The 69,308-nt window shown below is 43.5% G+C and overlaps 1 protein-coding gene across 1 annotated transcript; it reads right to left on the reverse strand.

Moving 5' to 3' along the window:
- Window positions 1–35,541: 35,541 nt before the first annotated feature.
- LOC131292964 (uncharacterized) lies at window positions 35,542–56,671 on the reverse strand. The gene is made up of 8 exons (XM_058321046.1): window positions 51,333–56,671; window positions 37,174–37,230; window positions 36,856–37,095; window positions 36,706–36,777; window positions 36,376–36,627; window positions 36,011–36,274; window positions 35,741–35,812; window positions 35,542–35,662 (listed from the first exon to the last, which is right to left on the reverse strand). The coding sequence occupies exons 1-8, from the start codon at window positions 56,669–56,671 to the stop codon at window positions 35,542–35,544; spliced, it is 6,417 nt and encodes a 2,138-aa protein (XP_058177029.1).
- Between the last annotated feature and the right edge of the window lie 12,637 nt (window positions 56,672–69,308).

The following is a 69,308-nucleotide window of genomic DNA, read 5'->3' on the forward strand; positions in this document are numbered from 1 at the left end:
GCAAACTTCTCGGACCAAACATAAAGCAACAAACGTACAGCATTCTAGACTTTCATGATTATTTTGACGGAATCATTGGGTCAGAATTTATGTCTGAAACTAACACAAAGATTGATTACTTTGATGACTCTATTACAATACAGGGAATCAAAACGTATTATAATAAATACTACCCTAACAAAAAGTATTTCAACCATACAATAACAGTAGAAACTGACAAAAATGGTGATTGGTTTGTACCGGAATTTCAAAACCTTATCGAAGATACTGTAATACAACCAGGACTCTATCGATCGTCTGAAAATAAGACCACCTTTAATATAATTTCTACAAACAAACAGGCACCAATAATACCAAAGTTAGAGTTGGTAGTAAATAATTTTGACACTATCTCTCCGATACCGATAAATGAAGGGGAACCCCCCAGTAAATCGTTAATACAGGAATTAATAAGAACAGACCATTTATCTCCACTAGAGCGAGAAGTTCTTATTACAACAATTCTTAACAATCACTCTGTTCTTTTGAAAACTAATGAAAAATTGACAAGCACTAGCTTAATCAAACATAAAATCATTACAAAAGATGAAGAACCAGTTTATACCAAATCATACAGGTATCCACACCTCTTGAAGAATGAAGTGGAGCAAGAGATAAAAGAAATGTTAGAAAATGGTATAATCTCGCCATCTAAAAGTCCTTACTCCTCACCCATTTGGGTCGTGCCTAAAAAAGCAGACGCTTCAGGAACGCGTAAAATAAGAGTAGTAATCGACTACAGGAAATTAAATGATAAAACTGTAAACGATAAATTCCCTATTCCTGAAATTGAAGACATCCTTGCAAATTTAGGAAAATCCGAATATTTTACCACATTGGATCTCAAGGCAGGATTCCACCAAATTGAAATGGACCCCGATCACAGACAGAAAACAGCGTTCTCCTCGGCGCTAGGCCATTTTGAGTTCACTAGAATGCCTTTTGGACTCAAAAATGCCCCAGCGACATTTCAACGAGCGATGAACAACATTCTGGCAGAGTACATTGGTACCATCTGTTACGTCTACTTGGATGACATAATTGTATTGGGAAAATGTTTAAATACTCATGCCAAAAACCTCAATAAAATTCTAAAACGGCTTTCCGATTTTAATCTAAAAATTCAATTAGACAAATGTAAATTCATGAAAAAAGAAACAGAATTTTTAGGCCATATCATTACTCAACACGGCATAAAACCGAATCCTGACAAAATTAAGGAAATACAAAATTGGAAACTGCCAACACATGAAAAACAAATCAAAAAGTTCTTAGGACTCTTAGGTTATTATAGGAAGTTCATAAAAGACTTCGCTAAACTTACCAAACCTATGACAAGATTCTTAAAAAAAGAAACAAGCATCAATATTAATGATCCCGAATACATAGCAGCGTTTGAAAAATGTAAGCACATTCTTATCTCAGATCCTATTCTGAGATACCCCGATTTTGCAAAACCCTTCGTTTTAACAACAGACGCCTCAAATTATGCATTGGGAGCGGTTTTGTCTCAAATACATGACTCGAAAGACCACCCAATAGCTTTTGCTTCGCGTACACTAAATAAACACGAAATCAATTATTCCACAACTGAAAAAGAAGCCCTTGCAATAATGTGGGCTGTGGAAAAATTTAAACCTTATCTTTATGGAAGTAAGTTCACGCTTATTACTGATCATAAGCCTCTGACCTTCATAAAAAGCTCCAACAAAAATCAGAAGATTATTCGATGGAGATTAGATTTGGAAAACTATGACTATGACGTCATTTACAAAACTGGCAAGACCAACGTTGTAGCCGATGCTTTAAGTAGAAAAGCTGATGTTAACGTAAACGAAACAGTTAGACCACCATCATCGAAAGATTCACAGGTCAATAACCCTAATGAAACTGTGCCAGAAACAATACACTCTGGGAACACATCCAAAGATTATTACGTACACTTTACCGAAAGACCCATAAATAACTTTAGGAATCAAATTATATTCCGTGAATCAAATACTAGTTCAACAAGCTCTGAAGAGATTTTCCAAAACTATAAAAGAACTATTATTTGCCAACAATCATTTGATAAGCAAAGCATTAGTGATGCTTTAAAGCGTTATCACAATGGAAACCAAACTGCTATTCATGCTCCAGAAAAAATGTTTCAATTAATACAAGATGTCTACAAAGAACATTTTGTTGATTCGAAAATACATTTTGTGATAGCACAAAACATAGTTGAAGATATAACCGCTGAAGGAAAACAAGACCAAATCATTAAAAATGAACATGAGCGTGCCCACCGTGGTATACAAGAAGTCGAAAGGCAAATAAAAAGATCGTATTTTTTCCCTAGAATGGTGAAGAAAATTCGTAAATATACAAATGCATGTTCTATTTGTGCACAGCATAAAAACGAAAGAAAACCATATAATATAAAAATCTCTCCTAGACCTATCGAAAAAGCACCATTCGATAGAGTGCACATGGATATTTTTGGAATGGACAAACAGAATTACTTGTCACTAATTTGTGCCTTTTCCAAACATTTACACCTTGTAGAGATTAAAACAAGGAATATTATCGATATACAAAAAGCTCTCTCTCAATATTTTCTAAGCTTTTGCACTCCCAAGACTATTGTTTGTGATCACGAAGCTTCATTTACAAGTCTACAATTGAAGAGTTTTTTATCTGATCTTAGCATAAAACTAGAGTTTGCTTCATCATCAGAATCCAATGGTCAAATTGAAAAAACTCATTGTACAATCATCGAGTTGTACAACACTAACAAGCAAAAATTCTCCGACCTAGAATCTACAGAAATAATGGCAATAGTTGTAGCCTTATACAATGACACCGTTCATTCTGCAACTTGCTACAAGCCAAAAGAAATTGTTTTCAATCAAATGAATGTTCTAGACCCTAATTATGTAGTACAAGCTGCACAGAACATTTTCATAAAGGTTCAACAAAACCTTACTAAAGCTCAAACAAACATGGTGAATCACCACAAGGGTAAAGAGCAACCCCCAGAAGTAAAACCAGACGAGAATGTCTATATAAAAAAAGGCACAAGAAAAAAAACTGGATCGAAGATACAATGAATCCAAATGCCTAAAATCAAACGATCGTACCGTAACGATCAATAGAAACGTGAAGAGAAATAAAAACAAACTTAAACGGTTAAGAAATTTTAAACAATAAGATACTAATACTTTATTTCTCGTTCCAGGAAAGCAAGAAGGTATCAGAGAAGTCTCAAGGATCAACAGAAGAAAGCAACAGGAACTTTCTAAAAAGGAACTAGGATTTAAAAAAAAAACACTGATCAAATGAAAACAAAATAGGAAAAGAAACGAATTTTAATTCTTTTACTGTTTTTCTTCCTCTATCATTTCAGGAAAGATGCTAAACATGCAGTTCATAATATTATTATTATTACTCACGTTTGTAGGACCCACTCAGAGTCAGAGTTTAGGGATAAAAAATCTCAACAATGATCCTATAATAATGTTAAAAGTAGGAACCTGCAAAATACAGACAGGGTATACTAAAGTAATACATCCTATTAATATGACCGAGATAGAAATAGCAATCAATTCAATTGCAAATGTAGCATACGTTGAAAACTCAAAAATCGTAAACCCAATAACAGGTATAATGTTGCATAAAGTTAGAACAGCGTATAATAATCTATACAAAATCAAACCATTAGCTAGGGCCAAGAGATGGGATCTGTTAGGCACTGCATGGAAATTCATAGCAGGGAATCCAGATGCTGAGGACCTTCGAATTATAAATACTACAATGAATCGGTTGATAGACGAAAACAACTACCAATATGCAATCAACGAAAACCTCAACAAAAAAATGAAACAGCTTAGCGAGACGGTAAACCACTTGACAGAAAATTATAACATGAATCAAATGGCTCTCAACGAAATCGATACAGTGGCACTGATATTGCACTTAGATATCATGAACGATGTACTACTAGATATTGATGAAACGATAACCTTGTCGAAAATGGGCAAAGCCAGCGGAAAGTTGCTTGACCTCAAGGAAATCAACAACATAATAGACTTGTTGAAGACACAAGGGTCCGAAATTCACATCCCAGAAGAAGCAATGTCTTACGTAACGCCAAAAATAGCTCGAAACAATGATGCTATACTGTACATTTTAAGTGTACCTATACTGAGCAAAATAGAAGCAACCATACTAAGAATTTTTGCTCTCACACATAACGACACCGTTATAGCAGATCATCCGGCTTTTTTGATAAAAAACGGCGAGCAAACGTTTACTACGCTACACCCTGAACAATACATTCAAGTAAGCAGTTTCATAGAAGAGTTTAAAGACAGATGCATTAACCCTCTAATCAACGGCTGACATAGTCTATGCGCTACAAGACTAGATACAACAACAGAGGCGAAACTGGTCAATGATAACCAAATTTTGATCACGAATGCAAAAGGTGATTTGTTAGAAACCAACTGCGGTCCAGATAATAGACCATTGAGAGGCAATTTTCTGTTAACGTTCTCAAACTGCACTGTGACATTCAAAAGCCAAGAGTTCACTTCTAACGAAATTTCAGATGAACTCCAAATTATTGAAGGCGCTTTTCACAACCTGGTAATTAACAGGCAGTTACAGAAATTGCACGACATCGAACAGATTACCAACGTAACGTTACAAAACCGAGATCGATTGAGCCACGTTTACCTACAACAGTACTACCACAATATCTGGAAATGGAGTTTATTCGGTGGTGTGTCATTAAGCACAACATGTTTGATAGCCCTGATTGCATTTCTCTTACTATCATACAAACGATCGCAACAACAAAGAGGAACAAGATGCGACAGGAAGCGAGGAGGTACATCATCGTCTAAGAATCGGAACCAGAGGCAGCCTGCTGTAGAGGTCGATCCGATCATCGTGTAAAGTACGAGGACGTACTTTTTTTTTCACCCCCGGAGGAGTTATGACAGTGACCCAGCCAGACTCCAAACACAACATCGCGTCAGCAGATTCCAGCGTGAGCGTGGGAAGGAATGCCACGTAATAGGAACTAGCTAGCGTAAACAAAATAGGAGCTGGTTAGTACAGTCAACCGAGTGGGTCGGGAAGAAGATTAGTTTTTTAGTTTTAAGTTAGAACTCAACGAGTGAGGACGCGCCTCAGTAGTTAATGAAGTAGAATAAAAATTAGTTTTATTTTATTAACTCGGCGTCCAACTCATTATTATATGTGGTGCAAAACCAACAGAAATGAACAGTGTAGAGCACTTAGAAAATGGATTTATTCCAAGTCCTGAGATTTTATCTTATGGAATATCTCCACTGCACTGTTGGATCAGATTTTTCGAATGCTTGCTTCACATTTCGTACAGAATTGAATTTACAAAATGGAAGGTTACAAAAAAATTTTAAAGCATGTACAATGATCGAAAAAAAATTGTATTGGAAAAGATGTACAAGGAATTTAGTGTAAAAGTAGATGAACCAAGGCAAATGGGTGGAAATAGTACGACGGGAAATGTTTGTCGTCGGGCTTTTTCAAACATAGAAAAATTGAGCGATATTTTGCAAATAGAAACAGAACTCATAGAAAGGTTTCGAAATATTTTAATAGCCATCAACTGTTCACAGCCTTTAAATCCAAAAACTATTATATCGTATATTGCAAAGATACATACAAGTTTTACATACATCATTATAATTGGTACAAAATGCCTTGCGCATGTAGGTGAAATCATTGTAAATGCCCCAGCTCCATTGGGATCCTTAGGAGAGGAAGCAGCAGAAGGTAGAAATAAAATATACAGAAGGGATAGAAGAGAACACGCCCGTAAAATGTCACGAGAATTCAATATTAAAGACATTTTTATGAGAGCATTACAATCATCCGATCCATACATTTCAACAATATCTCTGGCTAAATCGTTGAAAAATAAAAAACAAATTCCTTACCCAGACGCAGTAAAAACATTCTTCGTAGATTACAGCTCCTCAAATAGTAACAGTCCCTTGCCAATTCAAACCCAAGAAGATGATGGTACAAGTTCAGAATATTCAGATAGTAGCTCTTCGTTAGGAGACGTTATGTCCGCGTTAGATGCTTTGAATATCAATTATATTCCAGATGACAATATTTTGTATGAAAGTTTGTAGTAAATTTAGTTTGTTTTATATCAAACTTTAAAAAATATTTAAGTTAATATAAAAAAAAAATTAAAAAATAATGCACCCATAGAAAATTCCAAAAATATGTGGTTTTTGCAGCGCCACCTGGCGGGATTGTCCCGAAACATCATAATTTCGTGTAATATAATAGTATTTCACGATATTACAATGAAAAAATTGCAAAACATTTGATTCCGAATTTTATCCCGGCAATTTGCTCTTTTCGCTCCATAGTGCAGCGGTAGGTTGCGGGAACCCACCCTTCCACCAAGGTAAGAATGCCACAACAACGTGTACTTTTATATGTCGTCAAGTGCAAAACCAAATCATTCCCAAATTGTATTTCACAGAACATCGCTTGAGTTTTTTGCACGATTTATTTACAATGGGAAAGCAAGCAGTCTGCGTGAGTCATTTAAAAAGCTTTCGGATGCCTCAAAGCAAATCATCGCAAGAAATAGGAAAGACATGCAGCAACAATACTTCGCCGAACTTAAACAATTTTTGAAAACGCTTCCAAAGCAGAAAGCGAAGGTTTATCTAAGATACGTGCAGCTGAAGGCCAAGGGGAAAATTGACTCGTAGTCTTTGTTGCTCAAAAGGTTTGTAAATAGGTCTTTGCTATTTCTTTTTTCATAATCAAATTCGATTAAAATACCATATGCAATTCTCATAATCGTTTTTTTTTTAATGATTTTAGAAATGTTGGAGTAAAGCTGATTAAAGACGATCCGTCCATATCACCTGATCGTTGAGTTCCTTAAAAATTAGAAATCGTGGAATGCCGCACTTTGGGTGTTTAACATTATTTTTAAAAGACCATTTTTTCACCATTTCTTTGTATTCAATAATTATCATTCAAAATTCCCTGTTTCATCCCTATTTAAGTTGAACTTTTAATAAGGCTTCAATATTTTAAAATGTGAGAAGTTTATACTGGTAAAATGACATTTGATTATTAACATAAAAAAATGCAAAAGAAAATTTGTTGAAATCGAAACAAAGATCCTTTATTATTTAAGAAATCCGAAAGTCACTCAAACCCTTTAGTTTGAATAAGCTTACTTGAAAGAACACGAAGATATTTTTTGATGACCACAAAATTTGGGAACTAAGTCGCACAAAGTGCACTTATCAAGCGCAAGTACTTATCATGTTGGAACTTTGCTTTGGACACTTGGAAGCGCCAACTGGTAACGCGGAGACGATATTCGGGGATTTGTGCAAGAGGCAAGGTAAATATGCATGGTGAGCAAAAGGCGAGGTAAATATGCATGTTAAACTGCCTTTTGCCCAAAACTCACTTTTTCGTACGAGCTAGCGGAAAGCAATGTTCGGCACGAATGTTAATCGCCACGAGGCCTATCTTTCGTCCATATACGACATTTCGTTCCGAGGTACGCAAAAGGGCGATATGGCCGATACCAGTACGTGACAAAAAGTGTGCACAAAATGTGCCATCGCGTGTAATTCCCTTAACGGCATGGCAAGCACCGTTTTGGCAAGTACTTATCATGTTGGAACTTTGCTTAGGACACTTGAAAGCGCTAACTGGCAACGCAGAGAGGATATTCGGGGATTTGGCCAAAAAAAAAGGTTTATATGCATGGTGAGCAAAAGGCAAGGTAAATATGTATGGTAAACTGCCTTGTGCCCAAAAACTCACTTTTTCGTACGATCTAGCGGAAAGCAATGTTCGGCTTGAATGTTTATCTCTACAAGGCCTTTCTTTCGTCTATACATGGCATTTCGATCCGAGGTACGCAAAAGGGCGATATGGCCGATTCACGTATGAGACAAAAAGTGTGCACAAAATGCGCCACCGCGTGAAATTCCCTCCACGGCATGGCAAGCACTGTTTTGGCAAGTACTTATTATGTTGGAAATTTGATCCGAACACTTGGAAGCGCTAACTGGTAACGCGGAGACGATATTCGGGGATTTGGACAAAAGGCAAGGTAAATATGCATGGTGAGCAAAAGGCGAGGTAAATATGCATGGTAAACTGCCTTTTGCCCAAAAACTCACTTTTCCGTACGAGCTAGCGGAAAGCAATGTTCGGCACGAATGTTTATTGCCACAAGGACTATCTTTCGTTTATATACGGCATTTCGATCCGAGGTACGCAAAAGGGCGATATGGCCGATACACGTGTGTGACAAAAAGTGTGCACAAAATGCGCCACCGTGTGTAATTCCCAGACCGGCATGGCAAGCACCGTTTTGGCAAGTACTTATCATGTTGGAACTTTGCTCCGAACACTTGCAAGCTCTAACTGTTAACGCGGAGACGATATTCGGGGATTTGGACAAAAGGCAAGGTTAATATGCATGGTGAGCAAAAGGCAAGGTAAATATACATGTTAAACTGCCTTTTGAACGAAAACTCACTTTTCCGTACGAGCTAGCGGAAAGCAATAATCAGCACGAATGTTTATCTTTACATAGCCTATCTTTCGTCCATATACGGCATTTCGATCCGAGGTACGCAAAAGGGCGATATGGCCGATACACGTTTGTGACTAAAAAAGTGCACAAAATGCGCCTTGGCCGGCACTTGCCAAAATCATACTTGAACCACGAATACCGCCCAGGTGCTATGAGATAGTTGTTAAGCGAAAACTATTTTAAAATTAGATGGGCGTATACGAAACACTTATTACATGGGGACAACCTGGTCAGAAGGCTGCAAGTTGGTCATATGGCCTGATGATCGTTCTTGGCGTACACTTGGTGTACCAAGGTTAGGTACCTTTCATGAATTATAACTCGGACGGTTTGCGTCTGAGCGACAAAAAAGGAAAAGAATTAGAAAAGTCTTGAATGGGACAATTAAGGAAAAATGTGAGCAAAAAATCAGCAAGTCCAGGCGCGAAGCTATTAGTGAAACATAGAGCAAAATGCGTCCTTAAACTAATGAAATGGGACTTTGACCAAGAATACCGGCAAGTTGAAGAAGAGATACCAAGTTGACGTAGAACATTTATAATTAGTGCGTGATATGCCCAATAAAAAAATACGCAGGGTCAAGGTGGTAGCTTGCCTCCAAAGTGGAGTTATCGGTGATTCATGGTATGCACCCAAGTAAGGTCAAAACAGCTTAAGGTACCTCTTATGTCGGAATAATCGTGGAAACTTTTTTCAAAATTTTGTGGTCGTGTGAGATGACAAACAACACTGAAGAAAACAAGAAAATTTCGGTGCAAACTGCGAACAAATCGGTGGAAAATTGACCAAACGGCGAGAGAAAAACTTTTTGATAACTTGTCAGTCGGAAAGTTCTAGGAAAAGTTTTTCAAGATTTTACGGTCTTGTGAGTTTGCAAAAGACGCGGAAAAATATAACAAAATTTTTGGCGCAAACCGCAAGTGGATCGAAGCAAAACTGACGAAGCAATGAGTGAAAAACTTTAGTACCAGAAAAATTAAATTTTCTGTCAATGGGGATATAATTAAATTTCTGTCAATGGGGAACAATTTAAAATTCTGTCCCAACAAGCAGTTTTTCGGCCCAAGATTAAGGGAACGTTGGTGGTAACGGTGTTTTGAGCCCAGCTGGTGCCCAGGTATCCCCCGTGGGTTGTGCAGGACCCTGGCCACGACCACCTCCCTTCCTCCCCAACCCACCTCCTCACCCACGCACCGTTGAGTTGGCAAGGGGGAAAGGCAAGGTAAATATGCATACGCAAACTATTCCTGCGAGTGAAAAGCGGCGATCGCGGATTTCCTTAATAATTCGAAAACGTGGAATGCCGCACTTTGGGTTTTTTAACATGAATTCTTAAAGACCATTTCTTACCATTTCTTTTTTATTCAATAATTTGAATTCAAAATTCCCAGCTTCACCCCTTTATCAGTTGAATTTTTAATAAGGCTTCAATTTTTAAAATGTGAGAAGTTTATACTGTTAAAATGACAATTGATTATGAACTTAAAAAAATGCAAAAAAAAATTTGATGAAATCGAAACAAAAATCCTTTATTATTTAAGAAATTCGAAACTCATTCAAAGCCTTAAGTTTGAATAAGCTAACTTGAAAGAACACGAAGATATTGGTTGATGACCACAAAATTTGGGAACTAAGTCGCACAAAGTGCACTTTGTTGGACGATTTGCGGGGGGTAAGAGGGATCGGAGGGAAAAATGAATAATAAGCAAATAGTCTCACCTCGTCACGATCTACAACTAAGCCGAAAACCTGAAAGAACAACATTCGTTCCGAACGTTGCTTTTTGCACTAATGAATTGCACTAATGGAATGGGACTTTGACCAAGAATACCGGCAAGTTGAAGAAATGATAGCAAGCTGACGTAGAACATTTATAATCAGTACGTGATATGTCCAACAAAAAATTCGCAGGGTCAAGGCGGTAGCTGGCCTACAAAGTTGAGTTATCGGTGATTCATGGTGTGCACCGCAGTATGGCCAAAACAGCTCAAGGTTAGTGATGAGCGGGTCGACCCGAACCTATCGGGTCGGAGCGATTCGTAACCGACCCGGAGCGCTCCGGGTCGTACTCTCGATTCCAACGACTCCGGGACTCCGGGTCGACCGGTAGGTGCAGCTGACGTATATTTTACCATGCATATTTACCTCGCCTTTTGCTTACCATGCATATTAACCTTGCCTTTTACCGAAATCCTCGAATATCGTCTCTGCGTTACCAGTTTGCGCGTGCAAGTGTCCAAAGCAAAGTTCCAACATGATAAGTACTTGCCAAAACGGTGCTTGCCATGCCGGTCCGGGAATTACACTTGGTGGCGCATTTTGTGCACACTTTTTATCACATACGTTTATCGGCCATATCGCCCTTTTGCGTACCTCGGATCGAAATGCCGTATATGGACAAAAGATAGGCCTTGAGGCGATAAACATTCGTGCCGAACATTGCTTACCGCTAGCTCGTACGGAAAAGTGAGTTTTTGGGTATAAGGCAGTTTACCATGCATATTTACCTCGCCTTTTGCTCACCATGCATATTAACCTTGCCTTTTGGCCAAATCCCAGAAATCGTCTCCGCGTTACTAGTAAGCGCCTCCAAGTGTTCGGATCAAAGTTCCAACATGATTAGTACTTGCCAAAACGGTGCTTGCCATGCCGTTAAGGGAATTACACTTGGTGGCGCATTTTGTGCACACTTTTTATCACATACGTTTATCGGCCATATCGCCCTTTTGCGTACCTCGGATCGAAATGCCGTATAATGACGAAAGATAGGCCTCGTGGCGATAAACATTCGTGCCGAATACTGCTTTCCGCTAGCTCGTACGGAAAAGTGAGGTTTTGAGCAAAAGGCAGTTTACCATGCATATTTACCTCGCCTTTTGCTCACCATGCATATTAACCTTGCCTTTGTCCCAAATCCCCGAATATCGTCTCCGCGTTACCAGTTAGCGCTTCCAAGTGTGAGCAGGAAAGTTCCAACATGATAAGTACTTGCCAAAACAGTGCTTGCCATGCCGTTGAGGGAATTTCACGCGGTGGCGCATTTTGTGCACACTTTTTGTCACATAAGTTTATCGGCTATATCGCCCTTTTGCGTACCTCGGATCGAAATGCCGAATATGAACGAAAGATAGGCCTCGTGACGATAAACATTCGTGCCAAACATTGCTTTCCGCTAGCTTGTACGGAAAAGTGAGTTTTTTGGTAAAGGCAGTTTACCATGCATATTTACCTCGCCGTTTGCTCACCATGCATATTAACCTTGCCTTTTGGCCAAATCCCAGAAATCGTCTCCGCGTTACTAGTAAGCGCCTCCAAGTGTTCGGATCAAAGTTCCAACATGATTAGTACTTGCCAAAACGGTGCTTGCCATGCCGTTAAGGGAATTACACTTGGTGGCGCATTTTGTGCACACTTTTTATCACATACGTTTATCGGCTATATCGCCCTTTTGCGTACCTCGGATCGAAATGCCGAATATGAACGAAAGATAGGCCTCGTAGCAATAAACATTCGTGCCGAACATTGCTTTCCACTAGCTCGTACGGAAAAGTGAGTTCTTGGGTATATGGCAGTTAACCATGCATATTTACTTCGCCATATGGCCAAGTTTGCGCCACGAACGGTCAACGACCCATATGACCGAGTTAAGTTCATGGGAAAAAAATGTTGCCCTCAGGGTATGAGTGCAGAAGCGACGAACGAACTAAGCAGACTGACCTTGAATTATCGAATTGGTTCTTTCAAGGTCAGGATCGCTCGGTGCACACGTCGCGTGGCTGGAATTCGGCGGAAAAAGAACCGTTAGTATGATTTGCCCGACGCCGTTAACACATTGGTGGTATTGACCTTCCAGAAGAAACTGGTTCGGTACGGTAGCATACCGGTTGCGGTGTGCTTGGCGAATACGTTAGCTTCCTTAAATTCGGAGAAAAATAATCCGATGGTTCAACTAGGTCCCGGCCATGTCCCCCTATTTTACTGCTTCGTTTACTAACACCAATGGAATAGATCGCCCTTGAATGTGGAGTAATGGTTTACTAGCAAAGCAAAAGCGAAACGTTAGCAGGTTTTTCCATCACAATTTTGTCAATACTTTATGCGCATTTTATGAACACTAAAAAAAAGTGAAAACCCAGTGCGGCACATTTGGCGTCACGGGGCGTAGTCTCAGGTGCTTACCCATTATTTTCATGAAAACATATTTTTTTCGAACAACCCAGCAAAACGCACATAAAAAGACGCGTAAAACTATTTTGAATTGAACGCCGCAAACCGCAGTTCGATCGGATGGGATTTGAGGGAAAGAGAAGCAAAAAACTGGTGTTTGGATACGTGGTTCGGGAAAAATTGGTCGCAAAAAATTTTCGAGTTCGCAGTCGATCCAAATACCAATAGACGCGCAAAATTATTTCAAAATTTTTAGTAAAAACCGCAGACCAATTGGGGGAAAACTGACGAAGATTTTAGCAAAAAACTTTTCGACGTCTGGAATGTTCGGTAGTCCAATCGGCCCCGCTGGCAAATCAATTACTCGAATCTAGCCCCGCTGTCAACCGAAGTACTCGAATTTTTCGAGCAAAATCGAGAAAGCACGAAAAGTGTAGGAAAGATGGTTTTAATTGTCGGTGGTGCAAAAGGGACCAACGTTGGTGCGCCCGAACATACCCCACCAACCACCCTTTACCCCCCACATCTTACCGCACTGCTCCAACGAACTTACTCCGCGGGATAATTTCCCGTACCCATGAACTCAATCCGTGGTACGTCACCCATACCCACCGTTTGGATTGTATTTATCCGATCATCACGCACGGGGGTGGTTTAACTTTGTATTCTGGATACCGAAAAGATACGCTATGCTTCGAAACGCTTACTGGTCTACTTTCCAAAATAGATTTTTACCGGAACGTACCAAACACGGGACATTCATCTCCAAAGTTGTTTTGGTTTGGTTGGAATTACGTAAAAAGTGCAACGAACCACCTTAGAAGTTGTTCTGGTGTGGTTGGAATTACGTAAAAAGTGCTTCGAACCACCTTAGAAGTTGTTCTGGTGTGGTTGGAATTACGTAAAAAGTGCTCCGAACCACCTTAGAAGTTGTTCTGGTGTGGTTGGAATTTCGTAAAAAGTGCTTCGAACCACCTTAGAAGTTGTTTTGGTGTGGTTGGAATTACGAAAAAAGTGCTTCGAACCACCTTAGAAGTGATTCTGGTGTGGTTGGAATTACGTAAAAAGTGCTTCGAACTACCTTAGAAGTTGTTTTGGTGTGGTTGGAATTACGTAAAAAGTGCTCCAAACCACCTTAGAAGTTGTTTTGGTGTAGTTGAAATTACGTTAAAAGTGCTTCGAACCACCTAGGAAGTTGTTTTGGTTTGGTTGGATTTACATAAAAAGTGCTTCGAACCATCTCCAAAGTTGTCATGGGTGCAGGGCGGTAAGATGTGGGGGTACGGGGTGGATGGGGTTTTGGCCACATCAACATTGGTCACTCGTGCATCACGGACATTTAAAACCATCATTCCTACACTATTCGTGCTTGCTCGACTTTGCTCGAAAAATTCGAGTACTCCGGTGGACGAGAGGGCGAGATTCGAGTGCTTGATTTGCCAGCAGGGCCGGTTTGATAACCGAATAGTCCAGACGTTCCTAGACACCTTGATCATGTTTTTACCTCTAGTTCAAGTATCTTATGCTTACCCTACCTTAAGTCTTAAGCACCATGAAAAATGACATCTGTCAGAATCGACCACGAGGTAGATTCTCTTTTGCTTCCGACCTCCGAGCAGTACGGACGACTTTAAAAGTGAGAAACGTGAAAAGTGAAGAAAGTGAAAAACTCAAGTGATTCCAGAAAAGTGAGTGAATTTTTAGTAAAAATCGCTTCCAAAGCGGTAAAGATTTGCCGAATCGGATATTGATTCAAAATCGGCACATCGGGTGACACTAGTTGCAAAACATTAAAAACATGACATGTGGTCAAGCAAAGTTGATAATTTTTTTTTAAGTGCTCAATGATGTGTTGTAAAGGATATTGCAGTGAAAACCACAGAAGAATTTACTTTAAACTTGAATTTTGACAAAAAAAACATTTAACACCATGGGTTTTTCCGGACCGGCACGCCCAACCAGCACAGCGACTGCTCGATACTGCTCGATAGTTTCGAGCAAGTGCAGGAAACAACATGAAAGTGGGGGGAAAACTGGTTTGAGCCTCGGTGCCGGGCAACTGACCACTCTGGTTTCACCAGAACACACCCTACACCCCCGCTCAAACCCAAGCCCCACCTATTTCCCCCCAGGTCATAGTTAAGGGTCTATGTGGGACAGGAAAAAATATAGAATTGGCCTGCATATATCGAGCAGCGTTGAAAGATGCTCTTATAACTGTTTATATTTAAAACGATGGTTTTTTGTTGTGTAATCTAATTGTTTTGTTTTTTTTTTCAGTACGACGACGAAAAAAATGGATAACAAAAATGCTGAGAAGCCAAAATACGTGCCACTTCAACTCAGCGAATATTTTATGCACAAGTTTTCCAATAAAACCAAATCAATTCCGGCGGTTGCGTGGCGCAAGGCAGCCATTAAGCAGTATAAGGAATTGACTGCCGCACAAAAACAAGCGCTGCAAACCGAGCTCAGCAAAAAACAAGCAGCGTTTGTTTCAAAAATGGCTGACTACATCGACTTGCTCCCGTCAGAGAAAAAGCCTCGCCACCAGCAAATGCTGACACACTACGTGCAGTCAATGCGCTGTGCTATCAGCAGCGATACCCATTCAACTGCATCATCTGACAGGCAAGCAGAAACGTAAGTTTTTCGTTTTAATAAATTGAAGCTTTCATTGCGATGTGTTTTCGCATGCAAAGCAACATTGGTTCGCTAAAGATAGAAATGTTTTGTACAATGAAGGCGTTCAGTAAAAACATTGAACAGTTCTTTAGCACGCTGGTGTGCAACTATGTTTTGAATGTTTCATTGCTTAGATTGACAAACATATTTTTTTTTTTATATTTTAAGGGTTACCAGTCCGGCACAGATGCTATATTTATCACATTTTCTTGAGCCACCACCAAGGTATTTTTTGAAAAAACGTTTTTGCGTCGAAAATGGTCCGTTACACAATACTAAACTATTTCTGCCTATTTCCAACAGCAATTTGCTTCAATTTTATAACCAGTTTCTCTATTTTGGTGATCCGATGGAGTGCACAAAAACCTTCGAGGGGCTGTCAAGACGACTAAAGAGCATCATTGAAACAGTGAAGAATAACGCGCAAGAACTTTTCCTGCAGGAGGCGCCACAATATATTGAAAGCCTATCTGATCATGCAAGAAATGAATACATACGCCTTTTGAAAGAAACACTTATTCACGAAAGGAGTGGCAAGGATCGGTAAGAGAAGTTGTTTGGTCCAGATGCTGATGAATATTTTTTAAACACTACTTCTTTTTACTAACTCATTCGTAATAGGCCTGGCGCGACGTTTAAAGGAAAAAAAACTCCAAACAGCGGTAGGTTGCGGGAACCCACCCTTCCACCAAGGTAAGAATGCCACAACAACGTGTACTTTTATATGTCGTCAAGTGCAAAACCAAATCATTCCCAAATTGTATTTCACAGAACATCGCTTGAGTTTTTTGCACGATTTATTTACAATGGGAAAGCAAGCAGTCTGCGTGAGTCATTTAAAAAGCATTCGGATGCCTCAAAGCAAATCATCGCAAGAAATAGGAAAGACATGCAGCAACAATACTTCGCCGAACTTAAACAATTTTTGAAAACGCTTCCAAAGCAGAAAGCGAAGGTTTATCTAAGATACGTGCAGCTGAAGGCCAAGGGGAAAATTGACTCGTAGTCTTTGTTGCTCAAAAGGTTTGTAAATAGGTCTTTGCTATTTTTTTTTCATAATCAAATTCGATTAAAATACCATATGCAATTCTCATAATCGGTTTTTTTTTAATGATTTTAGAAATGTTGGAGTAAAGCTGATTAAAGACGATCCGTCCATATCACCTGATCGTTGAGTTCCTTAAAAATAAGAAATCGTGGAATGCCGCACTTTGGGTGTTTAACATTATTTTTAAAAGACCATTTTTTCACCATTTCTTTGTATTCAATAATTATCATTCAAAATTCCCTGTTTCATCCCTATTTTAGTTGAACTTTTAATAAGGCTTCAATATTTTAAAATGTGAGAAGTTTATACTGGTAAAATGACATTTGATTATTAACATAAAAAAATGCAAAAGAAAATTTGTTGAAATCGAAACAAAGATCCTTTATTATTTAAGAAATCCGAAAGTCACTCAAACCCTTTAGTTTGAATAAGCTTACTTGAAAGAACACGAAGATATTTTTTGATGACCACAAAATTTGGGAACTAAGTCGCACAAAGTGCACTTATCAAGCGCAAGTACTTATCATGTTGGAACTTTGCTTTGGACACTTGGAAGCGCCAACTGGTAACGCGGAGACGATATTCGGGGATTTGGGCAAAAGGCAAGGTTAATATGCATGGTAAGCAAAAGGCGAGGTAAATATGCATGGTAAACTGCCTTTTACCCAAAAACTCACTTTTACGTACGAGCTAGCGGAAAGCAATGTTAAGCACGAATGTTTATCCCCACAAGGCCTATCTTTCGTCCATATTCGGCATTTCGATCCGAGGTACGCAAAAGGGCGATATGGCCGATACACGTAGGTGACAAAAAGTGTGCACAATATGCGCCTTTCCCGACACTTGGCCAAAATTACCCTTGAATCACGAATAGCGGCCAGGTTTTATAAGATAGTGGCTTATCGTATAATATTTAAAAGTTTCGCGGTTGGAGGCGCATCTTTTATTTCTTGGGGACAACCCGGTCTGAGGGCTGCAAGTCGGTTATATGGTAGATTGATGGTTTGGACCGACCACTTTTGTATCAAGGTGAGGTACCTTTCATGAACTATTGTCCAGCCTGTATCTCACTAAGCAATAAATGAGGCACTGATTTTTAAAGCTCTTGAATGGTACTGATTATTAAAAATGGAAATAAAATTTTGGCATGTAGCTGTGCAAAGCTATTAGGCAAATATTGAGGAACTTGGGTGCCAAGTCGCTGGAAATGGCGCTTGGACCGAGACTACCATCGAGGCGGTATGAGATAGAAACCTAGAAATGGATATTTTTAGGTTTGTCGTGGCATAATTAACAAAAAAGTAATGGGGGCCAAGGCGGTTGCTTGCCTCCAAAGTGGAGTTATCGGTGAGTCATGGTATGCACCCAAGTACGGTCAAAACAGCTTAAGGTACCTCTTATGTCGGAAAATTCATGGAAATTTTTGTAACGATTTTGCGGTCGTGTGGGATGTCAAACGACGCGGTAGAATACAAGAGAATTTTCGGTGCAAACTGCGAACGAATCGGTGGAAAATTAACCAAACGGCGAGTGAAAAACTTTTTGACAATTTGTCAGTCAGAAAATTCTAGGAAACGTTTTTCACGATTTTGCGGTCGTGTTAGTTTGCAAAAGACGCGGAAAAATAAAACAAATTTTTTGGCGCAAACCGCAAGTGGATCGAAGCAAAACCGACGAAACAATGAGTGAAAAACTTTAGTACCAGAAAAATTAATTTTTTTGTCAATGGGGATAAAATTTAATTCCTGTCAATGGGGATAAAATAAAATTTCTGTCCCAACAAGCAGTTTTTCGGCCCAAGATTAAGGGAACGTTGGTCGTAACGGTGTTTTGAGCCCAGCTGGTACCCAGGTACCCCCCGTGGGTAGTGCAGGACTCCAGCCATGACCACCTCCCTTCCTCCCCAACCCACCCTCTCACCCACGCACCGTTGAGTGGGCAAGGGGGAACGGCAAGGTTAATATGCATGGTAAGCAAAAGGTAAGGTAAATATGCATGGTAATCTGCCTTCTGCCCAAAAACTCATTATTCCGTACGAGCTAGCGGAAAGCAATGTTCGGCACGAATGTTTATCGCCACAAGGCCTATCTTTTGTACATATTCGGCATTTCGATCCGAGGTACGCTAAAGAGCGATATGGCCGATACACGTGTGTGACAAAAAGTGTGCACAAAATGCGCCACAGCGTGTAATTCCCTGACCGGCACGGCAAGCACTGTTTTGGCAAGTGCTTATCTTGTTGGAACTTTGCTTTGGACACTTGGAAGCGCTAACTGGTAACGTGGAGACGATATTCGGGGATTTGGGCAAAAGGCAAGGTTAATATGCATGGTGAGCAAAAGGCGAGGTAAATATGCATGGTAAACTGCCTCTTGCCCAAGAACTAACTTTTCCGTTCGAGCTAGCGGAAAGCAATATTCGGCACGAATGTTCATCGCTACGAGGCCTATCTTTCGTCGATTTGAGGCATTTCGATCCGAGGTACGCAAAAAAGCGATATGGTCGATTAACGTATTTGACAAAAAGTGTGCACAAAATGCGCCACCAAGTGTAATTCCCGGAGCACCGTTTTGGCAAGTACTTATAATGTTGGAACTTTGCTTTGGACACTTGGAAGCGCTTACTGGTAACGTGGAGACGATATTCGGGGATTTGGCAAATTTCACAAATTGGGATTTGGTCATCCCAAGTATCCCAAAACACTTTAAAAGTAGTTTCTAGCATCTTGGTTCGTCATCCCAAGTATCCCGAATCACTTTAAAAGTAGTTTCTAGCATCTTGGGTCGTCATCCCAAGTATCCCGAAACACTTTAAAAGTAGTTTCTAGCATCTTGGGTCACCATCCCAAGTATCCCGAACCACCTTAAAAACAGTTTCTTGCATCTTGGGTCACCATCCCAAGTGTCCCGAACCACCTTAGAAACAGTTTCTTGCATTTTGAGTCTTCATCCCAAGTATCCCGAATCACTTGAAAAGTAGCTTCTAGCATCTTGGGTCGTCATCCCAAGTATCCCGAAACACTTTAAAAGTAGTTTCTAGCATCTTGGGTCACCATCCCAAGTATCCCGAACCACCTTAAAAACAGTTTCTTGCATCTTGGGTCACCATCCCAAGTGTCCCGAACCACCTTAGAAACAGTTTCTTGCATTTTGAGTCTTCATCCCAAGTATCCCGAATCACTTTAAAAGTAGTTTCTAGCATCTTGGGTCTTCATCCCAAGTATCCCGAATCACTTTAAAAGTAGTTTCTAGCATCTTGGGTGGTCATCCCAAGTATCCCGAATCACTTTTAAAGTAGTTTCTAGCATCTTGTGTCGTCATCCCTAGTATCCCGAATCACTTGAAAAGTAGTTTCTAGCATCTTGGGTCACTATCCCAAGTATCCCGAACCACCTTAAAAACAGTTTCTAGCATCTTGGGTGGTCATCCCAAGTATCCCAAAACACTTTAAAAGTAGTTTCTAGCATCTTGGGTCTTCATCCCAAGTATCCCGAATCCACTCTCAAATTACGCTTACACCATGCCATGAGCTTAGATAGCAATAGCATTGAAAGCGAGTGAAGGGAGCACCAAAGCGAGATGCAGACAATTTCGACAATTTCTACCCTGAGCTTAGATAGCAATAGCGAAGATGTCGAGCGAAGCAAGCGCCAAAGTGAGATGCACAATTTCGACGCGTCGAAATTTCCCCTAAGTGTCGAAATTTCCCCTTAACCGCTATGCTGTTGCTAAGGGAAACCATATACCGTATGCGTAATAATGTTTGCACCACCGTGTATACCATACCGTATGCGTAATAATGTTTGCACCATCGTAGTAAAATAGTTTCCGTTTTCTCTGGGCATACAAAACGAAATGAAACGTTTTCGTGATTTTGGGGACAATTTCGAATCGAACATTGCATTTACTCTTGGGAAAGGTGGTTCTTCAACGTGATGAAAATAACCAACGCAGAATAAAAATAACTAACGCAAAATAAAACTACATCCATAAGGTTGGGCCCAGTAAACGGGCCTTTTACCGGGCCCTGCAAACGGGCCACGTAAGCGGGTCCTGTTAACGGGTCGTGACACCGGGCCATGTAAACGGGTCCTGTAAATGGGCAATTTAACCGGGCTCTGTAAACGGGCCGTGTTACCGCCGTTTACCGAGCCCTGTAAACGGGCCGTGTTACCGGGCCATGTAAACGGGTCCTGTAAATTGTTCGTGTTACCGGGCCCTGTAACCGGAACCAGTCAACGGGCCGTGTTACCGGGCCCTGTAAACAGGCCGTGCTACCGGGCTCTGTAAACGAGCTGTGTTACTGGGCCCTGTAAAAGGGCCGTCTTACCGCCGTTTACCGGGCCCTGTAAATTGGCCGTGTTACAGGGCTCTGTAAACGGGCCGTGTTACCGGGCCCTGTAAACGGGCCGTGTTACCGGGCACTGTGACCGGGTCCAGTCAACGGGTCCTATAAACGGGTCCTGTAAACGGGCCCTGTAAACGTGCACTGTAACCTGGCCCTGTAAACGGGCCGTGTTACCGGGCCCTGTGCACGGGCCGTGTTACCAGGACCTGCCAACGGGCCCTGGAACCGGGACCTGTAACTGGGCCGTGTAACCGGGCCGTTTTACCTAGTCACTTTAAAAGTTGTTTCTAGCATCTTGGGTCACTATCCCAAGTATCCCGAACCACCTTAAAAACAGTTTCTAGCATCTTGGGTCACCATCCCAAGTATCCCGAACCACCTTAGAAACAGTTTCTAGCATCTTGGGTCGTCATCCCAAGTATCCCGAATCACTTTAAAAGTAGTTTCTAGCATCTTGGGTCGTCATCCCAAGTATCCCGAATCACTTTTAAAGTAGTTTCTAGCATCTTGTGTCGTCATCCCTAGTATCCCGAATCACTTGAAAAGTAGTTTCTAGCATCTTGGGTCACTATCCCAAGTATCCCGAACCACCTTAAAAACAGTTTCTAGCATCTTGGGTAACCATCCCAAGTGTCCCGAACCACCTTAGAAACAGTTTCTTGCATCTTGAGTCGTCATCCCTAGTATCCCGAATCACTTTAAAAGTAGTTTCTAGCATCTTGGGTGGTCATCCCAAGTATCCCAAAACACTTTAAAAGTAGTTTCTAGCATCTTGGTTCGTCATCCCAAGTATCCCGAATCACTTTAAAAGTAGTTTCTAGCATCTTGGGTCGTCATCCCTAGTATCCCGAATCACTTTAAAAGTAGTTTCTAGCATCTTGGGTCGTCATCCTTAGTATCCCGAATCACTTTAAAAGTAGTTTCTTGCATCTTGGGTCACCATCCCAAGTTTCCCGAACCACCTTAGAAACTGTTTCTTGCATCTTGAGTCTGCATCCCAAGTATCCCGAATCACTTTAAAAGTAGTTTCTAGCATCTTGGGTCGTCATCCCAAGTATCCCGAATCACTTTAAAAGTAGTTTCTAGCATCTTGGGTCGTCATCCCAATTATCCCGAATCACTTTAAAAGAAGTTTCTAGCATCTTGGGTCACCATCCCAAGTATCCCGAACCACCTTAAAAATAGTTTCTTGCATCTTGGGTAACCATCCCAAGTGTCCCGAACCACCTTAGAAACAGTTTCTTGCATCTTGAGTCTTCATCCCAAGTATACCGAATCACTTTAAAAGTAGTTTCTAGCATCTTGGGTCTTCATCCCAAGTATCCCGAATCACTTTAAAAGTAGTTTCTAGCATCTTGGGTGGTCATCCCAAGTATCCCAAAACACTTTAAAAGTAGTTTCTAGCATCTTGGTTCGTCATCCCAAGTATCCCGAATCACTTTAAAAGTAGTTTCTAGCATCTTGGGTCGTCATTCTTAGTGTCCCGAATCGCTTTAAAAGTAGTTTCTTGCATCTTGGGTCACCATCCCAAGTTTCCCGAACCACCTTAGAAACAGTTTCTTGCATCTTGAGTCTTCATCCCAAGTATCCCGAATCACTTTAAAAGTAGTTTCTAGCATCTTGGGTCGTCATCCCAAGTATCCCGAATCACTTTAAAAGTAGTTTCTAGCATCTTGGGTGGTCATCCCAAGTATCCCGAAACACTTTAAAAGTAGTTTCTAGCATCTTGGTTCGTCATCCCAAGTATCCCGAATCACTTTAAAAGTAGTTTCTAGCATCTTGGGTCGTCATCCTTAGTATCCCGAATCACTTTAAAAGTTGTTTCTAGCATCTTGGGTCACCATCCCAAGTATCCCGAACCACCTTAGAACCAGTTTCTAGCATCTTGGGTCACCATCCCAAGTATCCCGAACCAATTTAAAAACAGTTTCTTGCATCTTGGGTCACCATTTCAAGTGTCCCGAACCACCTTAGAAACAGTTTCTAGCATCTTGGGTCACCATCCCAAGTGTCCCGAACCACCTTAGAAACAGTTTCTAGCATCTTGGGTTTGCATCCCAAGTATGTAGGAATGGTTAATAAACAGTTTCTAGCATCTTGGGTTTGCATCCGTTTTAAAAATGGGCTGTGTTACTGGACCCTGTAAAAGAACCGTATTACCGCCGTTTACCGGGCCATGTTTGCTCACCATGCATAGTAACCTTGCCTTTTGGCCAAATCCCCGAATATCGTCTCCGCGTTTCCAGTAAGCGCTTTCAAGCGTCCAAAGCAAAGTTCCAACATGATAAATACTTGCCAAAACAGTGCTTGCCATGCCGTTAAGGGAATTACACTTGGTGGCGCATTTGGAGCACACTTTTTGTCACATACGTGAATCGGCCATATCGCCCTTTTGCGTACCTCGAATCGAAATGCCGTATATGGACAAAAGATAGGCCTCGTGGAGATAAACATTCGCACCGAACATTGCTTTCCGCTAGCTCGTACGGAAAAGTGAGTTCTTGGGCAAAAGGCAGTTTACCATGCATTTTTACCTTGCCTTTTGCTCACCATGCATATTAACCTTGCCTTTTGGCCAAATCAACGAATATCGTCTCCGCGTTACCAGTTAGCGCTTGCAAGTGTTCGGAGCAAAGTTCCAACATGATTAGTACTTGGCAAAACGGTGCTTGCCATGCCGGTCCGGGAATTTTACGCGGTGGCGCATTTTGTGCACACTTTTTGTCACATACGTGTATCGGCCATATCGCCCTTTTGCGTACCTCCGATCGAAATACCGTATATGGACGAAAGATAGTCCTTGTGGCGATAAACATTCGTGCGGAACATTGTTTTCCGCTAGCTCGTACGGAAAAGTGAGTTTTTTGGTATACGGCAGTTTACCATGCATTTTTACCTCGCCTTTTGCTCACCATGCATATTAACCTTGCCTTTAAGCCATGTCCCCGAAAATCGTCTCCGCGTTACTAGTTAGCGCTTCAAAGTGTTCAAAGCAAAGTTCCAACATGATAAGTACTTGCCAAAACGGTGCTTGCCATGCCGTTAAGGGAATGACACTTGGTGGCGCATTTTGTGCACACTTTTTGTCACATACGTTTATCGGCCATATCGCCCTTTTGCGTGCCTCGGATCGAAATGCCGTATATAAACGAAAGATAGGCCCCGTGGCGATAAACATTCGTGTGGAACATTGCTTTCCGCTAGCTCGTACGGAAAAGTGAGTTTTTGGATATACGGCAGTTTACCATGTGTATTTACCTCGCCTTTTGCTCACCATGCATATTAACCTTGCCTTTTGCCCAAATCCCCGAATATCGTCTCCGCGTTACCAGTTGACGCTTTCAAGTGTCCAAAGCAAAGTTCCAACAAGATAAGTACTTGCCAAAACGGTGCTTGCCATGCCGGTCCAGGAATTACACGCGTTGGCGCATTTTGTGCACACTTTTTGTCACCAACGTGTATCGGCCATATTGCCCTTTTGCGTACCTCGGATCGAAATGCAGTATATAAACGAAAGATAGGCCATGTGGCGATAAACATTCGCACCGAACATTGCTTTCCGCTAGCTCGTACGGAATAGTGAGTTTTTGGGTATACGGCAGTTTACCATGCATATTTACCTCGCCTTTTGCTTACCATGCATATTAACCTTGCCTTTTGGCCAAATCCCCGAATATCGTCTCCGCGTTACCAGTTAGCGCTTCCAAGTGTTCAGAGCAAAGTTAAAACATGATAAGTACTTGCCAAAACGGTGCTTGCCATGCCGTTAAGGGAATTACACGCGGTGTCGCATTTTGTGCACACTTTTTGTCACATACGTGTATCGGCCATATCGCCCTTTTGCGTACCTCGGATCGAAATGCCGTATATGGACGAAAGATAGGCCTCGTGGCGATAAACATTCGTGCTGAACATTGCTTTCCGCTAGCTCGTACGCAAAAGTGAGTTTTTGGGCAAGAGGCAGTTTACCATGCATATTTGCCTCGCCTTTTGCTTACCATGCATATTAACCTTGCTTTTTGGCCAAATCCCCCAATATCGTCTCCGCATTACCAGTTAGCGCTTGCAAGTGTTCGGAGCAAAGTTCCAACATGATAAGTACTTGCCAAAACGGTGCTTGCCATGCCGGTCCGGGAATCACACTTGGTGGCGCATTTTGTGCACACTTTTTGTCACATACGTGTATCGGCCATATCGCCCTGTTGCGTACCTCGGATCGAAATGCCGTATATGGACGAAAGATAGGTCTTGCGGCGATAAACATTCGTGCCGAACATTGCTTTCCGCTAGCTCGTACGGAAAAGTGAGTTTTTGGGCAAGAGGCAGTTTATCATGCATATTTACCTCGCCTTTTGCTTACCATGCATATTAACCTTGCTTTTTGGCCAAATCCCCCAATATCGTCTCCGCGTTACCAGTTAGCGCTTCCAAGTGTTCGGAGCAAAGTTTCAACATGATAAGTACTTGCCAAAACGGTGCTTGCCATGCCGGTCCGGGAATTTCACGCGGTGGCGCATTTTGTGCACACTTTTTGTCACATACGTGTATCGGCCATATCGCCCTTTTGCGTACCTCGGATCGAAATGCCGTATATGGACGAAAGATAGGCCTCGTGGCGATAAACATTCGTGCCAAACATTGCTTTCCGCTAGCTCGTACGGAAAAGTGAGTTTTTGGGGAAAAGGCAGTTTACCATGCATATTTACCTCGCCTTTTGCTTACCATGCATATTAACCTTGCCTTTTGGCCAAATCCCCGAGTATCGTCTCCGCGTTACCAGTTAGCGCTTCCAAGTGTTCGGATCAAAGTTCCAACATGACAAGTACTTGCCAAAACGGTGCTTGCCATGCCGGTCAGGGAATTTCACGCGGTGGCGCATTTTGTGCACACTTTTTGTCACATACGTGTATCGGCCATATCGCCCTTTTGCGTACCTCGGATCGAAATGCCGTATATGGACGAAAGATAGGCCTTGCGGCGATAAACATTCGTGCCGAACATTGCTTTCCGCTAGCTCGTACGCAAAAGTGAGTTTTTGGGCAAGAGGCAGTTTACCATGCATATTTACCTCGCCTTTTGCTTACCATGCATATTAACCTTGCTTTTTGGCCAAATCCCCCAATATCGTCTCCGCGTTACCAGTTAGCGGTTCCAAGTGTTCGGAGCAAAGTTTCAACATAATAAGTACTTGCCAAAACGGTGCTTGCCATGCCGGTCCGGGAATTTCACGCGGTGGCGCATTTTGTGCACACTTTTTGTCACATACGTGTATCGGCCATATCGCCCTTTTGCGTACCTCGGATCGAAATGCCGTATATGGACGAAAGATAGGCCTTGCGGCGATAAACATTCGTGCCGAACATTGCTTTCCGCTAGCTCGTACGGAAAAGTGAGTTTTTGGGCAAGAGGCAGTTTACCATGCATATTTACCTCGCCTTTTGCTTACCATGCATATTAACCTTGCTTTTTGGCCAAATCCCCCAATATCGTCTCCGCATTACCAGTTAGCGCTTGCAAGTGTTCGGAGCAAAGTTCCAACATGATAAGTACTTGCCAAAACGGTGCTTGCCATGCCGGTCCGGGAATTACACTTGGTGGCGCATTTTGTGCACACTTTTTGTCACATACGTGTATCGGCCATATCGCCCTGTTGCGTACCTCGGATCGAAATGCCGTATATGGACAAAAGATAGGCCTTGTGGAGATAAACATTCGTGCTGAACATTGCTTTCCGCTAGCTCGTACGGAAAAGTGAGTTTTTGGGGAAAAGGCAGTTTACCATGCATATTTACCTTGCCTTTTGCTCACCATGCATATTAACCTTGCCTTTTGCCCAAATCCCCGGATATCGTCTCCGCGTTACCAGTTAGCGCTTTCAAGTGTCCAAAGCAAAGTTCCAACATGATAAGTACTTGGCAAAACTAATCTTGCCATGCCGGTCCGGGAATAACAATTGGTGGCGCATTTTGTGCACACTTTTTGTCACATAAGTGTATCGGCCATATCTCCCTTTTGCGTACCTCGGATCGAAATGCCGTGTATTGACGAAAGATAGGCCACGTGGCGATAAGCATTCGTGCCGAACATTGCTTCCCGTTAGCTCGTACGGAAAAGTGAGTTTTTGAGTTTGAGGCAGTTTACCATGCATATTTACCTCGCCTTTTGCTCACCATGCATATTAACCTTGCCTTCTGGCCAAATCCCCGAATATCGGCTTCGCGTTACCAGTTAGTGCTTGTAAGTGTTCATATCAAAGTTCCAACATGATAAGTACTTGCCAAAACGGTGCTTGCCATGCCGTTAAGGGAATTACACGCCGTGGCGCATTTTGTGCACACTTTTTGTCACATACGTGTATCTGCCATATCGCCCTTTTGCGTACCTCGGATCGAAATGCCATGTATGGACGAAAGATAGGCCTTGTGGCGATAAACATTCGTGCGGAACAATGCTTTCCACTAGCTCGTACGGAAAAGTGAGTTTTTGGGCAAAAGGCAGTTTACCATGCATATTTACCTCGCCTTTTGCTCACCATGCATATTAACCTTGCCTTTTGGCCAAATCCCCGAATGTCGTCTCCGCGTTACCAGTTAGCGCTTCCGCGTGTTGGAATCAAAGTTCCAACATGATAAGTACTTGCCAAAACGGTGCTTGCCATGCCGATTAGGGAATTACACTTGGTGGCGCATTTTGTGCACACTTTTTGTCACATACGTGTATCGGCCATATCTCCCTTTTGCGTACCTCGGTTCGAAATGCCGTAAATTGACAAAAGATAGGCCTAGTGGCGATAAACATTCGTGCCGAACATTGCTTTCCGCTAGCTCGTACGAAAAAGTGAGTTCTTGGGCCAAAGGCAGTTTACCATGCATATTGACCTCGCCTTTTGCTCACCATGCATATTAACCTTGCCTTTTGGCCAAATCCCCGAATATCGTCTCCGCGTTACCAGTAAGCGCTTCCAAGTGTTCAAAGCAAAGTTCCAACATGACAAGTACTTGCCAAAACGGTGCTTGCCATGCCGTTAAGGGAATTACACGCCGTGGCGCATTTTGTGCACACTTTTTGTCACATACGTGTATCGGCCATATCTCCCTTTTGCGTACCTCGGATCGAAATGCCGTGTATTGACGAAAGATAGGCCACGTGGCGATAAGCATTCGTGCCGAACATTGCTTCCCGTTAGCTCGTACGGAAAAGTGAGTGTTTGGGCAAAAGGCAGTTTACCATGCATATTTACCTCGCCTTTTGCTCACCATGCATATTAACCTTGCCTTTTGCCCAAATCCCCGAATATCGTCTCCGCGTTACCAGTAAGCGCTTCCAAGTGTTCGGATCAAAGTTCCAATATGATAAGTACTTGCCAAAACGGTGCTTGCCATGCCGTTAAGGGAATTACACTTGGTGGCGCATTTTGTGCACACTTTTTGTCACATACGTGTATCGGCCATATCGCCCTTTTGCGAACCTCGGATCGAAATGCCGTATATGGACAAAAGATAGGCCTTGTGTCGATAAACATTCGTGCTGAACATTGCTTTCCGCTAGCTCGTACGAAAAAGTGAGTTTTTGGGCAAAAGGCAGTTTACCATGCATATTGACCTCGCCTTTTGCTCACCATGCATATTAACCTTGCCTTTTGGCCAAATCCCCGAATATCGTCTCCGCGTTACCAGTAAGCGCTTCCAAGTGTTCAAAGCAAAGTTCCAACATGACAAGTACTTGCCAAAACGGTGCTTGCCATGCCGTTAAGGGAATTACACTTGGTGGCGCATTTTTTGCACACTTTTTGTCACATACGTGTATCGGCCATATCGCCCTTTTGCGAACCTCGGATCGAAATGCCGTATATGGACAAAAGATAGGCCTTGTGTCGATAAACATTCGTGCTGAACATTGCTTTCCGCTAGCTCGTACGAAAAAGTGAGTTTTTGGGCAAAAGGCAGTTTACCATGCATATTGACCTCGCCTTTTGCTCACCATGCATATTAACCTTGCCTTTTGGCCAAATCCCCGAATATCGTCTCCGCGTTACCAGTAAGCGCTTCCAAGTGTTCAAAGCAAAGTTCCAACATGACAAGTACTTGCCAAAACGGTGCTTGCCATGCCGTTAAGGGAATTACACGCCGTGGCGCATTTTGTGCACACTTTTTGTCACATACGTGTATCGGCCATATCGCCCTGTTGCGTACCTCGGATCGAAATGCCATGTATGGACGAAAGATAGGCCTCATAGCGATAAACATTCGTGTGGAACATTGCTTTCCGCTAGCTCGTACGAAAAAGTGAGTGTTTGGGCAAAAGGCAGTTTACCATGCATATTTACCTCGCCTTTTGCTCACCATGCATATTAACCTTGCCTTTTGCCCAAATCCCCGAATATCGTCTCCGCGTTACCAGTAAGCGCTTGCAAGTGTTCGGATCAAAGTTCCTACATGAAAAGTACTTGCCAAAACGGTGCTTGCCATGCCGTTAAGGGAATTACACTTGGTGGCGCATTTTGTGCACACTTTTTGTCACATACGTGTATCGGCCATATCGCCCTTTTGCGTACCTCGGATCGAAATGCCATGTATGGACGAAAGATAGGCCTCATAGCGATAAACATTCGTGTGGAACATTGCTTTCCGCTAGCTCGTACGGAAAAGTGAGTTTTGGGGCAGAAGGCAGTTTACCATACATATTTACCTCGCCTTTTGCTTACCATGCATATTAACCTTGCCTTTTGGCCAAATCCCCGAATATCGTCTCCGCGTTACCAGTAAGCGCTTCCAAGTGTTCAAAGCAAAGTTCCAACATGACAAGTACTTGCCAAAACGGTGCTTGCCATGCCGTTAAGGGAATTACACGCCGTGGCGCATTTTGTGCACACTTTTTGTCACATACGTGTATCGGCCATATCTCCCTTTTGCGTACCTCGGATCGAAATGCCGTGTATTGACGAAAGATAGGCCACGTGGCGATAAGCATTCGTGCCGAACATTGCTTCCCGTTAGCTCGTACGGAAAAGTGAGTGTTTGGGCAAAAGGCAGTTTACCATGCATATTTACCTCGCCTTTTGCTCACCATGCATATTAACCTTGCCTTTTGCCCAAATCCCCGAATATCGTCTCCGCGTTACCAGTAAGCGCTTGCAAGTGTTCGGATCAAAGTTCCTACATGAAAAGTACTTGCCAAAACGGTGCTTGCCATGCCTTTTAGGGAATTACACTTGGTGGCGCATTTTGTGCACACTTTTTGTCACATACGTGTATCGGCCATATCGCCCTTTTGCGTACCTCGGATCGAAATGCCATGTATGGACGAAAGATAGGCCTCATAGCGATAAACATTCGTGTGGAACATTGCTTTCCGCTAGCTCGTACGGAAAAGTGAGTTTTGGGGCAGAAGGCAGTTTACCATACATATTTACCTCGCCTTTTGCTTACCATGCATATTAACCTTGCCTTTTGGCCAAATCCCCGAATATCGTCTCCGCGTCACCAGTTAGCGCTTACAAGTGTTCGGATCAAAGTTCCAACATGATAAGTACTTGCCAAAACGGTGCTTGCCATGCCGGTCCGGGAATAACAATTGGTGGCGCATTTTGTGCACACTTTTTGTCACATAAGTGTATCGGCCATATCGCCCTTTAGCGTACCTCGGATCGAAATGCCATGTATGGACGAAAGATAGGCCTCGTGGCGATAAACATTCGTGCAGAACATTGCATTCCGCTAGCTCGTACGAAAAAGTGAGTTTTTGGGCAAAAGGCAGTTTACCATGCATATTTACCTCGCCTTTTGCTCACCATGCATATTAACCTTGGCTTTTGCCCAAATCCCCGAATATCGTCTCCGCGTTACCAGTTAGCGCTTCCAAGTGTTCGGATCAAATTTCCAACATAATAAGTACTTGCCAAAACAGTGCTTGCCATGCCGTTAAGGGAATTACACTTGGTGGCGCATTTTGTGCACACTTTTTGTCACATACGTGAATCGATCATATCGCCCTTTTGCGTACCTCGGATCGAAATGCCATGTATAGACGAAAGATAGGCCTCGTGGCGATAAACATTCGTGCTGAACATTGCTTTCCGCTAGCTCGTACGGAAAAGTGAGTTTTAGGGCAAGAGGCAGTTTATCATGCATATTTACCTCGCCTTTTGCTTACCGTGCATATTAACCTTGCCTTTTGGCCAAATCCCCGAATATCGTCTCCGCGTTACCAGTTAGCGCTTCCAAGTGTTCGGAGCAAAGTTTCAACATGCTAAGTACTTGCCAACACGGTGCTTGCCATGCCGGTCCGGGAATTTCACGCGGTGGCGCATTTTGTGCACACTTTTTGTCACATACGTGTATCGGCCATATCGCCCTTTTGCGTACCTCGGATCGAAATGCCGTATATGGACGAAAGATAGGCCTCGTTAAGATAAACATTCGTGCCGAACATTGCTTTCCGCTAGCTCGTACGAAAAAGTGAGTTTTAGGGCAAGAGGCAGTTTACCGAAGGCCAGTTACTTTGCATGGAAACGTAAATATCTCCCAAACTAGAAAAGCTAGAAGGATGCCAAGAGCATCGAACGAAAGGAAATTAAATTTTAAACAAAAAACATGTTTAGCAAATTAACGATAGGACAAAAGACAAAAAAGTTATAAGCGTTTGAAGGTGCATGGGTTGGAAAAAGTGGCCATGGCCAGGAATGAAGGGACCGGTTTCTATAGGGTTTTCGTTAAAGGCGAGAATTTATACTAAGTCTTTCGGCAAGAAGAAGAAGAAACCAAGGTCTTCGGCAAAACGTTAATATCTCGAAAACTAGAAGAGCTAGAAGGACGCCCGAGGCAGCAAACGAAAGGTAATTAAATTCTACACAATATAAAAGGAAAAAAGACACGGATTGGTCGAAAGACAACGAAGTTATAAGCGTTTGAAGGTGCAAGGGTTTGAAAAGCGCTTTACATGAAAAAAACGATAATATCTCCGAGACTAGTAGAGCTAGAAGGACACCAAGGGCAGCAAACGAAAGGAAATTAAATTTGCGACACCAAACATTGGGGTCAAATCGAAGATCGGACGAAAGACAAAAAAGTTATAAGCGTTTGAAGGTGCAAAGGTTGAAAAAAGTGATACACATACGTGTATCGGCCATATCGCCCTGTTGCGTACCTCGGATCGAAATGCCGTATATGGACGAAAGATAGGCCTTGCGGCGATAAACATTCGTGCCGAACATTGCTTTCCGCTAGCTCGTACGGAAAAGTGAGTTTTTGGGCAAGAGGCAGTTTACCATGCATATTTACCTCGCCTTTTGCTTACCATGCATATTCACCTTGGCTTTTGGCCAAATTCCCGAATATCGTCTCTGCGTTACCAGTATGCGCTTTCAAGTGTTCGAACCAAAGTTCCAACATGATAAGTACTTGCCAAAACGGTGCTTGCCATGCCGTTAAGGGAATTACACTTGGTGGCGTATTTTGTGCACACTTTTTGTCACATACGTGTATCGGCCATATCGCCCTTTTGCGTACCTCGGATCGAAATGCCGTATATGGACGAAAGATAGGCCTTGCGGCGATAAACATTCGTGCCGAACATTGCTTTCCGCTAGCTCGTACGGAAAAGTGAGTTTTTGGGCAAGAGGCAGTTTACCATGGATATTTACCTCGCCTTTTGCTCACCATGCATATTAACCTTGCTTTTTGGCCAAATCCCCCAATATCGTCTCCGCGTTACCAGTTAGCGCTTCCAAGTGTTCGGAGCAAAGTTCCAACATGATAAGTACTTGCCAAAATGGTGCTTGCCATGCCGTTAAGGGAATTTCACGCGGTGGCGCATTTTGTGCACACTTTTTGTCACATATGTGTATCGGCCATATCGCCCTTTTGCGTACCTCGGATCGAAATGCCGTATATGGACGAAAGATAGGCCTTGCGGCGATAAACATTCGTGCCGAACATTGCTTTCCGCTAGCTCGTACGGAAAAGTGAGTTTTAGGGCAAGAGGCAGTTTACCATGGATATTTACCTCGCCTTTTGCTCACCATGCATATTAACCTTGCCTTTTGGCCAAATCCCCGAATATCGTCTCCGCGTTACCAGTTAGCGCTTCCAAGTGTTCGGAGCAAAGTTTCAACATGATAAGTACTTGCCAAAACGGTGCTTGCCATGCCGGTCCGGGAATTTCACGCGGTGGCGCATTTTGTGCACACTTTTTGTCACATACGTGTATCGGCCATATCGCCCTTTTGCGTACCTCGGATCGAAATGCCGTATATGGACGAAAGATAGGCCTCGTGGCGATAAACATTCGTGCTGAACATTGCTTTCCGCTAGCTCGTACGGAAAAGTGAGTTTTAGGGCAAGAGGCAGTTTATCATGCATATTTACCTCGCCTTTTGCTTACCGTGCATATTAACCTTGCCTTTTGGCCAAATCCCCGAATATCGTCTCCGCGTTACCAGTTAGCGCTTCCAAGTGTTCGGAGCAAAGTTTCAACATGATAAGTACTTGCCAACACGGTGCTTGCCATGCCGGTCCGGGAATTTCACGCGGTGGCGCATTTTGTGCACACTTTTTGTCACATACGTGTATCGGCCATATCGCCCTTTTGCGTACCTCGGATCGAAATGCCGTATATGGACGAAAGATAGGCCTCGTGGCGATAAACATTCGTGCTGAACATTGCTTTCCGCTAGCTCGTACGGAAAAGTGAGTTTTTGGGCAAGAGGCAGTTTAACATGCATATTTACCTCGCCTTTTGCTCACCATGCATATTAACCTTGCCTTTTGGCCAAATCCCCCAATATCGTCTCCGCGTTACCAGTTAGCGCTTCCAAGTGTTCGGAGCAAAGTTTCAACATGATAAGTACTTGCCAAAACGGTGCTTGCCATGCCGGTCCGGGAATTTCACGCGGTGGCGCATTTTGTGCACACTTTTTGTCACATACGTGTATCGGCCATATCACCCTTTCGCGTACTTCGGATCGAAATGCCGTATATAGACAAAAGATAGGCCTCATAGCGATAAACATTCGTGTGGAACATTGCTTTCCGCTAGCTTGTACGGAAAAGTGAGTTTTTGGGCAAAAGGCAGTTTACCATGCATATTTACCTCGCCTTTTGCTCACCATTCATATTAACCTTGCCTTTTGCCCAAATCCCCGAATATCGTCTCCGCGTTAACAGTTAGCGCTTCCAAGTGTTCGGATCAAAGTTCCAACATGATAAGTACTTGCCAAAACGGTGCTTGCCATGCCGTTAAGGGAATTACACGCCATGGCGCATTTTGTGCACACTTTTTGTCACATACGTGTATCGGCCATATCCTCCTTTTGCGTACCCCGGATCGAAATGCCATATATGGGCAAAAGAAAGGCCTCGTGGCAAAAAACATTCGTGCCGAACATTGCTTTCCACTAGCTCGTACGGAAAAGTGAGTTTTTGGGTATACGGCAGTTAACCATGCATATTTACCTTGTTTTTTGCATACCATGCATATTAACCTTGCCTTTCCCCATTGCCCTCTCAACGGTGCGTTGGTGAGGGGGTGGGTTGGGGAGAAAGGGAGGTTGTCGTGACTGGGGTCCGGCACTACCCATGGGGGGTACCTGGCCACCAGCTGGGCTCAAAACATCGTCACCACCACCCTTCTCTTAATCTTGGGCGTAAAAACTGCTTGTTGGGACAGAAATTTAATATGTTCCCCATTGACAGAAATTTAATTTCTTCCCCATTGACAGAAATTTAAATATTTGTGGTACTAAAGTTTTTCACTCATTGTTTCGATAGTTTTGCTTCGATTCATCTGCGGTTTTCGCCAAAAATATTGTTTTTTTTCCGCGTCATTTGCAAACTCGAACGACCGCAAAATCGTGAAAAACTTTTCCGAGAATTTTCCTACGTGCTACCTTGAGCTGTTTTGGCCATACTTAGGTGCAAACCATGAATCACCGATAACTCAACTTTGGAGGCCAGCTACCGCCTTGACCTTGCGTTCTTATTTGTTGGGCATATCACTCACTTATTTTAAATATTCTTTGTCAACTTGCTATCTCTTCTGCAACTTGTCAGTATTCTTGGTCAAAGTCCCATTCATTTGTGCAATTAAATAGTGCAAAAAGCAACGTTCGGGTTGAATGTTGTTCTTTTAGGTTTTCGGCTAAGTTGTAGATCGTGACGAGGTGAGACTATTTGCTTATGATACATTTTTCCCTCCGATCCTTCCTACCCCCCGCAAATCGTCCTACAAAGTGCACTTTGTGCGACTAGGTTCCCAAATTGTGTGGTCATCAACCAATATCTCCGTGTTCTTTCAAGTAAGCCTATTCAAACTTTAAGGGCTTGAGTGAGTATCGGCTTTCTAAAATAATAAATGACTTTTGTTTCGATTTCATCAAATTTTCTTTTGCATTTTTTGATGTTAATAATCAAATTTCTTTTTTAAAGTATAAACTTCTCACATTTTAAAATAATGAAGCCTTATTAAAAATTCAACTAAAAAAGTAGTGCGATTTTTCGCCTACTAATTCAATATACTTAAAATCGCTTTTTTTAAATTTTGAATTATAATCATTGAATATAAAAGAAATGGTAAGAAATGGTCTTTTAGAAATTATGTTAAAAACCCAAAGTGCGGCATTCCACGTTTTCTAATTTTTAAGGAACTCCTCGATCGCCGCTTTGCACTCGCTGGAATAGTTTGCGTACTCGGCTGCGTGCTCTTCAGGTTTCCCAAAAAATAAGTATTTTTTGTGAAATTCAGCAATATCGCTAGAAAAAGTTGAAAAAATCGTAGATAATAGTTAAAATCACGTAATGTCTTAAAACCTTTTAAGTAATGAAACCTACGTTGGTGTAACTTTTCGCTTCGGCAAAACTCCGGAACGTCGATTATCGCGAGACGTTGATTGTTCGCTTTCCCTACGAAAAAAATAGAAAGAAACTTGAATGTTATTGTCATTTAAAAAAATGTTAATATAGCTGAAATCTAACTAAACTCCAAAACTTTAAAATTTCTCAAACGAGACTAGAGGGTAAAATAGTCTTATAAAACCAAAATTTGCTTATCAGAATGACATGCATGATAGTAATTATCCTTTCCTCCGAATAGATATTTACCTTTCTGCCAACTCAAATGTTACCTTTTTCTTAGGTAACTCCGCCATACCCGAAGCAGCAATATCAATCTTTCGCTTGAGGATTGATTTCAACCGCTTTCCTTCAGTCGTATGCGGTGGCAGAGTTTCTCCCTCTGGCGGAACTGGATTAGTTGAGTCCGAGAAGGGGAGTTCTTCTATGGTGGAAGCTTCCTTTGCGTTGAATTCAGTATCTGGATTAGGTGATGCGGACGGATCGTCTTGTACCAGTTTGACTGCATCATTTCTAAAATCAGTTGAAAAAAAAAAGGATTAAGAGAATTCCATATGGTATTTCAATAGAATTGGATTATGAAAATAGAAAACAGCAAAGACCTTTTTACAAACCTTTTGAGCAACAAAGTCTGACACTCGGTTTTCTCCTTGGCCTTCAGCTGCAGGTATCTTATATAAACCTTCGCTTTCTGCTTTGGAAGCATATTCAAAAATTGTTTTAGTGCGGCGAAGTATTGTTGCTGCATGTCTTTACGGTTCCTGGCGATGATGTCCTTCGAGGCATCGGAAAGATTTTTAAACGACTTGCTCAGACTGCTTGCTTTCCCAGTGTATATGAAGCGTGCATAAAACTCAAGCGATGTTCTGTGAAATACAATTTGGGAATGATTTAGTTTCGCACTTGACGACAAATTAAAGCGAACGTTGTTGTGGCATTCTTACCTTGGTGGAAGGGTGGGTTCCCGCAAGCTTGCGCTGATTGGAGGTGTTTTCCCTGTAAACGTCGCGCCCGGCCTGTTACGAATGAGTTAGTAAAAAGAAGTATTTTTTTAAATACATTCATCAGCATCTTGGCCAAACAACTTTTCTTACCCTTCCTTGCCACTCCTTTCGTGAATAAGTGTTTCTTTCAGAAAGCGTATATATTCCTTTCTAGCAGGATTAGGTAGGCTTTCAATATATTGTCCCGCCTCCTGCAGGAAAAGTTGTTGCGCGTTATTCTTGACTGTTTCAATGATGCACTTTAGTCGTCTTGACAGCCCCTCGAAGGTTTTTGTGCAATCCATCGGATCACCAAAATAAAGGAAGTTTTTAAAAAATTGAAGCAAATTGCTGTTGGAAATAGGCAGAAACAGTTTAGTATTGTGTTAAGGACCATTGTCGACGCAAAAACGTTTTTTCAAGAAATACCTTGGTGGTGGCTCCTGAAAATGTAACGAGTGAAGCATCTGTGTCGGACCGGTAACCCTAAAAATATAAAAAAAAAACTTGTCAATCTAAGCAATGAAACATTCAAAACAAAGTTGCACACCAGCGTGCTAAAGAACTGTTCTATGTGTTTACTGAACGCCTTCATTGTACAAAACATTTCTATCCTTAGCGAACCAATTTTGCTTTACGTGCGAAAACACATCGCAATGAAAGCTTCAATTTATTAAAATGAAAAACTTACGTTTCTGCTTGCCTGTCAGATGATGCAGCAGAATGGACATCGCTGCTGATTGCACAGCGCATTGACTGCACGTAGTGTGTCAGCATTTGCCGGTGGCGAGGCTTTTTTTCTGACGGGAGCAAGTCGATGAAGTCAGCCATTTTTGTTACAAACGCTGCTTGTTTTTTGCTAAGCTCGTTTTGCAGCGCCTGTTTCTGTGCGACAGTCAATTCCTTAAACTTCTTAATGGCTGCCTTGCGCCACGCAACCGCCGGAATGGATTCACTTTTATTAGAATACTTGTGCATAAAATATTCGCTCAGTTGAAGCGGCACGTATTTTGGCTTCTCAGCATTTTTGTTATCCATGTTTTGCGTCGTCGTACTGAAAAAAAAACAAAACAATTAGATAACAAAACAAAAACCATCGTTTTAAATATAAACAGTTATTAAAGCATCTTTAAACGCTGCTCGATATAGCAGGCCAATTCTAAATTTTTTCCTGTCCCAGATAGAACCTTGACTAAGGCCTGGGGGGAAATAGGTGGGGCTTGGGTTTGAGCGGGAGTGTAGGGTGTGTTCTGGTAAAACCAGAGTGGTCACTTGCCCGGAACAGAAGCTCAAACCAGTTTTCCCCTAACTTTCAGGTTGTTTCCTGCACTTGCTCGAAACTTTCGAGCAGTCTCGAGCAGTCACTGTGCTGGTTGGGCGTGTCGGTCCGGAAATACCCATGGTGTTAAATATTTTTTTTTTTTGTCAAAATTCTAGTTTAAAGTAAATGCTTCTGTGGTTTTCACTGCACAATCCTTTACAACACATCATTGAGCACTTAAAATAAAAATTATCAACTTTGCTTGACCACATGACATGTTTTTAATGTTTTTCAACTAGTGTGACCCGATGTGCCGATTTTGAATCAATATCCGATTCGGCAAATCTTTACCGTTTTGGAAGCGATTTTTACTAAAACTTCACTCACTTTTCTGGAATCACTTGAGTTTTTCACTTTCTTCACTTTTCACGTTTCTCACTTTTAAAGTCGTCCGTACTGCTCGGAGGTCGGAAGCAAAAGAGAATCTACCTCGTGGTCGATTCTGACAGATGTCATTTTTCATGGTGCTTAAGACTTAAGGTAGGATTTCCATAAGATACTTGAACTAGAGGTAAAAACATGATCAAGGTGTGTAGGAACGTCTGGACTATTCGGTTATCAAACCGGCCCTGCTGGCAAATCAAGCACTCGAATCTCGCCCTCCTGTCCACCGGAGTACTCGAATTTTTCGAGCAAAGTCGAGCAAGCACGGAATGTGTAGGAAAGATGGTTTTAAATGTCGGTGGTGCACGAGTTACCAATGTTGGTGTGGCCAAACATACCCCATCCACCCCGTACCCCCACATCATACCGCCCTGCAACCATGACAACTTTGAAGGTTGTTCGGAGCACTTTTTACGTAATTCCAACCAAACCAAAACAATTTTGAAGGTGGTTCGAAGCACTTTCTACGTATTCCCGACGACACCAATACAACTTTGAAGGTGGTTCGGAACACCTTTTATAAATACCCGACCACATCAAAACAACTTCCTAGGTGGTTCAAAGCACTTTCTACGTATTTCTTACCACACCAAAACAATTTTGAAGGTGGTTCGGAGCACTTTTTACGTATTCCCAACCACATTAAAGCAACGTTGAAGGTGGTTCGGAGCTTTTTTTTTAATTCTCGTTCACATCAAAACAACTTCCTAGGTGGTTCGAAGCACCTTTTACGTAATTCCAACAAAACTAAAACAACTTTGAAGGTTGTTTGGAGCACTTTTAACGTATTCTCAACCACACCAAAACAACTTCCAAGGTGGTTCGAAGCACTTTTTACGTATTCCCAACCACACCAAAGCAACGTTGAAGGTGGTTCGGAGCACTTTTTACGTATTCCCAACCACACCAAAGCAAATTCCAAGGTGGTTCGGAGCACTTTTTATGTATTCCCAACCACACCAAAGCAACTTTGAAGCATTTTTTACGTACTAACAACCAAACTAAAACAACTTTGGAGATGGTTCGAAGCACTTTTTACGTAATTCAACCAAACTAAAACAACTTTTAATATGGTTCGAAGCACTTTTTACGTAATTCCAACAAAACGAAACAACTTTGGAGATGGTACGAAGCACTTTTTCCGTAATTCCAACAAAACTAAAACAACTTTGGAGATGGTTCGAAGCATTTTTGACGTTATTCCAACCAAACCAAAACAACTTTGGAGATAAAGGTCCCGTGCTTGGTACGTTCCGAAAAAAATCTATTTTGGAAAGTAGACCAGTAAGCGTTTCGAAGCATAGCGTATCTATTCGGTATCCAGAATACAAAGTTAAACCACCCCCGTGCGTGATGATCGGATAAATACAGCCGGAACGGTGGGTATGGGTGACGTACCGCGGATTGAGTTCATGGGTACGGGAAATTATCCCGCGGAGTAAGTTCGTTGGAGCAGTGCGGTAAGATGTGGGGGGTAAAGGGTGGTTGGTGGGGTATGTTCGGGCGCACCAACGTTGGTCCCTTTTGCACCACCGACACTTAAAACCATCTTTCCTACACTTTTCGTGCTTTCTCGATTTTGCTCGAAAAATTCGAGTACTTCGGTTGACAGCGGGGCTAGATTCGAGTAGTTGATTTGCCAGCGGGGCCGATTGGACTACCGAACATTCCAGACGTCGAAAAGTTTTTTGCTAAAATCTTCGTCAGTTTTCCCCCAATTGGTCTACGGTTTTTACTAAAAATTTTGAAATAATTTTGCGCGTCTATTGGTATTTGGATCGACTGCGAACTCGAAAATTTTTTGCGACCAATTTTTCCCGAACCACGTATCCAAACACCAGTTTTTTGCTTCTCTTTCCCTCAAATCCCATCCGATCGAACTGCGGTTTGCGGCGTTCAATTCAAAATAGTTTTACGCGTCTTTTTATGTGCGTTTTGCTGGGTTGTTCGAAAAAAATATGTTTTCATGAAAATAATGGGTTAGCACCTGAGACTACGCCCCGTGACGCCAAATGTGCCGCACTGGGTTTTCACTTTTTTTTAGTGTTCATAAAATGCGCATAAAGTATTGACAAAATTGTGATGGAAAAACCTGCTAACGTTTCGCTTTTGCTTTGCTAGTAAACCATTACTCCACATTCAAGGGCGATCTATTCCATTGGTGTTAGTAAACGAAGCAGTAAAATAGGGGGACATGGCCGGGACCAAGTCAAACCAACGGTTTATTTTTCTCCGAATTTAAGTAGGCTAACGTTTCGCTTTTGCTTAGCTAGTTAAACCATTTCTCCACATTCAAGCGCGATCCATTCCATTGGTGTTAGTAAACGAAGCAGTTAAAGAGGGGGATATGGCCGGGACCTAGTTGAACCATCGGTTTATTTTTCTCCGAATTTAAGGAAGCTAACGTATTCGCCAAGCACACCGCAACCGGTATGCTACCGTACCGAACCAGTTTCTTCTGGAAGGTCAATACCACCAATGTGTTAACGGCGTCGCGCAAATCATACTAACGGTTCTTTTTCCGCCGAATTCCAGCCACGCGACGTGTGCACCGAGCGATCCTGACCTTGAAAGAACCAATTCGATAATTCAAGGTCAGTCTGCTTAGTTCGTTCGTCGCTTCTGCACTCATACTCTGAGGACAACATTTTTTTCCCATGAACTTAACTCGGTCATATGGGTCGTTGACCGTTCGTGGCGCAAACTTGGCCATATGGCGAAGTAAATATGCATGGTTAACTGCCGTATACCCAAGAACTCACTTTTCCGTACGAGCTAGTGGAAAGCAATGTTCGACACGAATGTTTATCGCCACATGGCCTATCTTTCGTCGATATACGGCATTTCGATCCGAGGTACGCAAAAGGGCGATATGGCCGATACACGTATGTGACAAAAAGTGTGCACAAAATGCGCCACCAAGTGTAATTCCCATAACGGCATGGCAAGCACCGTTTTGGCAAGTACTTATCATGTTGGAACTTTGCTTTGGACACTTGCAAGCGCTTACTGATAACGCGGAGACGATATTCGGGGACTTGGCCAAACGGCAAGGTTAATATACATGGTGAGCAAAAGGCGAGGTAAATATGCATGTTAAACTGCCGAATACCAAAAAACTCACTTTTCCGTAAGAGCTAGCGGAAAGGAATCTTCGGCTTGAATTTGAATCGTTACAAGGCCTATCGTTCGTCCATGGCCGATACACGTGTGTGACAAAAAGTGTGCACAAAATGCGCCAACGCGTGTAATTCCCGGAACGGCATGGCAAGCACCGTTTTGGCAAGTACTTATCATGTTGGAACTTTGATCCGAACACTTGGAAGCGCTAACTGGTAACGTGGAGACGATATTCGGGGACTTGGCCAAACGGCAAGGTTAATATACATGGTGAGCAAAAGGCGAGGTAAATATGCATGGTAAACTGCCTTTTGCCCAAATACTCACTTTTTCGTTTGAGCTAGCGGAAAGCAATGTTCGGCTCGAATGTTATTCGCCACAAGGCCTATCTTTCGTCCATATACGGCATTTCGATCCGAGGTACGCAAAAGGGCGATATGGCCAATTCACGTATGTGACAAAAAGTGTGCACAAAATGCGCCACCAAGTGTAATTCCCTGACCGGCATGGCAAGCACTGTTTTGGCAAGTACTTATCATGTTGAAACTTTGCTCCAAACACTTGGAAGCGCTAACTGGTAACGCGGAGACGATATTGGGGGATTTGGGCAAATGGCAAGGTTTATATGCATGGTGAGCAAAAGGCGAGGTAAATATGCATAGTAAACTGTCTTTAGCCCAAAAACTCACTTTTCCGTACGAGCTAGCGGAAAGCAATTTTCGGCACAAATGTTTATCGCCACGAGGCCTATCTTTCGTCCATTTACGACATTTCGATCCGAGGTACAAAAAAGGGCGATATGGCCGATACACGTATGTGTATCACTTTTTTCAACCTTTGCACCTTCAAACGCTTATAACTTTTTTGTCTTTCGTCCGATCTTCAATTTGACCCCCATGTTTGGTGTCGCAAATTTAATTTCCTTTCGTTTGCTGCCCTTGGTGTCCTTCTAGCTCTACTAGTCTCGGAGATATTAACGTTTTTTTCATGTAAAGCGCTTTTCAAACCCTTGCACCTTCAAACGCTTATAACTTCGTTGTCTTTCTACCAATCCGTGTCTTTTTTCCTTTTATATTGTGTAGAATTTAATTACCTTTCGTTTGCTGCCTCGGGCGTCCTTCTAGCTCTTCTAGTTTTCGAGATATTCACGTTTTGCCGAAGACCTTGGTTTCTTCTTCTTCTTGCCGAAAGACTTAGCATAAATTCTCGCCTTCAACGAAAACCCTATAGAAACCGGTCCCTTCATTCCTGGCCATGGCCACTTTTTCCAACCCATGCACCTTCAAACGTTTATAACTTTTTTGTCTTTTGTCCTATCGTTAATTTGCTAAACATGTTTTTTGTTTGAAATTTAATTTCCTTTCGTTCGATGCTCTTGGCATCCTTCTAGCTTTTCTAGTTTGGGAGATATTTACGTTTCCATGCAAAGTAACTGGCCTTCGGTAAACTGCCTTTTGCCCAAAAACTCACTTTTGCGTACTAGCTAGCGGAAAGCAATGTTCAGCACGAATGTTTATCGCCACAAGGCCTATCTTTCATCCATATACGGCATTTCGATCCAAGGTACGCAAAAGGGCGATATGGCCGATACACGTATGTGACAAAAAGTGTGCACAAAATGCGCCACCGCGTGAAATTCCCTGACCGGCATGGCAAGCACCGTTTTGGCAAGTACTTATCATGTTGGAACTTTGATCCGAACACTTGGAAGCGCTAACTGGTAACGCGGAGACGATATTCGGGGATTTGGCCAAAAGGCAAGGTTAATATGCATGGTAAGCAAAAGGCGAGGTAAATATGCATGGTAAACTGCCTCTTGCCCAAAAACTCACTTTTCCGTACGAGCTAGCGGAAAGCAATGTTCAGCACGAATGTTTATCGCCACGAGGCCTATCTTTCGTCCATATACGGCATTTCGATCCGAGGTACGCAAAAGGGCGATATGGCCGATACACGTGTGTGACAAAAAGTGTGCACAAAATGCGCCACCAAGTTTAATTCCCTTAAAGGAATGGCAAGCACCGTTTTGGCAAGTACTTATCATGTTGAAACTTTGCTCCGAACACTTGGAAGCGCTAACTGGTAACGCGGAGACGATATTGGGGGATTTGGCCAAAAAGCAAGGTTAATATGCATGGTAAGTAAAAGGCGAGGTAAATATGCATGGTAAACTGCCTCTTGCCCAAAAACTCACTTTTCCGTACGAGCTAGCGGAAAGCAATGTTCAGCACGAATGTTTATCGCCACGAGGCCTATCTTTCGTCCATATATGGCATTTCGATCCGAGGTACGCAAAAGGGCGATATGGCCGATACACGTATGTGACAAAAAGTGTGCACAAAATGCGCCACCGCGTGAAATTCCCGGACCGGCATGGCAAGCACCGTTTTGGCAAGTACTTATCTTGTTGTAACTTTGTTCCGAACACTTGGAAGCGCTAACTGGTAACGCGGAGACGATATTCGGGGATTTGGGCAAAAGGCAAGGTTAATATGCATGGTGAGCAAAAGACGAGGTAAATATGCATGGTAAACTGCCTCTTGCCCAAAAATTCACTTTTCCGTACGAGCTAGCGGAAAGGAATGTTCGGCACGAATATTTATCGCCACGAGGTCTATCTTTCGTTCATATACGGCATTTCGATCCGGGGTACGCAAAAGGGTGAAATGGCCGATACACGTATGTGACAAAAAGTATGCACAAAATGCGCCACCAAGTGTAATTCCCTTAACGGCATTGGCAAGCACTGTTTTGGCAAGAACTTATCATGTTGGAACTTTGCTTTGGACACTTGCAAGCGCTAACTGGTAAAGCGGAGACGATATTCGGGGATTTGGGCTAAAGGCAAGGCTTATATGCATGGTGAGCAAAAGGCAAGGTAAATATGCATGGTAAACTGTCTTTTGCCCAAAAACTCACTTTTCCGTACTAGCTAGCGGAAAGCAATGTTCCGCACGAATGTTTATCGCTACGAGGCCTATCTTTCGTCCATATACGGTATTTCGATCCGAGGTACGCAAAAGGGTGATATGGCCGATACACTCATGTGACAAAAAGTGTGCACAAAATGCGCCACCAAGTGTAATTCCCTTAACGGCATGGCAAGCACTGTTTTGGCAAGTACTTATCATGTTGGAACTTTGCTTTGGACACTTGAAAGCGCTAACTGGTAACGCGGAGACGATAATCGGGGATTTGGGCAAAAGGCAAGGTAAATATGCATGGTGAGCAAAAGGCAAGGTAAATATACATGTTAAACTGCCTTTTGAACGAAAACTCACTTTTCCGTACGAGCTAGTGGAAAGCAATGTTCGGTACGAATGTTTATCGCCACAAGGCCTATCTTTCTTCCATACATGGAATTCGATCCGAGGTACGCAAAAGGGCGATATGGCCGATACACGTTTGTGACTAAAAAAGTGCACAAAATGCGCCTTGGCCGGCACTTGCCAAAATCATACTTGAACCACGAATACCGCCCAGGTGCTATGAGATAGTTGTTAAGCGAAAACTATTTTAAAATTAGATGGGCGTATACGAAACACTTATTACATGGGGACAACCTGGTCAGAGGGCTGCAAGTTGGTCATATGGCCTGATGATCGTTCTTGGCGTACACTTGGTGTACCAAGGTTAGGTACCTTTCATGAATTATAACTCGGACGGTTTGCGTCTGAGCGACAAAAAAGGAAAAGAATTAGAAAAGTCTTGAATGGGACAATTAAGGAAAAATGTGAGCAAAAAATCAGCAAGTCCAGGCGCGAAGCTATTAGTGAAACATAGAGCAAAATGCGTCCTTAAACTAATGAAATGGGACTTTGACCAAGAATACCGGCAAGTTGAAGAAGAGATACCAAGTTGACGTAGAACATTTATAATTAGTGCGTGATATGCCCAATAAAAAAAGGTGGTAGCTTGCCTCCAAAGTGGAGTTATCGGTGATTCATGGTATGCACCCAAGTAAGGTCAAAACAGCTTAAGGTACCTCTTATGTCGGAATATTCGTGGAAACTATTTTCAAAATTTTGTGGTCGTGTGAGATGACAAACAACGCTGAAGAAAACAAGAAAATTTCGGTGCAAACTGCGAACAAATCGGTGGAAAATTGACCAAACTGCGAGAGAAAAACTTTTTGATAACTTGTCAGTCGGAAAGTTCTAGGAAAAGTTTTTCAAGATTTTACGGTCTTGTGAGTTTGCAAAAGACGCGGAAAAATATAACAAAATTTTTGGCGCAAACCGCAAGTGGATCGAAGCAAAGCAAACGAAACAATGAGTGAAAAACTTTAGTACCAGAAACATTAATTTTTCTGTCAATGGGGATAAAATTTAATTCCTGTCAATGGGGAACAATTTAAATTTCTGTCCCAACAAGCAGTTTTTCGGCCCAAGATTAAGGGAACGTTGGTGGTAACGGTGTTTTGAGCCCAGCTGGTGCCCAGGTATCCCCCGTGGGTTGTGCAGGACCCTGGCCACGACCACCTCCCTTCCTCCCCAACCCACCTCCTCACCCACGCACCGTTGAGTTGGCAAGGGGGAAAGGCAAGGTAAATATGCATACGCAAACTATTCCTGCGAGTGAAAAGCGGCGATCGCGGATTTCCTTAATAATTCGAAAACGTGGAATGCCGCACTTTGGGTTTTTTAACATTAATTCTTAAAGACCATTTCTTACCATTTCTTTTTTATTCAATAATTTGAATTCAAAATTCCCAGCTTCACCCCTTTATCAGTTGAATTTTTAATAAGGCTTCAATTTTTAAAATGTGAGAAGTTTATACTGTTAAAATGACAATTGATTATGAACTTAAAAAAATGCAAAAAAAAATTTGATGAAATCGAAACAAATATCCTTTATTATTTAAGAAATCCGAAACTCATTCAAAGCCTTTAGTTTGAATAAGCTAACTTGAAAGAACACGAAGATATTGGTTGATGACCACAAAATTTGGGAACTAAGTCGCACAAAGTGCACTTTGTTGGACGATTTGCGGGGGGTAAGAGGGATCGGAGGGAAAAATGAATAATAAGCAAATAGTCTCACCTCGTCACGATCTACAACTAAGCCGAAAACCTGAAAGAAAAACATTCGTCCCGAACGTTGCTTTTTGCACTAATGAATTGCACTAATGGAATGGGACTTTGACCAAGAATACCGGCAAGTTGAAGAAATGATAGCAAGTTGACGTAGAACATTTATAATCAGTACGTGATATGTCCAACAAAAAATTCGCAGGGTCAAGGCGGTAGCTGGCCTACAAAGTTGAGTTATCGGTGATTCATGGTGTGCACCGCAGTATGGCCAAAACAGCTCAAGGTTAGTGATGAGCGGGTCGACCCGAACCTATCGGGTCGGAGCGATCCGTAACCGACCCGGAGCGCTCCGGGTCGTACTCTCGATTCCAACGACTCCGGGACTCCGGGTCGACCGGTAGGTGCAGCTGACGTATATTTTACCATGCATATTTACCTCGCCTTTTGCTCACCATGCATATTAACCTTGCCTGTTGGCCAAATCCCCGAATATCGTCTCCGCGTTACCAGTTAGCGCTTCCAAGTGTCCAAAGCACTGTTCCAACATGATAAGTACTTGCCAAAACGGTCACTGCCATGCCGTTCTGGGAATTACACTTGGTGGCGCATTTTGTGTACACTTTTTGTCACATCCGTTTATCGGCCATATCGCCCTTTTGCGTACATCGGATCGAAATGCCGTATATGGACGAAAGATAGGCCTCGTGGCGATTAACATTCGTGCCGAACATTGCTTTCCGCTAGCTAGTACGCAAAAGTGAGTATTTGGGCAAAAGGCAGTTTACCTTGCATAATTACCTCGCCTTTTGCTCACCATGAATATTAACCTTGGCTTTTGCCCAAATCCAAAAATATTGTCTCCGCGTTACCAGTTAGCGCTTCCAAGTGTTCGGATCAAAGCTCCAATATGATAAGTACTTGCCAAAACAGTGCTTGCCATGCCGTTAAGGGAATTACACGCGGTGGCGCATTTTGTGCACACTTTTTGTCACATGAGTGTATCGGCCATATCACCCTTTTGCGTACCTCGGATCGAAATACCGTATATGGACGAAAGATAGGCCTCGTAGCAATAAACATTCGTGCGGAACATTGCTTTCCGCTAGCTCGTACGGAAAAGTGAGTTTTTGTGTATACGGCAGTTTACCATGCATATTTACCTTGCCTTTTGCTCACCATGCATATTAACCTTGCCTTTTGCGCAAATCCCCGAATATCGTCTCCGCGTTACCAGTTAGCGCTACCAAGTGTTCTGATCATAGTTACAACATGATAAGTACTTGCCAAAACGGTGCTTGCCATGCCGTTAAGGGAATTACACTTCGTGGCGCATTTTGTGCACACTTTTTGTCACATACGTGTATCGGCCATATCGCCCTTTTGCGTACCTCGAATCGAAATGCCGTCAAGGGACGAAAGAAAGGCCATGTGGCGATAAACATTCGTGCAGAACATTGCTTTCGGCTAGCTAGTACGCAAAAGTGAGTTTTTGGGCAAAAGGCAGTTTACCATGCATATTTACCTTGCCTTTTGCTCACCATGCATATTAACCTTGCCTTTTGCCCAAATCCCCGAATATCGTCTCCGCGTTACCAGTTAGCGCTTCCAAGTGTTCCGATCAAAGTTTCAACATGATAAGTACTTGCCAAAACGGTGCATGCCATGTCGTTAAGGGAATTACACGCGGTGGCGCATTTTGTGCACACTTTTTGTCACATGAGTGTATCGGCCATATCACCCTTTTGCGTACCTCGGATCGAAATACCGTATATGGACGAAAGATAGGCCTCGTAGCGATAAACATTCGTGCGGAACATTGCTTTCCGCTAGCTCGTACGGAAAAGTGAGTTTTTGTGTATACGGCAGTTTACCATGCATATTTACCTTGCCTTTTGCTCACCATGCATATTAACCTTGCCTTTTGCCCAAATCCCCGAATATCGTCTCCGCGTTACCAGTTAGCGCTTTGAAGTGTTCGGATCAAAGTTCCAACATGATAAGTACTTGCCAAAACGGTGCTTGCCATGCCGTTAAGGGAATTACACTTGGTGGCGCATTTTGTGCACACTTTTTGTCACATACGTGTATCGGCCATATCGCCCTTTTGCGTACATCGGATCGAAATGCCGTATATGGACGAAAGAAAGGCCATGTGGCGATAAACATTCGTGCAGAACATTGCTTTCGGCTAGCTAGTACGCAAAAGTGAGTATTTGGGCAAAAGGCAGTTTACCATGCATATTTACCTTGCCTTTTGCTCACCATGCATATTAACCTTGCCTTTGGCCCAAATCCCCGAATATCATCTCCGCGTTACCAGTTATCGCTTGCAAGTGTTCCGATCAAAGTTCCAACATGATAAGTACTTGCCAAAACGGTGCTTGCCATGCCGTTAAGGGAATTACACGCGGTGGCGCATTTTGTGCACACTTTTTGTCACATACGTGTATCGGCCATATCGCCCTTTTGCGTACCTTGGATCGAAATGCCATGTATGAAAGAAAGATAGGCCTCGTGGCGATAAACATTCGTGCCGAACATTGCTTTCCGCTAACTCGTACGAAATAGTGAGTTTTTGGGCAAAAGGCAGTTTACCTTGCATATTTACCTCGCCTTTTGCTCACCATGCATATTAACCTTGCCTTTTGCCCAAATCCCCGAATATCGTCTCCGCGTTACCAGTTAGCGCTTCCAAGTGTTCGAAGCAAAGTTCCAACATGATAAGTACTTGCCAAAACAGTGCTTGCCATGCCGTTAAGGGAATTACACGCGGTGGCGCATTTTGTGCACACTTTTGTCACATACGTGTATCGGCCATATCGCCCTTTTGCATACCTCGTATCGAAATGCTTTACATGGTCGAAAGATAGGTCACGTAGCGATAAACATTCGTGCCATACATTTTTTTCCGCTAGCTCGTACGAAAAAGTGAGTTTTTGGGCAAAAGGCCCTGGGTATTCGACCGCGCTGGGTATTCGACTGGTCTACGATTGCTCGCGCTGGGTTTTCGATCGCTCGCGCTGGGTCTTCGAAGACCCGATCGCGCAGGGCATTTAAACTTCGTATGCAACTTGCGCATGCGCACTTTGATGACTTCACACATGAGGATTCGACTAGCCAATCACAAAAATCGATTTTTCAGTTCGGATCGGCTGCCGCGGCAACAGATGGGCGCGGTAAGGAGAGATTTCTGGCGGTGGCGGGACGGGGAAATTTCTGCGTTGGTGTAAAAGAGACAAGGATATCACCATCTCGCTCTTGCCCATTGAATTCCCTATCTCGACCCGAAGCTTGTGGCGCTTGGGATATGGACGAAAGAAAGGCCTCGTGGCGATAAACATTCGTGCCCAAGATTGCTTTCCGCTAGCTCGTATGGAAAAGTGAGATTTTGGGTATACGGCAGTTTACCATGCATATTTACCTCGCCTTTTGCTCACCATGCATATTAACCTTGCCTTTTGGCCAAATCCCCGAATATCGTCTTCGCGTTAAAAATTAGCGCTTCCAAGTGATCGGATCAAAGTTCCAACATGATAAGTTCTTGCCAAAACGGTGCTTGCCATGCCGTTAAGGGAATTACACTTGGTGGCGCATTTTGTGCACACTTTTTGTCACATACGTCTATCGGCCATATTGCCCTTTTGCGTACCTCGGATCGAAATGCCATGTATGGACGAAAGATAGTCCTTGAGACGATAAACATTCGTGCGGAACATTGCTTTCCGCTAGCTGGTACGGAAAAGTGAGTTTTGGGTCAAAAGGCAGTTTACCATGCATATTTACCTCGCCTTTTGCTTACCATGCATATTAACCTTGCCTTTTGCCCAAATCCCCGAGTATCGTCTCCGCGTTACCAGTAAGCGCTTCCAAGTGTTCGGAACAAAGTAACAACAAGATAAGTACTTGCCAAAACGGTGCTTGCCATGCCGGTAAGGGAATTACACTTGGTGGCGCATTTTGTGCACACTTTTTGTCACATACGTGTATCGGCCATATTGCCCTTTTGCGTACCTCGGATCGAAATGCCATGTATGTATGTTAGCAGTGATTTAAAAAAAAAAGGATTTGTCGGAGTTCTTTTGGCAAGAAACCACAAATTAGTCTTTATTTCACCTTTTATCACGCTAACGTATCGCGAATAGAAAATAATGGTGGCTTGCGCAGCCCTTTTATCCCGTTTTGGCTGAGGCTAGAGTCGGTACTCGATGGCTGCTGCATGGGCCGCATCAGCTGTCACTTTGACGGTGGCGCAGCCGACAGCGACGGTGTTGTGGTCCCGTTCTAGCCGCAACATTCCCCCGGCCAGTGGCAAAACAAAGTGTTGTCACTCTGTCTGTCCGTCCTGCTGTCGGCTAGCACCTAGTAAACCATGCGGTAAAACGTCGAGAACGGCGACTTTCGTGGCGGGACGCTCGTAAACACCGCTATTCGTCGCGACAGTAACTCGGCGAACCTGTCCATCCTTGGCCACGGTTGTTTTAACTATTCTGCCCTTTGGCCAGCTGTTTCGGGGTAAGTTATTATCAGCTATGACGACTACATCCCCCTCTTTTGCAGGTCTTGTAGGCGCGAACCACTTAGTCCTGCGGGTAAGTGTTGGAAGATAGCTTCCGACCCACAGCTTCCAAAATTGGTCGGCGTTTCTCTGGGAAGCCACCCACGATGACCTGACTGCCTTTGTGGAGTCGTCTAAGGCAGCGGCCGGCTTTCTCCCGTCTGCGCTTCCTAACAGGATGTGGTTTGGCGTGATCGGTGAGTCATCCAGGTCGTTCAATGGTACGTATGTTAGTGGCCTAGAATTGATAACATTCTCTATTTCTTTTAGTGTGGTTAGTAAAACTTCGTCCGTCGGCGTGCGTGGGAGATTCATCCGTTGAAGTGTGTTCTTCACGGAACGTACTAACCGCTCCCAGCACCCTCCAAAGTGTGGCCCACCCGGTGGATTGAATGTCCACTTGACCTCCGAGGTTAATGCGCGTGCTGCTCCGACGAAGTTAGTGCCACAGTCGCTCAGGAACTCGGTAGGGTATCCGCGTTCGGCCACGAAGCGTCGTATCGCCATCAGGCAGGATTCCGTCGAAAGAGAGTGTGCCAACTCGATATGTACTGCTCGTACCGTCATGCAGGTGAATAGAACACCCCATCGTTTCTCACGGCGTCTTCCTACTGCAACCGTGATTGGACCGAAATAGTCGACCCCGCAGTATGAGAACGGACGCTGGTTTACTGCTACACGTTGTTCGGGTAAATTACCCATCAGCGGCGGACTCGGCTGAACCTGGCGGACCTTGCATTGTTGGCATGCTCGACGAACCCTGTTGAATTCAACACGAAGTCTCGGTATGTAGTATTTACCTCTGATGTAGTTTACCACGGTTTGATGATTTGTGTGGAAGTACTTCTCGTGCTGGTCAGCGATGATCAGATCGGTTGCGTAGTGTCTCCTTGGTAATATTATTGGTCGTTTCAGGTCCTCGTCGATCATCCTGCAGCCACTCAGTCGCCCACGTACCCGTAATATACCGTGTTCATCGATGTCCGGGGTAAGTTTGTACAGCGTACTATCTTTTTCGATAGGAGTTTTCCACGGGTGTGCTGTTTTCGTGGTATCCCTAAGGCGTTTCACTTCCGCTGGAAACGCCGCTGCTTGCACAAGCCTTATTACCGTGTTTTCGGCTTCAATTACTTCGTCGTGATCCAAATCCTCCTTACGTGACGCTTCGCGCCGTACTCGGCGCCGCAGGTTGTCAATAAACCTGTTAACATAAGCCACGGCTCTGACAAGTCTCTTCCACTTCGAAAATCTGGTGTAGTCGATGAGTTGTTCAAACGCCTCATGATGCATCAGACTCACCCGTAGCTCGGCTGATGTGATTCCAGGATCCGTCGCTAGTGGCCACTCTCCTTCTGCCTCCCACAAGAAGCTAGGGCCACGGAACCATCGACTTGAAGGAGTCATGTCCGGGGCTTTCAACCACTTAGTCCCATCATCGGCGACATTTAGCTTAGTAGAGACCCATCGCCATTCGTTTGTGTCTGATGCTTCCAGGATCTCACCAACTCTACAGGCAACATATTGGTTGTATTGTCTGTGGTCTGATCGAAGCCAGCACACAACGTTGCGGGAGTCTGTCCAGTAAACCTTACGCTGAATTGTTAGACGATGTGAATTACAAATGCTGCGGGCCAGTCGTGAACCAATTACTGCAGCATTTAGCTCAAGCCGTGGGATGGATATGGGCTTCACCGGAGCCACCTTAGTTTTCGAACCAATTAGAGCACACTCTATAGACCCGTTATGTTCGAATCGCAAGTAGCTAACCGCTGCCATTCCTTTCTCGCTAGCATCGCAGAACACATGAAGCTGAATGTTGACGGTGTCGACTGGTGAAACATTTCGGTAGCATCTAGGGACTCTCACCTGTGATATGGTGGGCAGGACTGCAACCCACGCCATCCACTGCTCGGCAAGGGCTCCTTCCAAGATGTCGTCCCATTGGATGTGACTTCGCCATATATCCTGCAGGAGGATCTTCAGGAACATCAGGAAGTGGCCGATGAGTCCGAGGGGGTCGTAGATCATCATTAACGTCCGCAGCACCTCGCGCATAGTCGGTGATCTCAGCCCGGACAGCAGCTCATCGTCATGCCTGGGATTAAGTTTGAAGGTAAAGGTGTCGGAAGATGTGTCCCACCAGAGGCCGAGCACTTTCTCTACCGCCGATTGGCAGCACAAGTTTACGATCCCGACGGAATCTGCTTCCAACCGTAACTCGTCCGCCACCCGTTGTGAGTTCGAAACCCAGTTGCGAATCTCAAAGCCGCCTTGAGCGTGAATGGAGCGAACGGTTGATGCCAAACTAATCGCTTCCTTTTCCGTTTCAGCGCTCGCCAGCATGTCGTCTACATAGTGCTCACCTATAATACATTCAGCTGCCCGCGGGAACTCTTCGGCAAATCGTTCGGCGTTCCGATTTTTTACAAAGTGCGCACTTGCCGGGGAGCATGTTGCCCCGAAGGTCATCACGGCGACGGAAAACACTACGGGCTCTGCATCGATGTCATCGCTGTCTAGCCAGAGGAACATCTGACTTCGCTGATCCTCAAGCTTCATACGCACCTGGAAAAACATTTCCCGTATATCGCCGGCAACTGCTACTCGGTGTTCGCGAAATTTATGTAGCACGCCAACCAGACTAACGATCTGATCCGGACCAGGGAGCAAGTGGTCGTTTAGGCTATCACCATGCGCCTTCGCTGCCGCATCGAAAACTACCCTAATCTTTCCGGGCTTATTTGGGTTGCTGACGGGAAAGATGGGCAGGAACCAATCTTTTGGTCCCCTCTTGAGCAGCTCACTAGGTTGTATACGCCTTATATAACCTTTCTCTTCGTACTCCTTCATCTTTAACTTCATTGCTTCAGCTAAAACTTTATCTTTTTTTAGCTTCCTGACGAGGCACTTGTGGCGTCTCAAGGCCATTTCTTTGCTGGGTGGAAGTCTAACGTCGTCGAACTTCCACAACAGACCAGTCTCGTATCGGCCATCCAGTAGGCGTGTTTCGCGCTCTAGGAGCTGTATCGCCCTTTCCTCGTCCTTCGATAACAACCGACCCGGGTTAGTTATCCCACATACGTCCAACGTGAAATACTCCTTCAGGGCGCTATCCAACGTCGTATCAGCGACCTCGCAGGAGCATATGTGGTACAAGCTATGCATTGGTGGAGTCGTACTTGGTAAAGCTGGTCCAAACACGGTCCAGCCTAACCGTGTCTTCTCTGCCATTGGCTCACCCACCCGTCCCTCCTTGCTCTTGAGGGAAATTCCTAAATGGCCGTTGTCAATGCCAATTAGAATCCTAGGAACCGCCTTGTCGTAGGATGCTATGGGAAGGCCTTTCAGGTGCTCGAATCGTTTCGCCAGCTCTTCCATGCACGCCGACTGCTCGGAGAGGGACAGGCTTCGCACCGTGTGGACCTTTGCGAGCTCAAAAATCTTTGCCGAGGGATGGACCCCCGAAATGGTCATCTTTACCTCCACCGATTCATCCTCCTGCCTCACACGGTCTCCTGTCATCTTCAAACATAGCGGATGCGGCACCCCAACCAACCCCAACTCATCGATCAATGAACGATCAGCAAATGACGATGATGCTCCATCATCGAAGAAGGCGAACGTGTTTACCTTTTTTCCACCAGCACCGTATACTACAACGGGTACATACCGAAACAAGGTGTTAGTGCCGTTAATGTGCGCGTTGCAGTGTTCGAGTGCGCGTTCCGGCTCGTTTATGATGGTAGTGGTGTGCGCGAATCCGGTAGTGTTTGTCCCAGTGTGTGCCGTCGTGATGTTCGCCTGATCGTAAACAGCTGGGTCCTTGTTTACGTTTTTCCCAGGCTCCGAAGAGTGTGTGTTGCTGCCGCGACACCCGTTCTCGCCACAAATGTCCCGCACGCGGCATGTTTTCTTGTGCCTTCGTAGACACCTTTGGCACATTGCTTTTTCTTTCACCAGCGACGTACGCTGCCGCGGGGTGAGCGCAAGAAAACCGCTGCAAAGCACCAACGACTGGCACTCTCCACTGCACACTACGCAGGGGCCATCCTTCCGGGTCTCCGCGGTGTGGTAGTTGATCCATGGTTGTCGTTGCGTCGGTTGTTGCCCGCGGTTCACGTTGTTGCGCGGAGGAGCTGCTTCCGTCCTCGGGCGGTCCGGCGTCCTGCTGCTGGGAAAAGTGGAGATTTCGCCGCTCACAGCCTTGGCCACTCCCGCAATCCACTTACCGAATTCCGTCAGCGACACTTCCGGCAGGAATTCCTTCGTTTGCGCCCATTGAAGCCGTAACGTAGGGGGAAGCTTCTCCGTCAGCTCCTTCAGCAGTGCGATATTACATTCGTAATCCTTCAGCCCAGAGATTCGAATGGTTGCGCACATGTTTCGCACTGCTTTTCCATACGTTGCGACAGTCTCCAAACGCTCCACTCGTGGTCCAGGCATCCTTCGCACCTTGTCGATCAGCGCCTCAATTATAAGGTCCGTCCGACCGAACTCCTCGCGCAGCACGCTCATCGCCTCGTGCAGGCCTTCTGGGTAAAAAAGGAGCTGCTCCACCGCCTCGTACGCCGGTCCTTTGAGGGCCTTTTGGAGCCGGAAGATATTTTCTACGTCCGAAAATCCACAAACTTCGGTGGACGTTTCGAAGTTGGAGATAAACATCGGCCATTGCGTGATGTCCCCCGAAAACGTCGGTAGATCATCCGTAATCCGCCTGGCCGCCTTCTGTGTCGCGTTCAGCTCACGTGTGCACTGTGATGGTTCCCTCACGGTGCTCGACGGCCCACCATTTTCCGCTGCCGGAGCCGCCATCGCGTCGTGCCGCTCGCTGGTGGCAGGTTGGCTTCGACCGGCACGGGAATGGTGGAAGTCGTCCAAGTATTGCCGCCATCGCGCATATTCTTGGGACTGTCGTTCCTGGTAATCCAGCCGATTTGGTGCAAATGCCAACGAGTGACGCCAACTTGCACTCGCGGCCATGACTCCCGCCGTACTATGACCTACGGTAGGTCGTTCACCCGGAGCGGGGTGAACGCTCGACGGGCGGCTCGGCGCCATCGCGGCTTCGGCTGGTCGCGCACCCGGAGCAGTGTGCGGGCTCGACGGGTGGCCCAGCGGCATCGCGGATTCGACCGGTGGCGCACTTGTGGCGGCAAAGTGGCTCAACGAGTGATCCTGTGGTAGCGCGGTTCCGGCAGGTCGCGCACTCGGAGCAATGTACAGGCTCGACGAGTGGCCTGGCGCCATCGCGTATTCGGGCTGCTGATCACTCGGAGCGGTAAATTTGCCCGGCACGCCTTGGACCGAACCTCGTTCGATCGCGATGGCGAGCTCCTCCAGCTCCAGCTCCCGCTTCGAGATGTCGATCTCGAACGCCCGTCGCTCCAGCGCGAAGCGTTTCCGCGCCAGCTCCAATTCGCGATCAACAATCGATGGTTTTGCGCGCGATGGCGACGCTGCGCTCGCGCTTCCATCTGACCCCGCGTCACTAAGTGCTTCTTGGGTGTTCTCCATTGACTCGCGATGTACACCCTTTGGTTTTATAACACCGTACGAATTCGCGAAAACACTTTTCACTGCGACCGGGTAACTTTAAACCTCTACTCGCGATGTAAACCCTTCGGATTTACAACACCGTTCGATTAGAGAAAGCTTAATTTGTGGAATGTTAGCAGTGATTTAAAAAAAAAAAGGATTTGTCGGAGTTCTTTTGGCAAGAAACCACAAATTAGTCTTTATTTCACCTTTTATCACGCTAACGTATCGCGAATAGAAAATAATGGTGGCTTGCGCAGCCCTTTTATCCCGTTTTGGCTGAGGCTAGAGTCGGTACTCGATGGCTGCTGCATGGGCCGCATCAGCTGTCACTTTGACGGTGGCGCAGCCGACAGCGACGGTGTTGTGGTCCCGTTCTAGCCGCAACAATGTACGAAAGATAGTCGTTGAGACGATAAACATTCGTGTCGAACATTGCTTTCCGGTAGCTCGTACGGAAAAGTAAGTTTTTGGGGAAAAGGCAGTTTACCATGCATATTTATCTCGCCTTTTGCTCACCATGCATATTAACCTTGCCTTTTGGCCAAATCCCCGAATATCGTTTCCGCGTTACCAGTTAGCGCTTGCAAGTGTCCAAAGCAAAGTTCCAACATGATAAGTACTTGCCAAAACAGTGCTTGCCATGCCGTTCCGGGAATTACACGCGGTTGCGCATTTTGTGCACAATTTTTGTCACATACGTGTATCGGCCATATCGCCCTTTTGCGTACCTCGGATCAAAATGCAGTATATGGACAAAAGATAGGCCTTGTGGCGATGAACATTCGTGTCAAACATTGCTTTCCGCTAGCTCGAACAGAAAAATGAGTTTTTGGGCAAAACGCAGTGCACCATGCATATTTACCTTGCCATATGGCCAAGTTCTCGCCACGAACGGTCAACGACCAATATGACCGTCTTTAGTTCATGGGAAAAAAATGTTTTCCGTTGAGTATGAGTGCAGAAGCGAAGAACGAACTAAGCAGGCTGACCGTGAATTATCGAATTGGTTCTATCAAGGTCAGGGTTGCTCGGTGCACACGTCGCGTGGCTGGAATTCGGCGGAAAAAGAACCGTTACCATGATTTGCGCGTCGCCGTTAACACATTGGGGGCTTTGGCCGTCCAGGAAAAACTGATTCGGTACGGTAGCATACCGGTTGCGGTGTGCTTGGCGAATACTTTAGCCTACTTAAATTCGGAGAAAAATAAACCGTTGGTTAAACTAGGTCCCGGCCATATCCCCCTCTTTAACTGCTTCGTTTACTAACACCAATGGAATGGATCGCGCTTGAATGTGGAGAAATGGTTTAACTAGCTAAGCAAAAGCGAAACGTTAGCAGGTTTTTCTATCACCATTTTGTCAATACTTTATGCGCATTTTATGAACTCTAAAAAAAAGTGAAAACCCTGTGCGGCACATTTGGCGTCACGGGGCGTAGTCTCAGGTGCTTACCCATTATTTTCATGAAAACATATTTTTTTCGAACAACTCAACAAAATGCATATAAAAAGACGCGTAAAATTATTTTGAAATGAACGCCGCAAACCGCAGTTCGATCGGATGGGATTTGAGAGAAAGAGAAGCAAAAAACTGGTGTTTGGACACGTGGTTCGGGAAAAAATGGTCGCAAAAAATTTTCGAGTTCACAGTCGATCCAAACACCAATAGACGCGCAAAATTATTTTAAAATTTTTAGTAAAAACCGCAGCCCAATTGCGGAAAAATTGACGAAGATTTTAGCAAAAAACTTAATGACGTCCGGAATGCTCGGTGGTCAAATCGGCCCTGCTGGCAAATCAACCACTCGAATCTAGCCCCGCTGTCAACCGAAGTACTCGAATTTTTCGAGCAAAGTCGAGCAAGCACATAAAGTGTAGGAAAGATGGTTTTAAATGTCGGTGGTGCAAAAGGGACCAACGTTGGTGCGCCCGAACATACCCCAACCACCCCTTACCCCCCACATCTTACCGCCCTGCACCCTCGAACTCACTCCGCGGGATAATTTCCCGTAACCATGAACTCAATCCGCGGTACGTCGGTCGGCTAAACGGCTAAGTTGTAGATCGTGACGAGGTGAGACTATTTGCTTATTATTCATTTTTCCCTCCGATCCCTCTTACCCCCCGCAAATCGTCCTACAAAGTGCACTTTGGCCGACTAAGTTCCCAAATTTTGTGGTCATCAACCAATATCTTCGTGTTCTTTCAAGTTAGCTTATTCAAACTTAAGGGTTTGAGTGAGTTTCGGATTTCTCAAATAATAAATGATCTTTGTTTCGATTTCATCAAATTTTCTTTTGCATTTTTTTTATGTTAATAATCAAATGTCATTTTACCAGTATAAACTTCTCACTTTTTAAAATATTGAAGCCTTATTAAAAATTCAACTAAAATAGGGATGAAACGGGGAATTTTGAATGGTGATTATTGAATAAAAAAGAAATGATAAAAAAATGGTCTTTTAAAAATAATGTTTGACACCCAAAGTGCGGCAGTCCACGTTTTCTTATTTTTAAGGAACTCAACGATCAGGTGATGCGGACGTATCGTCTTTAATCAGCTTTACTCCAACATTTCTAAAATCGTTTGAAAAAAAAAACGATTATGAGAATTGCATATGGTATTTTAATCGAATTTGATAATGGAAAAAAAACAGAAAAAACCTATTTACAAACCTTTTGAGCAACAAAGACTACAAGTCAATTTTCCACTTGGCTTTCAGCTGGACGTATCTTAAATATACCTTTGCTTTCTGCTTTGGAAGCATACTCAAAAATTTTTTAAGGTCGGCGAAGTATTGTTTCTGCATGTCTTTTCTGTTTGTTGCGATGATTTGCTTTGAGGCATTCGAAAGCTTTTTAAATGACTCCCGCAGACTGCTTGCTTTCCCAGTGTAAATGAATCGTGCAAAAAACTCAAGCGATGTTCTGTGAAATACAATTTGGGAATGATTTGGTTTTGTACTTGACGACATATAAAAGTACACGTTGTTGTGGCATTCTTACCTTGGTGGAAGGGTGGGTTCCCGCAGCCTACCGCTGTTTGGAGTTTTTTTTCCTTTAAACGTCGCGCCAGGCCTATTACGAATGATTTAGTAAAAAGAAGTAATTTTTAAAAAATATTCATCAGCATCTGGACCAAACAACTTCTCTTACCGTTCCTTGCCACTCCTTTCGTGAATAAGTGTTTCTTTCAAAAGGCGTATGTATTCATTCCTTGCATCATCAGATAGGCTTTCAATATATTGTGGCGCCTCCTGCAGGAAAAGTTCTTGCGCGTTTTTCTTCACTGTTTCAATGACGCTCTTCAGTCGTCTTGACAGCCCCTCGAAGGTTTTTTTGCACTCCATCGGATCACCAAAATAGAGACACTGGTTATAAAATTGAAGCAAATTGCTGTTGGAAATAGGCAGAAATAGTTTAGTATTGTGTAACGGACCATTTTCGACGCAAAAACGTTTTTTCAAGAAATACCTTGGTGGTGGCTCAAGAAATTGTGATGAGTGTAGCATCTGTGCCGGACTGGTAACCCTTAAAATATAAAAAAAAATATGTTTGTCAATCTAAGCAATGAAACATTCAAAACATATTTGCACACCAGCTTGCTAAAGAACGGTTCTATGTTTTTACTGACCACCTTCATTGTACAAAACATTTCTATCTTTAGCGAACCAATGTTGCTTTGCATGCGAATACACATCGCCATGAAAGCCTCATATTATTTAAATGAAAAACTTACGTTTCTGCTTGCCTGTCAGATGATGCAGTTGAATGGACATCGCTGCTGATAGCACAGCGCATTGACTGCACGTAGTGTGTCAGCATTTGCTGGTGGCGAGGCTTTTTCTCTGACGGGAGCAAGTCGATGTAGTCAGCCATTTTTGAAACAAACGCAGCTTGTTTTTTTCTGAGCTCGGTTTGCAGCGCTTGTTTTTGTGCGGCAGTTAATTCCTTATACTGCTTAATGGCTGCCTTGCGCCACGCAACCGCCGGAATTGATTTGTTTTTATTGGAAAACTTGTGCATAAAATATTCGCTGAGTTGAAGTGGCACGTATTTTGGCTTCTCAGCATTTTTGTTATCCATTTTTTTCGTCGTCGTACTGAAAAAAAAAACAAAACAATTAGATTACACAACAAAAAACCATCGTTTTAAATATAAACAGTTATAAGAGCATCTTTCAACGCTGCTCGATATATGCAGGCCAATTCAATATATTTTCCTGTCCCACATAGATCCTTAACTATGACCAGGGGGGAAGTAGGTGGGGCTTGGGTTTGAACGGGGGTGTAGGGTGAGTTCTGGTGAAACCAGAGTGGTCACTTGCCCGGCACCGAGGCTCAAACCAGTTTTCCCCCCACTTTCATGTTGTTTCCTGCACTTGCTCGAAACTTTCGAGCAGAATCGAGCAGTCGCTGTGCTGGTTGGGCGTGCCGGTCCGGAAAACCCCATGGTGTTAAATTTTTTTTTGTCAAAATTCTAGTTTAAAGCAAATTCTTCTGTGGTTTTCACTGCAATATCCTTTACAACACATCATTGAGCACTTAAAAAAAAAATTATCAACTTTGCTTGACCACATGTCATGTTTTTAATGTATTGCAACTAGTGTCACCCGATGTGCCGATTTTGAATCAATATCCGATTCGGCAAATCTTTACCGCTTTGGAAGCGATTTTTACTAAAAATTCACACACTTTTATGAAATCACTTGAGTTTTTCACTTTCTTCACTTTTCACGTTTCTGCTCGGAGTCGTCCGTACTGCTCGGAGGTCGGAAGCAAAAGAGAATCTACCTCGTGGTCGATTCTGACAGATGTTATTTTTCATGGTGCTTAAGACTTAAGGTAGGGTTAGCATAAGATACTTGAACTAGAGGTAAAAACATGATCAAGGTGTCTAGGAACTTCTGGACTATTCGGTTATCAAACCGGCCCTGCTGGCAAATCAAGCACTCGAATCTCGCCCTCCTGTCCACCGGAGTACTCGAATTTTTCGAGCAAAGTCGAACAAGCACGAATAGTGTAGGAAAGATGGTTTTAAATGTCCGTGATGCACGAGTGACCAATGTTGGTGTGGCCAAACATACCCCATCCACCCCGTACCCCCACATCTTACCGCCCTGCACCCATGACAACTTTGGAGATGGTTCGAAGCACTTTTTATGTAATTCCAACCAAACCAAAACAACTTCCTAGGTGGTTCGAAGCACTTTTTACGTAATTTCAACCACACCAAAACAACTTAGAAGATGGTTCGAAGCACTTTCTACGTATTTCAAACAACACCAAAACAATTTTGAAGGTGGTTCAGAGCACTTTTTACGTATTCCCAACCACACTAAAACAACTTTTGAAGGTGGTTCGGAGCTTTTTTAAATTCTCGACCACATCAAAACAACTTCCTAGGTGGTTCGAAGCACTTTTTACGTAATTTCCAACCAAACTAAAACAACTTTGGAGATGGTTCGAAGAACTTTCTACGTAATTGCAACCACACCAAAACAACTTCCTTGGTGGTTCGAAGCACTTTTAACGTATTCCCGACCACACTCAAAAAACTTTGGAGATGGTATAAATGAACGAAAAATAGGCCTCGTGGCGATAAACATTCGTGCTGAACATTGCTTTCCGCTAGCTCGTACGGAAAAGAGGGTATTTGGGCAAAAGGCAGTTTACCATGCATATTTACCTCGCCTTTTGCTCACCATGCATATTAACCTTGCCTTTTGTCCAAATCCCCGAATATCGTCCCCGCGTTACCAGTTAGCGCTTCCAAGTGTTCGGAGCAAAATTCCAACATGATAAGTACTTGCCAAAACGGTGCTTGCCATGCCGTTAAGGGAATTACACTTGGTGGCGCATTTTGTGCACACTTTTTGTCACACACGTGAATCGGCCATGTCGCCCTTTTGCGTACCTCGGATCGAAATGCCGTATTTGGACGAAAGATAGGCCTTGTGGTGATAAACATTCGTGCTGAACATTGCTTTCCGCTATTCGCGCCTTCGAAGCACCTTAGAAGTTGTTTTAGCGTGTATGGAAATTCGAGGAAACTGCTTCGAAGCACCTTAGAAGTTGTTTTAGCGTGTTTGGAAATACGAGGAAACTGCTTCGAAGCACCTCAGAAGTTGTTTAAGCGTGTTTGGAAATACGAGGAAACTGCTTCGAAGCACCTCAGAAGTTGTTTAAGCGTGTTTGGAAATACGAGGAAACTGCTTCGAAGCACCTTAGAAGTTGTTTAAGCGTATTTGGAAATACGAGGAAACTGCTTCGAAGCACCTTAGAAGTTGTTTTAGCGTGTTTGGAAATACGAGGAAACTGCTTCGAAGCACCTTAGAAGTTGTTTTAGCGTGTTTGGAAATACGAGGAAACTGCTTCGAAGCACCTCAAAAGTTGTCTTAGCGTGTTTGGAAATACGAGGAAACTGCTTCGAAGCACCTCAGAAGTAGTTTTAGCGTGTTTGGAAATACGAGGAAACTGCTTCGAAGCACCTTAGAAGTTGTTTTAGCGTGTTTGGAAATACGAGGAAACTGCTTCGCAGCACCTCAGAAGTTGTCTTAGCGTGTTTGGAAATACGAGGAAACTGCTTCGAAGCACCTCAGAAGTTGTTTTAGGGTGTATGGAAATACGAGGAAACTGCTTCGAAGCACCTCAGAAGTTGTTTAAGCGTGTTTGGAAATACGAGGAAACTGCTTCGAAGCACCTCAGAAGTTGTTTTAGGGTGTATGGAAATACGAGGAAACTGCTTCGAAGCACCTCAGAAGTTGTTTAAGCGTGTTTGGAAATACGAGGAAACTGCTTCGAAGCACCTCAGAAGTTGTTTAAGCGTGTTTGGAAATACGAGGAAACTGCTTCGAAGCACCTCAGAAGTTGTTTTAGCGTGTTTGGAAATACGAGGAAACTGCTTCGAAGCACCTTAGAAGTTGTTTAAGCGTGTTTGGAAATACGAGGAAACTGCTTCGAAGCACCTTAGAAGTTGTTTAAGCGTGTTTGGAAATACGAGGAAACTGCTTCGAAGCACCTTAGAAGTTGTCTTAGCGTGTTTGGAAATACGAGGAAACTGCTTCGAAGCACCTCAGAAGTTGTTTTAGCGTGTTTGGAAATACGAGGAAACTGCTTCGAAGCACCTCAGAAGTTGTTTTAGGGTGTATGGAAATACGAGGAAACTGCTTCGAAGCACCTTAGAAGTTGTTTTAGCGTGTTTGGAAATACGAGGAAACTGCTTCGCAGCACCTCAGAAGTTGTCTTAGCGTGTTTGGAAATACGAGGAAACTGCTTCGAAGCACCTCAGAAGTTGTTTTAGGGTGTATGGAAATACGAGGAAACTGCTTCGAAGCACCTTAGAAGTTGTTTTAGCGTGTTTGGAAATACGAGGAAACTGCTTCGAAGCACCTCAGAAGTTGTTTAAGCGTGTTTGGAAATACGAGGAAACTGCTTCGAAGCACCTTAGAAGTTGTTTAAGCGTATTTGGAAATACGAGGAAACTGCTTCGAAGCACCTTAGAAGTTGTTTTAGCGTGTTTGGAAATACGAGGAAACTGCTTCGAAGCACCTTAGAAGTTGTTTTAGCGTGTTTGGAAATACGAGGAAACTGCTTCGAAGCACCTCAGAAGTTGTCTTAGCGTGTTTGGAAATACGAGGAAACTGCTTCGAAGCACCTTAGAAGTTGTCTTAGCGTGTTTGGAAATACGAGGAAACTGCTTCGAAGCACCTCGGAAGTTGTTTTAGCGTGTTTGAAATACGAGGAAACTGCTTCGAAGCACCTTAGAAGTTGTTTTAGCGTGTTTGGAAATACGAGGAAACTGCTTCGCAGCACCTCAGAAGTTGTCTTAGCGTGTTGGAAATACGAGGAAACTGCTTCGAAGCACCTCAGAAGTTGTTTTAGGGTGTATGGAAATACGAGGAAACTGCTTCGAAAGCACCTCAGAAGTTGTTTAAGCGTGTTTGGAAATACGAGGAAACTGGCTTCGAAGCACCTCAGAAGTTGTTTTAGGGTGTATGGAAATACGAGGAAACTGCTTCGAAGCACCTCAGAAGTTGTTTAAGCGTGTTTGGAAATACGAGGAAACTGCTTCGAAGCACCTCAGAAGTTGTTTAAGCGTGTTTGGAAATACGAGGAAACTGCTTCGAAGCACCTCAGAAGTTGTTTTAGCGTGTTTGGAAATACGAGGAAACTGCTTCGAAGCACCTTAGAAGTTGTTTAAGCGTGTTTGGAAATACGAGGAAACTGCTTCGAAGCACCTTAGAAGTTGGTTTTAGCGTGTTTGGAAATACGAGGAAACTGCTTCGAAGCACCTTAGAAGTTGTTTTAGCGTGTTTGGAAATACGAGGAAACTGCTTCGAAGCACCCTCAGAAGTTGTCTTAGCGTGTTTGGAAATACGAGGAAACTGCTTCGAAAGCACCTTAGAAGTTGTCTTAGCGTGTTTGGAAATACGAGGAAACTGCTTCGAAGCACCTCAGAAGTTGTCTTAGCGTGTTTGGAAATACGAGGAAACTGCTTCGAAGCACCTTAGAAGTTGTTTAAGCGTGTTTGGAAATACGAGGAAACTGCTTCGAAGCACCTTAGAAGTTGTTTAAGCGTGTTTGGAAATACGAGGAAACTGCTTCGAAGCACCTTAGAAGTTGTTTTAGCGTGTTTGGAAATACGAGGAAACTGCTTCGAAGCACCTTAGAAGTTGTCTTAGCGTGTTTGGAAATACGAGGAAACTGCTTCGAAGCACCTCAGAAGTTGTTTTAGCGTGTTTGGAAATACGAGGAAACTGCTTCGAAGCACCTTAGAAGTTGTTTTAGCGTGTTTGGAAATACGAGGAAACTGCTTCGAAGCACCTTAGAAGTTGTCTTAGCGTGTTTGGAAATACGAGGAAACTGCTTCGAAGCACCTTAGAAGTTGTTTAAGCGTGTTTGGAAATACGAGGAAACTGCTTCGAAGCACCTTAGAAGTTGTTTAAGCGTGTTTGGAAATACGAGGAAACTGCTTCGAAGCACCTTAGAAGTTGTTTTAGCGTGTTTGGAAATACGAGGAAACTGCTTCGAAGCACCTCAGAAGTTGTTTTAGCGTGTTTGGAAATACGAGGAAACTGCTTCGAAGCACCTGAGAAGTTGTTTAAGCGTGTTTGGAAATACGAGGAAACTGCTTCGAAGCACCTTAGAAGTTGTCTTAGCGTGTTTGGAAATACGAGGAAACTGCTTCGAAGCACCTCAGAAGTTGTTTTAGCGTGTTTGGAAATTCGAGGAAACTGCTTCGAAGCACCTTAGAAGTTGTTTTAGCGTGTTTGGAAATACGAGGAAACTGCTTCGAAGCACCTCAGAAGTTGTTTAAGCGTGTTTGGAAATACGAGGAAACTGCTTCGAAGCACCTCAGAAGTTGTTTTAGGGTGTATGGAAATTCGAGGAAACTGCTTCGAAGCACCTTAGAAGTTGTTTCAGCTTGTTTGGAAATACGAGAAAACTGCTTCGAAGCACCTTAAAAGTTGTTTTAGCGTGTTTGGAAATACGAGGAAACTGCTTCGAAGCACCTTAGAAGTTGTTTTAGCGTGTTTGGAAATACGAGGAAACTGCTTCGAAGCACCTCAGAAGTTGTTTTAGCGTGTATGGAAATTCGAGGAAACTGCTTCGAAGCACCTTAGAAGTTGTTTTAGCGTGTTTGGAAATACGAGGAAACTGCTTCGAAGCACCTCAGAAGTTGTTTTAGCGTGTATGGAAATTCGAGGAAACTGCTTCGAAGCACCTTAGAAGTTGTTTTAGCGTGTTTGGAAATACGAGGAAACTGCTTCGAAGCACCTTAGAAGTTGTTTTAGGGTGTATGGAAATACGAGGAAACTGCTTCGAAGCACCTCAGAAGTTGTTTAAGCGTGTTTGGAAATACGAGGAAACTGCTTCGAAGCACCTCAGAAGTTGTTTTAGCGTGTTTGGAAATACGAGGAAACTGCTTCGAAGCACCTTAGAAGTTGTTCAGCTTGTTTGGAAATACGAGAAAACTGCTTCGAAGCACCTTAAAAGTTGTTTTTGCGTGTTTGGAAATACGAGGAAACTGCTTCGAAGCACCTTAGAAGTTGTTTTAGCGTGTTTGGAAATACGAGGAAACTGCTTCGAAGCACCTTAGAAGTTGTTTTAGCGTGTTTGGAAATACGAGGAAACTGCTTCGAAGCACCTCAGAAGTTGTTTAAGCGTGTTTGGAAATACGAGGAAACTGCTTCGAAGCACCTCAGAAGTTGTTTTAGGGTGTATGGAAATTCGAGGAAACTGCTTCGAAGCACCTTAGAAGTTGTTTCAGCTTGTTTGGAAATACGAGGAAACTGCTTCGAAGCACCTTAGAAGTTGTTTTAGCGTGTTTGGAAATACGAGGAAACTGCTTCGAAGCACCTTAGAAGTTGTTTTAGCGTGTTTGGAAATACGAGGAAACTGCTTCGAAGCACCCCAGAAGTTGTTTAAGCGTGTTTGGAAATACGAGGAAACTGCTTCGAAGCACCTCAGAAGTTGTTTTAGGGTGTATGGAAATTCGAGGAAACTGCTTCGAAGCACCTTAGAAGTTGTTTCAGCTTGTTTGGAAATACGAGGAAACTGCTTCGAAGCACCTTAGAAGTTGTTTTAGCGTGTTTGGAAATACGAGGAAACTGCTTCGAAGCACCTTAGAAGTTGTTTTAGCGTGTTTGGAAATACGAGGAAACTGCTTCGAAGCACCTCAGAAGTTGTCTTAGCGTGTTTGGAAATACGAGGAAACTGCTTCGAAGCACCTCAGAAGTTGTTTAAGCGTGTTTGGAAATACGAGGAACTGCTTCGAAGCACCTCAGAAGTTGTTTAAGCGTGTTTGGAAATACGAGGAAACTGCTTCGAAGCACCTCAGAAGTTGTTTAAGCGTGTTTGGAAATACGAGGAAACTGCTTCGAAGCACCTCAGAAGTTGTTTAAGCGTGTTTGGAAATACGAGGAAACTGCTTCGAAGCACCTCAGAAGTTGTTTTAGCGTGTTTGGAAATACGAGGAAACTGCTTCGAAGCACCTTAGAAGTTGTTTCAGCTTGTTTGGAAATACGAGAAAACTGCTTCGAAGCACCTTAAAAGTTGTTTTTGCGTGTTTGGAAATACGAGGAAACTGCTTCGAAGCACCTTAGAAGTTGTTTTAGCGTGTTTGGAAATACGAGGAAACTGCTTCGAAGCACCTTAGAAGTTGTTTAAGCGTGTTTGGAAATACGAGGAAACTGCTTCGAAGCACCTCAGAAGTTGTTTAAGCGTGTTTGGAAATACGAGGAAACTGCTTCGAAGCACCTCAGAAGTTGTTTTAGGGTGTATGGAAATTCGAGGGAAACTGCTTCGAAGCACCTTAGAAGTTGTTTCAGCTTGTTTGGAAATACGAGAAAACTGCTTCGAAGCACCTTAAAAGTTGTTTTAGCGTGTTTGGAAATACGAGGAAACTGCTTCGAAGCACCTTAGAAGTTGTTTTAGCGTGTTTGGAAATACGAGGAAACTGCTTCGAAGCACCTTAGAAGTTGTTTAAGCGTGTTTGAAAAAACGAGGAAACTGCTTCGAAGCACCTTAGAAGTTGTTTTAGCGTGTTTGGAAATACGAAGAAACTGCTTCGAAGCACCTTAGAAGTTGTTTTAGCGTGTTTGGAAATACGAGAAAACTGCTTCGAAGCACCTCAGAAGTTGTTTAAGCGTGTTTGGAAATACGAGGAAACTGCTTCGAAGCACCTTAGAATGTGTTTGAATGTGTTTGGAAGTACGTAGAAACTGCTTCGAAGCACCTTAGAAGTTGTCTTAGCGTGTTTGGAAATACGAGGAAACTGCTTCGAAGCACCTTAGAAGTTGTTTAAGCGTGTTTGGAAATACGAGGAAACTGCTTCGAAGCACCTTAGAAGTTGTTTAAGCGTGTTTGGAAATACGAGGAAACTGCTTCGAAGCACCTTAGAAGTTGTTTTAGCGTGTTTGGAAATACGAAGAAACTGCTTCGAAGCACCTTAGAAGTTGTTTTAGCGTGTTTGGAAATACGAGGAAACTGCTTCGAAGCACCTCAGAAGTTGTTTTAGCGTGTTTGGAAATACGAGAAAACTGCTTCGAAGCACCTTAAAAGTTGTTTTAGCGTGTTTGGAAATACGAAGAAACTGCTTCGAAGCACCTTAGAAGTTGTTTTAGCGTGTTTGGAAATACGAGGAAACTGCTTCGAAGCACCTCAGAAGTTGTTTTAGCGTGTTTGGAAATACGAGAAAACTGCTTCGAAGCACCTCAGAAGTTGTTTAAGCGTGTTTGGAAATACGAGGAAACTGCTTCGAAGCACCTCAGAAGTTGTTTTAGGGTGTATGGAAATTCGAGGAAACTGCTTCGAAGCACCTTAGAAGTTGTTTCAGCTTGTTTGGAAATACGAGAAAACTGCTTCGAAGCACCTTAAAAGTTGTTTTAGCGTGTTTGGAAATACGAGGAAACTGCTTCGAAGCACCTCAGAAGTTGTTTAAGCGTGTTTGGAAATACGAGGAAACTGCTTCGAAGCACCTCAGAAGTTGTTTTAGGGTGTATGGAAATTCGAGGAAACTGCTTCGAAGCACCTTAGAAGTTGTTTCAGCTAGTTTGGAAATACGAGAAAACTGCTTCGAAGCACCTTAAAAGTTGTTTTAGCGTGTTTGGAA

This window comes from Anopheles ziemanni, unplaced genomic scaffold (genome assembly GCF_943734765.1).
Source record: "Anopheles ziemanni unplaced genomic scaffold, idAnoZiCoDA_A2_x.2 scaffold_95_ctg1, whole genome shotgun sequence".
NCBI classification, from domain to species: Eukaryota; Metazoa; Arthropoda; class Insecta; order Diptera; family Culicidae; genus Anopheles; species Anopheles ziemanni.

What these genes read in the sequence shown, in the direction of transcription:
- LOC131292964 (XM_058321046.1), bottom strand. Translation starts at nt 56,671, where the DNA reads ATGGAGAACACCCAAGAAGCACTTAGTGACGCGGGGTCAGATGGAAGC. An exon ending in ATCACGCCAAACCACATCCT is followed by an intron (nt 37,231 to 51,332) that starts GTTAGGAAGCGC and finishes TTATATTTTTAG; the next exon opens with GGTTACCGGTCCGACACAGA. An exon ending in GAACCCACCCTTCCACCAAG is followed by an intron (nt 36,628 to 36,705) that starts GTAAGAATGCCA and finishes TGTATTTCACAG; the next exon opens with AACATCGCTTGAGTTTTATG.